Source organism: Achroia grisella, unplaced genomic scaffold, assembly GCF_030625045.1.
Source record: "Achroia grisella isolate CSIRO2021 unplaced genomic scaffold, CSIRO_AGI_Agris_v1 utg359, whole genome shotgun sequence".
NCBI lineage: Eukaryota > Metazoa > Arthropoda > Insecta > Lepidoptera > Pyralidae > Achroia > Achroia grisella.
This window is the reverse complement of record NW_026712817.1, coordinates 846,776-911,438: the sequence shown is the minus strand read 5'-3', so window position 1 is coordinate 911,438 and position 64,663 is coordinate 846,776. Positions and strand designations below refer to the sequence as shown.

The following is a 64,663-nucleotide window of genomic DNA, read 5'->3' as shown; positions in this document are numbered from 1 at the left end:
GGATAGTCGTCGAAATATATATATCTATAGACAAATAATATTAAAGACAAACAATATTATCTATTCTAAATTTGACCATAGACTTTAACAATAAACAAACGAATATATATGGGTGTCAAATACGTGATAGTGTGCGCAATGATGTTTTGATTTATTTAATGTATTTTTATGTATAATAAAAAAAAAATTGTGTTCTCTAAATAAACTATAAATGTGCGTAATTTCACACTTCGCTCTCCGCGCATTTTTCGTAAAAAGGAGTACAATGTTTTTGGTCCACGTATTAATGTAATAGATGGCATAGTATAGATTTATTTATTGGTATCGCTTGATAATAATGAATAGCTGCAGCTACAAATGTATACGCGAATGAAGTCGCGGGTTTAACTAGTTTGTACAACGAATAGATGATTTTTTAAAAAGTTGCATCAACTTTAACTTAGCAGCATACAAATTGCTTTATTTGAGAATTTTAAATGGAAGGGTACGCAACTGACTTGAGCGGTTTATAACGTAAAAATTAACATAATTTGTATGTTAAACTTTGTCGTCAGTTTAGTAAATTGTGTGGTAACTTGGTAGATTTTTTTCTAGATATATTATGCTATAATTTTATTAATATACATAACTCAATATATACTGCTTCATTTTTGGTTATATATATATTTTTTACTTTATATCTATATATATCTTCAATAAAAGTAATGTTTTTTATTAATTAATAGTCTTTCATCATATCATTCCTTGTATAAAATTTCATATAGCATATAAATTTATCAGATATTAATTAGTTCATAAATATGATAGTAGTAGTATAAAATTAGGTATGAAAGCATCAAACGATCTGAAAAAAAATTAGGTCATTGCATAGACCCTTCAAAATGAAATATACGTAAAATTTATGAAAAGGAGGAAAATATGTCCCTTAAGGTAAAACCGTGGGGAAGGGTAGTTCAGAAATTGTAAAAAAATACTGCAACGTAATTAGTAAACGTCCCCAGTGACGAAAATTCAACTTAACTTTGCTATTGGCTTTGTTTCAATGCAAATGTTTGCTGTTTTTTAAAGGAACATTATGAAAAACGGAAATAAAATTTAATAAAAATATAAAAAAAAGATACATATACAACGACCAATTTTACTAATATTATAAATGATACATTTTTTTTTTTTTATAACACAGGGGACAAACGAGCATACGGCTCACCTGATGGTAAGTGATTACCGCCGCCCATGAGCATCCGCAACACCAGGGGAATTGCAAGTACGTTGTCGGCCTTTTAAAAAGGAATAAGCTCTTTTCTTGAAGGTTTCAATATCGTATCGGTTCGGAAATACCATTGCTGGAAGGTGATTCCACAATGTGGTTGTGCGAGGCAAAAAGGTTCTAGAAAACCGTACTGTGGAAGACCGCCATTCATCCAGATGATCAGGATGGTATTTCAGTTTCTGGCGGGTGGTACGGTGGTGAAACTCAGCAGCTGGTATTAATCCGAACAATTCCTCAGAACACTCCCCGTGATATATGCGGTAGAAAATGCACAGAGATGCAATATCTCGCCGCAAAGCCAATGGGTCGAGTCTGTCACATAGACGTTGATTACCAATGATTCTGGCTGCTCGGTTCTGAATGCGGTCAAATGGAAGTAGCTGGTATTGTGGTGCTCCGGCCCAGAGATGAGAACAGTATTCCAGATGCGGCCGGATCTGCGCCTTGTATACCGTCTCACTCTACTGAGCACACCAAGCTTCTTTGAGGCTATTTTAGCCTTGTCCTCCAAATGACCGCAAAACTGAACGCCACTGAATATATCAACGCCAAGGACCTCGAGATTTGGCTTCACATCAAGGAGAGTGTCTTGAAACTGAGGAGATACGATAAATGGATTCTTTTTAGCGGTAAACGCGCAAACTTGTGTCTTCTTGGGGTTGAATTGAACACAATTTTTCTGACCCCAGACCGAAACTTGATGGAGTGAAGTTTCGATTTCGGACACAAGTTTGTTCCGGTACTCTATAACTTTTGCCTGCGACATATTAGCATGGCCGCTGTACAAGGCATCTCCGGTACTGTCATCCGCATAGCAATGAATGTTGTTGATTTGTAACATGTCATTGATATGCAGAAGGAAAAGAGTCGGAGATAGCACACAGCCTTGTGGAACACCAGCATTCACAGAGTGTGGGTCGGAGCAAGCACCATCGACAACGATCTTGATGCTCCGATCAGCGAGAAAGCTGGCGACCCATTTGCATAACTTCGCAGGCAACCCAAAGGATGGTAGCTTTGAAAGAAGAGCCTTGTGCCAAACCCGATCAAAGGCCTTCGCAATATCCAGACTAACAGATAGGGCCTCCCCCTTACTCTCAATAGCCTCTGCCCATCGATGTGTCAAATACGCTAGAAGATCACCAGCCGACCGACCCTGGCGAAAGCCATATTGACGATCAGAAATCAACTGGTTCACTTCTAGGTATCGTAGGAGTTGACGTTTGACAATCGACTCCATGATCTTTGAGAATAAGGAGGTGATGGCTATGGGCCTATAGTTAGCTGGATCTGAGCGTTCTCCCTTCTTAGGGATCGGATGAACCAAAGCCGTCTTCCAAAGTTTTGGGACTACACCTGTAGAGTAGCAGTACCGGAAAAGACGCGTTAGTACCGGAGCCAACTCAGGTGCACACGTCCTGAGCACAATAGCAGGAATACCGTCAGGCCCACTCGACTTGTGGATATCTAGGGAGAAAAGAGACTTACGTACAAGCTTTTGGGTAAATTTTACCTCTGGCATAGAAGTCTCACAATGCGAGATGACCGGCGGTGATTGCTCCCTATCGTCCAGTGTCGAGTTGGATGCAAAAAGAGACCCGAGGAGATCGGCCTTCTCTTTAGCATGTTGGGCCAACGAGTTATCCTCTCTGCGCAGTGGTGGAAAAGATGGCTGACAGAAATTTCCCTGAGCAGCCTTGGCAAGAGACCAAAAAGCCCGGGATCCAGATGGAAGACTGTTCAGTCTCCTACCAATTCTGCTGATGTGCTCCGACTTTGCTGTGGCTATAACTCTTTTGAAGGACCTGGAAGCGGAGTTATACTTCCTTTTATGGGCACTGGTATCTGGATCACTCGACTTCACAGCTGCAATCCAGGCACGGAAGCATTCCTGCTTATGGCGAGATTACAATTTGTAAGTATCAATGGATAGATGGATGTTTGTTACTCTTTCACGCAAAAACTACTGAACGATTTTTAATGAAACTTTACAGGAATATAGCTTATACCTGATTAACACATAAGCTATGAATTTTATGCGAGTGAAACCGCGGCCACAGCGAGTAATAATAACTTGACTTGTAATTTTGTGATATTAAGTACTTTATATTACTAGGGGCAGACTAAAAAGTCGTCTGTACTACAGTTTCACCTATTTGAACCGCCAAGCAGCTACGTTTGTAAGTTGTGTTCCGATTGTAGGGCAGTGATATTACAGGATAAGAGGTATGACATTTTAGTCCTCTAGAATGATAGTGTATGAGTAGTATCATGAGTGTCACATGATAACTTGATGTTCGTAGTGCAGTTCATGTATATAATAATAATAATAATGGCCTATGCGTCTGTTATAGACGATTTATGACGTTATGGTCCGTGAACAGCACTTTTCGTGACTGTAGAAACCGATACGAGAGCGGCATGGCCTACCATAGACTCGACAAGATATTACGGCGACGGTTATCATTTACTAGGTGGCCCATCAGCTCGTTTGGGAGACCAATAATATAAAATAAATATATTAACACTGTTTAGCCTGTATAAAATAAATCTCTTTTCTCTTTCTATTTAGTTATATAAAGAAAATATGATCTTCTTGAATCAAATGTGGTTGAAAGTATACGGAAATTTTACTGTTAAACAAAGTATTTTTATTTCCAACAACCTCGAATTTATTCAAACACAAAATCTTAAACATATAAAGTTGTTCAAAGTTAATTTGAGTACAGCACCCGCGGAGTGGACTGTAATTGTAAATAAAAAATTCGATTATTATATTTTTTTTGTTCCCGCCTGATTTTCAACACAGTCTTATTTTTTGAATCCATTAGATGATAAAATCGTTAATAAATGGTTTTATAATATAAATATCGATTTAAAAAATTGTTTTCAAACGACATCGATTTTCACATCCCTAGTTAGAGCTAGTAAATGCATACAGAAATCGATCATTTCAGAAAGGGACCTATGGATTTACTCATATACAAAAGTTAAAACCTAATTTGTACACGTGGAGTTATTCCAACTTTACAACCAATCATTACAATCTGTCCAATTTTAAATGACGCTACCACAATTCTTATTACAATACAGTAAAGTCTATTTCAGTGGATTTATCGGTCAATTTAAATTAGCTGGTCAGTAAGTGGCGGCTTTCGACAAAAGCTGCAAATTTACCGGCGCCTGCGCATGTTATGTGGCGTCCACATTGGCACATTTATATGCATACTGCTTTGTTGTATTGTTGTCTTCAGTCGCTCTCAATTTTATCTGTATGAAAAATACTAATAAAAAAGGGTAAAATTAATGTTATTACATAATATATGTACAGATTTCTATGTTTTTCTTGTGAGTACGTATTTTTTGAGTTCATTGAAAATACCGACCAAGCTTCAGTGACCTTAAAATTAAAAAACATCCAATATCAAACACAACTGTGAAATGAGTCACTATTATTAAATTAAAATCTCATAAGCTTCTTATGTACCAATAAATATAAAACAATAAAGCCATGCAGCATGCGGTGGAGAAATTAATAGGAAACCACACAGAGGGTATTAGGCATTCCTGCTCTAAGCCGCAGTGTACAAACAAACAAAACGCATGCAACATCATAAATACTGACTTATAAAGCCTTCCCAACTTGAATGCCTAATTGAAAACTCCAATACATCCCCTAAAACATAAGCAGTAAAGTTCAATTTGTAATGGAGGTTACTTCTCAAAATGCTTGAATAAAATGGACGATTTGCAGAATGAGCCAATATCAAGATCTGCCTATTAACGCGAAGAGGTTAGGGCGTGGTTACACTGACGTGTTGATTACATCTTTTGGTACCGAAATTTGGTTCCGATTATACCGGACAACGTAAGCCCCACGGGTGCTGATGCTAATGAAATAATTTCGTACGTAGATAATTTAAGGACTGTTTAAGACGTCAAATTTTAAATTGGATGCGCGAAAAGGGATGCTTTAAAATAATAAATTAATCGTTTCTGTGAAGGCGCGAACTTAAGTGACTTCGGGTGAAGTAAATGAATTTTGAGTTGGCTTTTAAATTATGTTGTTTTTATTCAATGCATCAAAGGGTAGGCCTCTTTGTACTTAGGGTTTATTTTTAGGTTTCCCGTGTGAATATTGAGATGTTTAATGTGGTTCCACAGAGGTAGGGTCAAAGGTAAAAGAAACAGTAAAAGCTCAAATTACCAAATAAGCTTACGGTCTACGTGTTAGTAGTACGTAGAGAATTCCTTGATGCATTTTTATTTTATTTTTAAATTTATATTTTTTTTGTAACATTCTATTATATATCGCTCTTATGCTAGTCGCATATTTCATAAGTTTTCTTTCAAAAGATCTTAAAATCTATCACTTATCAAGTACATCAGATACTGTTGAAGGCAGCTTGTCTACCATTGTCTTACCATTTTTATAAACTTTATATTTTTGATATCTATTTATTAGATTATTAGATTTTATATGTCATTTTTGACTATTTGTTTGTTACTTTTCTTCTCGCTGAGAGCCCTTTTGGGAAAAATACACATTTTTTACTATTATTTGATTTTTAAATAAAATAGTAGTTGTGTTACCGCTCCAGCCACAGATACCTTCGCTTCAGCATACATGAATAACACCACAGATATCGCGTTAAGTAAAGCCCTTATGTGTTGCTGTACGGTGTATTGATTGATCTAAGGTGTCGTGCCTTCTTACCCTATAACTTCGCTGCCATAATTCACCCGTCCACTCGTCATAAAACCAGCTGCATGGTGGCTGAAATTTATATAAGCACATAAACCTTAGTATTTAAATATTTTATTATTAAATAACTTAAGTATATACTAAAGTTTCTTCATATATTATCTTATGTTATCATAGCCGAGGTTTTCTCACAAGACTACAGCATGAGGTGACCCAGCAATGCGCACGTGACCTCTGGTGTCTCAGACGTCCTTGGGTTACGGTAACCATCAGATGGGCCGATTATGCTTGTGGCAAACCATTGTAGTATAATATTTTTGCAATTTGCAAATAAAATCTATATTTGAGTAATACTCGATCTATGTACAATACTTTCTTAAAGTCCACCATCACCATCTTTTTCAATCATGTGAAAAATATTGAAGGTAATATTATTTTCATGTCTCTCTAATTGATTGATTGGCTAGCTACCATTAACTTTTGTTGTGATTAAAACTTCATTCCGTCCTCTTTACAAATGCCTAGTAAAGTGACACAAATGTAAAAAAAATACATAAGCAGTAATATCTTTTTAGAAGTCGGTTAAAAAGAAAAAGTTAATAAATACACATGTTTAAACGATGTTGTATATCTAAAAATAACAATACATCTAGCCAGTTCTACGGAATGTGGACAAAAAATTGAGGCGCTATGTGTGGAATGTGCAGAAAACAGACAAACAAGTTTGTGCCCTTTGTGTATCAACCTGGCAGAAAATAAATAAATAATTGGAAATCATTGGTGATAAATTACAACTGGAATACGTGTGTAATATACGTCGGAAGAAGGAAAAGGGATTGTTAGTGTTGTGGACTGTTGACTCTATTGCTAACAATCTACCACGTCGGGTACACCTCCACGAGGTTCAAGTTTTAAATTCGTAATGAGATTGTCACGATGAGATAACTGACTTGACTTTATATTCATCACATTCATCTTATCATCCTCCACTGGTGCCCACCAGTGGAGGATGATAAGATAACGCCAACATATATCGTTAGCGCAGGTGAGTGCACCATTCATATTCATATAAAGAAAAAAGATTAGTAAGTAAAACTATCATATTTGCCAAAGTGTCTCTGTCTTTATTATACGGATGAACTGGATCGAGTTACCGACATTTAATGTGAAGGTATATTGTTAGACTAGGTTGGTTTAAAGGGATATGAAAGTTTTGGTATATATTTCTGAATAGGTGTTATGTTATGATATGGGTACAAATATATGTTATACCTTGCATCGGAATCGTACCCGCGACCATCAGACACAAGACTAAACAGCCACGGGTCTACATTTCACAAAGTCAGAAAAAACTTTTTTTGCTTTTTTTTACCTTGTTAAACTAATTATTTTAAGTTTTATGGTGACAAATTATGGAGTCAAGTTAAATTGGATAAAATTAATTTATAATCTTTTCAGATTAATTGTCGTATTAATATGGCTCATTATTTAATATTATTTTATATATGATAATAATAAATCTTCAATAAAACTTAGCAATATTACAAATACCACCTGTTAGTTCACACCGGCGCCCCCGGGCGCCCCTCTGATCGATCCCCCGTCCAATTCAAACGGGGATCGAAATTACGACGGCCTGAGCCGAGGTTCGAACCCCTAGTGGTGCCCTCAGACTAATGTCGTATCCGTCAGGCAGGAGTTGGCCTTCAGCCGCTCCATAAGTCCTTCCGCGGGTTTGGAGTGCCATCTGCACTCGCCCCCTAACGTCCGGTGAAGCTGTAAAGGCCAGCTGCGGCCAACAGCATTAGAGTAGTCCGAAAAAAAAACCTGTTAGTCTAATTATTTTTATTTTGTCATTAATTATTGTAAAATTATTTAAATTATATATATTGTAACAAATTAGTAAAATCATAGTGAAATCAAATCTCAATCAAAATATTAAATTTACATCACAAATAACAAAATTATTTTTACAGTAAATTAAATTATATTTATCGCGCGTCTGTTTTTTATTACCTAACAATGTACCTGTATTATATAGTATATTAGACAATAGTAAATAATAAAGAAATTACAAAGGAATAATTGCAAAAGACAAAAGAAAACGAACAAAGTTGCATGCAAAATCTAGTGCCAAATACAATGATCTACAAATTATAATAAATTTATTTAACTATGACTCCATTTAAACTTTGTTCCCCGTAAGCTGTGGTGTACATTAAGAGCATTGCGATAAGTGAAATTACCAAGCAACTGGCAATAAAATATAATTATTAATATGCAAGAAACTGCGCAAGTGTTGAATGATCATCTTTATATTAAATCAATGATTTACAGGCTATAAACGCGGCTACTTCCAATCTAAGAGGTATAGACTATTAGATACGGCAAAGTGTCGACGTCGGTCGCGTGTAAGTCAAATATAGTATCCTTGATTTAGAACGGGTGACGGACTGTCCATTGTCACTGGTTATATTTAAAAGCGAATGCGCTTCTTGAATTCTGCGCGTGCGCATACCTTTTTTTTCTGCTAGGGCTTCGATTAATTATATGGCAGAAAAAACAGGATGACTTCGAAATGATTTTATTATTTATTCACGTTTATGCGTCCTGTTTTAAATGTAGTAGTTAATTAAATCATCAAAACAAATGATGCATAAATTTTAATAAAGCCACATACATACGGTAATTCGTTATTTCCATTCCATTTAACAACATAACAAAATTGCATAATTAAAACGAAACAGCCCGTAAAATGTAACATTAAATGGATAATAAAAAATACATTTCCGCATCCGAATAAGCCGATTAAAGCGCGTTCAAATTGCATTATCACTTTCACGAAATCGCCCATGAAATTAACATTTCGTGCGTTTGCAAAGCTCGATAATGTATCGAAGCCCGAACACACCCTCGTGCACTTTTTGTTTATTTGATAGCGGCGCCGATGCATCGCTAGCTTCCAACTGCACACGCATGATCCGAGCAGTCGCCTCGCGGCGCGTGCGACACGAACATTGCACCATTTATTGAAAGCTCGATTCTTTCGAGTGCGATTAATCGGTATCGTTTCCGGGCGGGCGGTGTGACCTCGCCCTAACATTCCATTTTCAAATTATATTCATTAATTTATAAAGTGACAGTTTCTATCGAATATTAATGGTGAACACCTTCAATTTTGGTGAGAAACAAGTGTATTAATGACATTTGTAATAAGAGCTATTATTTATTTAGCCAATGGATTGATTTGACATGACAATAGTGTTTCCTGATAGTTTCAAACCATTCATTCAGTGTAAATATATTTGACGTAAAGAATAATAGATAAGCTGGATAATAAAAGAGATCAGATAATATAATCATAAATAAAAAATGCAACCTTCCACTTGCTGGATGGAGTGCATAATTTAGAAATAAACACATGCCCCTGATTTCGGTTTCAAATTCGAATCCATTTTTCACAATCGCATTGAATTTCAAATATGTCCTTATAAACGTTGGATGGTTTTATTTTTGTGGACTATTTCCCGGTGGACGCGAGTCGAGGTGGTTTTGTGGTGCCTATTGTTGTCTCAACTGCACATTACAAAACAAGGCAATGGGGTAAGAGATTTTGTAAATTATGAAAAAAGGACACGACATTTTGAAAAAATAATTTTGTCATTATATTAATCGTATGAAAAATTTAAAAAGTTCTGAAAAATAAATGAAAGGGTTACAATTATTTTTTCAATTTGTCGTATTCTGATTGTCATTAAAAGAATGTCGGATAATCTTTAAATGCGTCAAAATAGAAAATATAACTAAGTGGATAATTTAATTAAAATAATTGTGTAATTAAATAACTCATCACTTTTTTAAAGAAGAAATATTTCAAATAATTGTTTAGTTTTTTATTTGATATTATTTTAATTCTGTATTTATTAATTGTGTATCAATTAACATCATTTCTACCACCTATATTATTTTCTATTAATAATTTAGGAAGACAAAACAAACATAAAGAAACCTTTCTATCACTAACATGTGTAAAGTACTGCATTTTTTAAAGTTTTAGGAATAATCAATGATATCTTTACCGGTAACAGATTTTATTTGCATTATTTATTACTGACCGTAGACTTACTAAATTTGTGTTATCAAACCAGTAGTAGAGTAGTATGAGTGTGTTGCACAGATTTGATTAGAAAAGACATTAAGAGAGTCAGAGCCATTCTTCACATACTACGTATAAGAAAGGAGTCTTCTAGTAAGGATAGATATAAGAACAAAGTTACATATAATTTATTTTAGTTACAACGCGACTTAGGTTCATAAGTTTTCAATATGTATTTGTCTATATTATTGAAAAAAGTATTAGTAATATACCGTCAAACGTTCTAGCACCTAGAAATATCGATAACTAAGTTAATCCGATATATTGCAATAAACTCATTAATTGCAATTAACTCAACATTAAAATAATTGTTAAATTTAAATGGTCATATCAAACGTAACACTTATCATAACATAATTATGTTTCTGCCTACACAAACTAGATAAATAGTCGTGAACTACACCGATATGACAGTATCACGGATATAACCAAGGTATTTTTTATGGGTGATATGGAATTATGCACCCTCCTGCGCCAATGTTTCACCACGAGAGGATCATAAAATGAGCATGGAGTCAGGACAATTAGCCCATCTTGGCAAATGACAATTTACCACTATGGTTTCCGTATAGGTCACCCTGACATGGTACATTCCAGCAATAGGGTTATTAGTCTACATTACTAACAATCCCCTTCCTCCCATTACTAATGTGTTACGCCTGAGTGAAATAGGATTCATTAGACCATAATGACAAATAAATCAAGAGGACGCCAACCACGATGATTCCCTAGGGGGAAAGTAGAAGGGCTTAGCTGTTAGGGTATAGTATTATAAGAATATGTGGAGAATAGTCCACATATTACTTATGTATGGACATTCTCACCCAGACAGCAAAAACCTCAGGCAGTAATTTATACTCAACTAGTAGTAACATGCCACTTCGCCTGCACATACATACTTTTATTCCATAATTCAAACTGAAGTAACTACCTATCGGTAGGACAAGGTCACCTATACTATAAAACTGGGATTTATAGAGAACATAATATAAAATAATATCAAAAATTATATGAAATTTACCATTCAATTATTTAAAATTGAAATTAAAGAGATCGCTAATGGGACTAAACATTTTACGAGTTAATTTTTCGAGATGACTTCTTATACTAATGGACAACGCATTTGAAGTTGTTATTGTAATATCAAAGAGATTAATGAAGTGTCCTTGGAGTGCCCTATATACAGAATATAATTAATAAATTACAATTACTTCACCCACCAAGTAGCTTGCTTTGTAATCCGTGCTTTGGTTGAAGGCAGAGATAAGGCAGTGAAGTTACAGTGTAAGAGGCATAACGTCTTGGTTTTCCGGAATGACCACGCATGTGTGGTATCACGGGCGTCACGTGATAACGTGATATCCGTAGTGCCGTTCGTGTATATAGATGATGGGAACGACTAGTCATTAGGCGGGGTGTCAGTTTATTTGTTATTCTAATGAAAATAAAAAAAAACAACTATGACTGTTTGCTTTCTTTTGATGTTTTACGCTATCCAAGAAAGTACAAGAATTTGAAAGAAATATGTAAAATATTCTAATTATAACATACCGTTATGACTATTATCCCAGATGAGTCAGAATCATTATCATCTGCCAATGTTGTGGAGAAAGCAACACTTAACTTGCCCACATGTCGCTGAATATATTTGAATAGATATTTTAATAAACATAATTAAAATTGAAGATGGAAGAATAATATTACATCAAAGTTACTTAAGGAGGGGATTAAATTATTGTCTATAATATTTGTTACTTCAGTAACGTGATGTTATTTATGTGATTGCTAAATCTAACCCTCCAATAAGGGCTTTATCTGACAGAACTCAGTCGCACATCAGCCGACAATCCGGGTCGACTGCATACAGGATACCAATTAAAACGTTTTCAATCGTGAGCTTATTGTAATATAGATTGATCAATAACATAACCCCACGTAATTCGATGACAAAAGACACGGAAACCCCACAGTTTCTATCATAATCATGTCACATAATACGGCGATGTGACAAAAAGTAAACTAGGTACTTGTAGCAAACACCGGTTTGTAATACACACTTTGGTCTAATCCGCAAAAGGATTAACACAAAAGTTCTCAAACTTTCACATTACTGTTTAATTTTTTTAAATAAATGCAGATATTTTAATGTTAGGGAAAAATGTGAAAGCGTGAGGTTATGTTAGTCCATCCATCCAGTCCTTGATATTCCGAGGGTTTTAATATTCTTCAGCTCGTATTAGAATCCAGGGCACGTGTTAGCATTAATTCACTCGTTAAATACTTTATTTCATCACTACTTTTAATTATATGTTAGGAAAATTGCGCGCGTGTAGAGCCGTAAGGTGTGGTCTTTTTTTTATTATATTTTAGGCGTATTTTTATATGAATGATAAAATGACAAATGCCTTCGCTAACGGTATATCCTGGCAGGACATCTGTGAAAGATGATTAGTATGAGTTACGAATTCCCTATGAGGTAGCCAAGACTGGACTGCGTAGAAATCGAGCTTATATCGTACAATACAAGCAATGTCGTCAATGGTGTTATTACTCATAATCCCTGCCATCTTAAACAAAGTGCCGGGCCCTAGTAGTTTAGTACGCTCAAATACATCAAAATATGGAGAATCTGGTTGATACTAAGAAACATGTTTGTCTGTTTAAATTTATGACAAAGTTTGTAACAAAAATGATATTAAAATTATTAGCATTACTCGAGATATCAGAAAATTCGTAAGATAGCGGTAGACTAACTCCTTGCAACAGAAATGTACGCATGTCTATTATTTAATGTATATAATTGACATAGACCCTAGACAACTGACATGGAGCTTAGGTTATGGATACTGAATCACCACTATAAACACATTTTTTTGTAAATACATACATATGTATAAACATTAATATAAACTATCATACACATATATATAGTTTTTTTTAAGTATGATAATGGAATTATGCATCCGCCTGCGCTAACGGTTTACGCTGACGGTGCACCAGTGGAGGATAATACGAACATGAGGTCAGGTCGGTTAGCCCATCACGACAAATTGACCAGGAATTTACCACCATGGTAGATCAACATGACATGATGCATTGCTAGTAATGAGGTCATTAGTTCACATCATTAAGAAACCCTTTTCCTTTACATATACATAGTACAACCAACACAGTACCGATGGGTGCGGGTTCGATTCTCGCATGCAACATTTGTAGTCATAAGCTTAATTGTTTGTATAGTTTTGGGTATTTCTATCAGTTGTTTAGTTATTTTACAAGCTCTGGTTGGTTTGGAGCTAGATGGCTTGTTCTATTTGTCTTAAATTATAATTATAATACTAGTACCAAATGACTGATTGAAACGCAATATCATAGTGCAATAACTCTTTTGTTCAGGACTGTTTACATAGATATATCATATAGATATCTAAACTAATATTATAACAGAATACAGATATTTTTTCTTTTTTTAACACCTTAGGCGCTATGTGTATCTTTTTGTTACACAGTGTCTGGAACACTGTGTATTCAAAAGTATACACATCTTTGTACTTAGTAAACGCGCCGTGTATCCTTTAGGAACTACGTTCTCTATACATCTATTACACAAATAAAAGCCCTCGCCATTTACATGGTCTGGGAATGGGAGATTTTACAAAAAATTGTGTTTTTTTTAAACGGTCACTTAGGGTCTGGCGCTGAGGGTGTTAAATGACATAAAAATGTATCTTCAATAGTAAGGTACATGATCAGACAGTAATATGGGTTGTATTTTGTTTAAAAAAAATCTCCAAACAATGTATATGCTATGTTAATATACTTGATTTGATAGTTTAATTTTATTTTTTTTAATTGTGTCATAGTGTCGTGTATGTATGACTATTAGTCGCAAAGCGAAATTTATTATTTTTAGGCTTGATATGCGATTTATTTTTCTATATATGTAACATACTCATAAAAACAACAGTCCTTTGAAGTTATGGTACCATTCTTTCAATTGTCAAATAAAGGATTCAATGGTCATCAGTTCAATTTATAACATGACACATACACAGATATTAAAGGTTCTATTTGGTGGTACTGATGTGGGTAATTCCTGTTTATTATATATGTATTTACAAATAAAATGTGCTGAATTAACACTCTCAATTATTTAGAATATGTATTACTTACAGGTTCTGTTTACTTTGGAACTAGATGGCGCTATGTGATAAATTCAGGACTATTATAATATTATATTTGATCAATTTTGTTAGATATACTATGGGAAATCGGCCCCTATTTTGAAATAGTCCCATAAAAATTTATCAGTAGTGTTTGAGTTATCTTTAATAATGCGTTTAAAGTTGATTTCTTCCTGTCCACGTATAATTATTACAGATTTAGAACGCATGCGAAACCAGGTCACGTTGCTAGTTTTAAATTAAACATAAACAAATGCCAGCAAAGTTCAAAGCATCTCCATTACTTTACACATAAATCGTAATTATATTGTGCTTAAAGCGCGAACATAGGCATGCCAACTTCGAAAACAAAGTGAAACCAATTTCAAAACAATGGACTGTAATTTAAATATACCGTAGTTTACGTGAATAACGACTGAAATAAAGTTTGCTCACTTGATTTTTATGTAAGAATAGTTAGTTATAAACGAACATGAAGTATTAACTAGCTTCAAAATATTACGAGATTTACTCCTATGAAGTCTTTATACAACTTTACAAGTTTCTAGATATATATTTATATACAGACATATTGTTATTACGCAGAATAATTTGTAACACGTATTTATGTAAGTTTCCGTTGTCACAAGTTTTATATCTGTACATATATATCTCGTAGACTTTTATGTTTTATACCTAAAAATTCTTTAACTATTTCCTTACTACTAATATAAGTTCCTGTAATTCACAAAGAAAGATTTTGTAGATTAACAAAATCTTTCTAAAATGTTTAAACATATATATTACTTGACACTTTAAGTTACTATAATATAATAGCATATTTTTTATGGATAATTATAATGTAGATAGATATATAGATAAATTCTTTATTCACTAATAGCATACGTGAGAGAAAAAATGTACAAATAAAGGAAATGGAGGTAGCTTTATGTGCCACAAAGGTGAAGAGGCATAAAGCTACATATCTTCAGCACTGATATTTAATGGTACACCCATATGCGCTAATGGTTTACGCAGGCGAGGCATCAGTGGGGACAGTAAGATGGGGGTAAGGTTAGGTGAGTCATCACATCGTAACAAATTCACCAGAAATTAATCATGATGGTTTCTAGGGGAACAAACCGTGAACGCTGACTAGGCACTAGTGGTCATCCCCACTAGTGCCTAGTCAGGTAATGTTAGGTGAGTCATCAAATTGTAACGAATTTACCAGAAAGTAACCACGATGGTTTCCAGGAGGTACTAGTAATGGGGGCACTATTATAGTACATATGTGTCTGGAGAGCGATGGTCTCTTTCTATAATTGGAGCTTATTAGCTAACCACGATGGCCAAACGACTGGGTTTATGATTTTATTTTAAACTTAACTTCTCTTGCACCATTAACAAACCCGAGTCTTCTGTAAAATTTATAACTAGAGAAAGTTTTAATAGGCGCCCAAAACACTAGCGACAAGTTTCAATCTTTAAAAAAATATTTCATTATTAAAACAGCCTGTATAAGTTTTACGATTTGTGCTGATATACGGAATCCATAATATAAATATGAACCGGTAGCTTTATAAAACTCCTATACATTTAGATGATAAGTCGTGTAACTAGAGAGCTGTACCGGCAAGTAATAAAGTAACACACTTTTACTGGATTTCATATTTAGGGTTCTGTATTATAATTGAAAAACCTTTACAATGTATAAAGGAGTTTATAGTTTTTTATATACATAGTATAATACAAAGTTTTACATAGTACTCTTATATATATATCATCATATAAAAATCATATAATAAAAATATAAATAGTATAAAAACGCACCCGCTATCTGTTCGTTTATATCTTTTAAATTACGCAAAGGATTTTAATATAGTTTCCAGTAATAGTATCTATGTAGAATACATGCGTGTTATAGTATAGAACAAGCTGAGATAGTCAAATATTTTATAATACATCCATGCGAAGGTCGCTAATAATCTTGTAATTATAAGTAACTAGCTACTCGCCCCGGCTTCGCCCGAGTGTATATGTATAATACATATAAACCTTCCTCTTGAATCACTCTATCTATAAAAAAACCGCGTCAAAATCCGTTGCGTAGTTTTAAAGATTTAAGCATACATAGGGATTGACAGACAGCGACAGCGACTTTATACTATGTAATGATTTTACCAAAGGTAAACTTTGTTCAGAGTCGTCTGCGTGGGGATCTCTGTTTCATCCATATCAACTAATTGCATAGCAGTTTCTGACATCTATCTCAAATAGAGGGTGAGATATGGCAGCAAAATTCCAGGGTATGGACAGTATATTTTAGTTTTCAGAAATTGTAACATATAAGGAGTACTTATATATTACAATTCCTGAAAACTAAGATATGTTTGATGTTTTAGTACTTGTGCTACTTGTGTCATATAATGTTGTATGTTGCAATTCATGTATTTAGGTGCGCATCTCCTCCGAATGAATCTCAATGACTTATGTGAGGATAAATTGTCACGAGAATGGACTTAAGCTAAGTATTAACTAAAATAAATCAAACGAAGTCCCGGTGAACAAGTAGTCTGAGCTAACTTCGCTAACACATCTCATGCTCTAAACATACAATATAAAATTTCCAAAGCAAACTAGTAATTGTTAGCAGAAATCTGTGATATTATAGGAAGAGGCATATATATATATGCATGTGTAACGTTTAGTAGTAAGTTTAGTGTAATTTATACAAACTCTTATTCAAATTAATTAAAAACGCATTCTATAAATTGTGACAACTACGGAACTCTATTCTGCCGGACGCGATCACTCTTTGCTAAGTTTTTTCACTAAGTACTTACTTACAGTACAGTTTCGTTTAGAAACTTTCATAAGATTGGACAAGTTCTGAATTATATAGCCTTTTTTATATGTACAATAAATCTTAACGAGTCATAAGTGAAGTATTTTTACCGCCTTCGAAAATAGTAGGCACAAATCGACCGTATATATTTTGTTTCCCAACGTCAGTAATAAACATGGATTTATATAAAAATCTCCACAATATTATACAATTTGAAAAATGTAATACAAAATAATTAGATATTACCTCATAAAAAATATAGTCACGATAAATTAGTAGGTATAAGATATATACATAAAAGTAAAGCAAAACGACCTGATATAGAAAATATATTGGATCAAGTAATGACCATATAAAATAAGTAAAAGAAAAGAAAAATAATGTATTAGGTTTGTATTTATATTTGAGTTATATTTTGATATATTTTTTTCTCATTGCATCAATGAATAAAATTTACTATGAACTCTTCTTAGAATTCTACATGGAATCAGTGTTGGAAATGATACGTTAGAAAGATATTTCCAGTCATAACGCTCATATTAGTATGATTATCTTATTTTAGTATTACGCAGAACAGGGCGTCTCTGATCTGTGTCCTGCTTAGGTTCTTTTGTCTAAACTATCGCAAGATGACAAAGGCACAAACCGGGTATAAAGTCACAAATTATCCGCGAAACATTTGGCTCACCCGGGTAGGTACACGCTAAAATTAAATTTAATGACCGTTTACGCGGTCGTCACATAAATCAATTTTCTTTTGCTCTAATAAAGCACTTGGCAACAAAAAAGATGGCGATATATTTTATATATCAAGCGTGTTGCTCACAGTACGTGCTTTCATAAGTCTGTGAAGACATATACATATTGATGTATACAATATTTTTCTAAATAATAGTGATACGCTTTATCATTACGGTTATATGAGAGGATGACGGGATAGTCAGAAGCTTTTTTAACTGTTGATACGACATAAATTCAATATCAATTATATTCACATTTTTTACGTATTTGGAAAGGGAAATTAACTTATAGCCCACCTGATGGACGGCAAAAACTGCCTACTACTAATTTCAGGCCCGTGATCTTCATGTATTACTATTCCGGAGAACTAAGATATCAGGCCCCTTATTAATGTCACTGCTTTCAACAAACAAACAGTCTACAAAACAAGCTTCATGGCGGCTGAAATAAGTGACACTGAAGCAGACAACTTTTTGGTTTACCTCGGTTGGGTAAACGCTACATTTGGGTGGGTATTTGAATCCAATGCAGCAGAGAATGAGTATACTATCGCCTCTTGGATTTATAAAACTCAATGAAAATTACAGATTTCTGTCTATAAAGTAGCGATAGACAAATATTATCGCTGGCCATTTAGATTGGTATTGAATTTTGAATCGAGATTTGTTTTTCTTATATAAAAGTGTATCATTATGTTCGAAAAATGCATGTAATTATAATCTACTAGAATTATGACAGAGAGAGAGAAAGCAGATTTTGTTATGACAAAAGTAAACTTCAGAAATACAGCGCGCTTTTTGTTTTAGACGTCCATAGGCTACGGTAACCGGTTACCATTAGATGGACCGTATGCTTCATCGCATCAGTAGGATAATAAGTAATAAGCCAATATCATTTGTAAAATTTTGGCACTACATAATATATGACAAACACACATAGTTATGAATACCTTGCCAAAGTGGAAGATGGTTACAAGTTATTACAGAAAACAGAATTTAAATAAAAATGTAAAGCGACTTTCAACAATATCTTTACTCTCTTTTGACAGCCTCGGTGGTCTAGTGGTTTAGCACACCGTTGTACTATCCGATGGTCGTGGGTTCGATTCCTCGCACGGTACAAACATTTGTATTCATGAGTATGATTGTTTGTATCGGTCTGGGTGTTTTCTATGTATAATATTTATTTATTTCCAAAAAAAATGTATCCATGTATTTATATCAGTTGTCTAGTAGCCCATAACACAAGCTCTGCTTAGCTTGGGACTAGATGGCGCTGAGTGAATTGTCGGCAGATATTATTATTATTACTCTCTTACAAGATATAATATAACATTATAAATGGTTGTGTTCAATGAAATATGTACTGTGACAAATCCTACAATGTAATTTTATTAACATAATTGATAGGCCTGAGTGAAACAATATAATTTAGTTATTCAAACGGTTTGTGAAATTTTATTACCCGCTATAAATTAGTTCGCGAAGTGAGCCGACGATCTACAAGTCTTGCTTTGTAACTACAATCTTTAGTGTAGTTACTTGTATAGGTATTTACGAGTATATATTAAGTAAAGGGTATTATTATATTTATCATACTAACGTTGTAAACGAGACAGTTACGCTTTCACACGATAACTACTTAATAATGATCATTAATAAATATATAAAACAAAAAATGTCAATTTTTTTTTAATTTATTCGTAATTTTCGGATATCCATCCATATTATATTAGTAAACAACTCATAAACTATGTTAGTAAATTACAGTATATTTTCTTATCTCTCAATTCATATATCTATATCTAGATGCACTGGGTCCGCAGCAGTGCATGAGGTCCAGTGCCGCTGGAGCGGACAATCCGACATATTTGCTATAATGTTTAGGAGGCCGTTTATATAACACAAAAACATACTTAAAATATGACATACAATGTTTTAAGCACCACGTTTTAAGCAATAAATATTCATTTCATATGTATCTATACGTAGAATATGTCAGATATTATAAACTATTAGGTAATAAATGCTGTAAGCTACTGTATGAGAAGATAATGATTCATTCACAGTCGAAACTTGCTCTTTTAATAAAGTTACAAAACATATTTTAGAAAGTGGGAAAAGTCTATATCTTATTGAAGTTAATCATAATCACAAAGACGAAATCGCGTGCGGAGTATAGCAACATTAGATTTGATCAACAATTTAATTACAAAATGATGTACTTTGTACGTAAAATTTCGAATGACATATGAGCTGTTCCAAAGACGGTGAAAATGCAAAGGTTTTTGTTTATGCGTACCAGGGATATCAATTCATAGAATGACAAGTCTCCTATAATTTCCCTTTACTACCTATCCCTGTAGAGGGCGGTTCCAGAAATCGTGTGGATTAAATAACCTCAGAATACTGGTACGCAAAGAAACAAAAACTACCGATACTATCTCAACCAAGAAAATCACGTGGCACAAAATAGAGATGCCCAGAAAGCATTAATTGAAAAAATCATTCCTTGTTGTGATGATTCTCAGCCTTGAGGAATTCAGTAAAAAGAAGAAGAAGACCTTATCTCACCATTCAATCGTCTCAGAAAGTAAGCTGTTTGGCGCCTGTGAAATGGTGATAGAAGTCGAGAGAGAGAGATGATTTCGTGCAAAGTTTACTTGGGATAAAAAAAACTCAGGTTACAAATTATTTACGAAATCATAAGAATGCGTATTTATGACTTTTACTTCAAATTATTGAAAATGAGAATGCAATTCTTTGAACACCGAATCGAATCTTCAAAAGGATGAATATAGAATTTCATTGTGACGCGTGCGAGACACAAAAAAATACTACTATAAATATATCCAGTCTGCCAAGCCGTCTGTCTGTTACAGTTTTGTATTTCTGTCTGTGTTTTGATGTATTTTACTTTATGTTCGCGGATTTGAAGACGTCTCTGCATTTATTAATATCTCAAGGATTAACACATTCGGACCGAGACGCGTGCGTAGACGATGGTTATTTAGACTATCGTTGATGATATGAAGTGACCGACATCTGTCTGTCTGGTTTACTTAATAATGTTTTCTTTGCTATATCCAATTTAATTTGAACTTCATAAAAAAGGTAATATATATCGCTGTTATATACCTAAACCCTCTAAAGAATTAGATCATAGCATGCAAGCAATCTGAGACCAGCCGATTTAGAGGTGATATATGCAGGCAATTTTGTACCTAGTTTCTCGTCGGTACAGTAAGTTTCATATTCAGTTTGTTTATTTTTTGATATGTCTGAAAAATAATAATGACAAGCAAAGGACACACCTATGATCGTAATGGGCTATGGACATCACAAAATGTATCTCTGTGTTGCCATTCTCATGGATTTGCAGAATTATCTTACTTACATACATACTCTTACATTACATATTCTCTTCATATAGGAATAACAAAGCTAGGCGCTATGTAATATTATGTTATCTGTGGTATAGCATAGGTAGCATAATCTATGCTACCTATGCTATACTAAGTGCCCAGCTTTGTGATAAGCTAAGCGTTGTTCGCTTATTTATGCTACACTACAATTTTTAAATGAGACTAAGTTTATCCTTTTATAAAATCTTGTAAATATGCTATCTTTTTAAGTTCATTTTAACCTACCAATTTATAATTAATAATCTACATATAACACAAGCTCTGCTTACAGTGGGAATAGATGACACTGTGTTAATTATCCACGGTTATTTATTTATACGTATATATGATTACTATATATTCTAATATAATTTTAACCATATCTGACTCTACAAATTGTATATATTATAAAGTTGACTATACGCTTTAATATTTCTGCGTGAAGATACGAACTAAAGTACTTTCTACGCCAAACTGAACGAAGTAATATCTGAGTGCTTTGTCGTTTTATATTGTGGGCACTCGTGAAATGTTAGGTTGTTTGGTTTAGACTTTAAGTCGAGGCAATATAGAAAATCGTTTTACGTACTAAGTCATATTCTGAACGGCAAGATTACGAAAATTAAATCCACTTTTATTATGTGTATTCATTCTATTTAATTACTATGATAATTATGTCTGATAAAGTATAATAAACTTTACTGACTGTTGAAATTTTAGTATCACTCGCTGCAAAAAATAGCGAGCTACTTTGAGTAAATATTCCTGGGTTCAATGCTTGACCAGGCCAATTTAGAAGAGACCTATTTATGTCGTTATTGTATTACTCTGTTGTTTCGCTGATTTATAGCAAAAACAAAAAGCGACTCAACCCACTTCCCACGGGTATTTATTTTATCGGCCTCGGTGATCTAGCGGTTTATAACACCGCCTTACCCGCACACTGATGGTCGAGGGTTCGATTCCTCGAACGGCACAAACATTTGTATTCATAAGTATGACTGTTTGTATCGGCCTGGTTGTTATCTATGTATAATATGTATGTTTTTACGAAAAAAAGAAATTATGCCTATGTATTTGTATCAGTTATAGTACTAGTACCTATAGCTTATTATGAGTCTAGATGACGCTGTGTGAATTGCCCTAAGATTATTATTATTATTAAAATTAATTTACTTATAAATTCTAAAAATTCATCGATTGCCCTAAGATTATTATTATTATTAAAATTAATTTACTTATAAAACCTTAACAAGTTGTACACCTAAACGTACCTTGATTAATATCCAGGGCCAGCTAGCGTTAGAGTAATTAGTTCACATTACTATTGATCCCTTCCCCGCCTGAACTCAATGTCGTTTAGAAAAATAACTTACGGATAAAACCTGTTAGTTCTATTCCTGTTAGTTCTATATATGGAAAAAAGAAGTAGTTGCCGATATTTTGTCCCCAACAAAGAACCGTTCGTTTTTTTGACAGCTCCATTTAGTTGTATTTCACAATAGGTCTTTTCTTTTCCCATATGAGATTTATAACACGAACTACTTTTTATAATTAACAATTCAATATTTAAAGGCGATTATTTTAGCGCTTTTAATATAGTTTAACTGGCTAGTTAACTCGGTTTCACACGGGTGACTTTCGTCTGTTTTGAATGACCGTTTAGTTTTTGATATTAAAGTAATATCCTTTTATAATAATAATAATAATAATCTCAGGACAATTCACACAGCGCTTAAGCTAGCTAAAGCTTGTGTTATGGGTACTAGATAACTGATACAAATACATAGATATTTTTTTTTGTAAATATATACATATTATACATAGAAAATACCCAGACCGATACACAAACAATCATACTCATATATACAAATGTTTGTGCCGTGCGAGGAATCGAACCTGCGACCATGGGTCGTAAAGCGGTGTGCTAGACCGCTAGACCTCCGAGGTCATCATACATTCAACTAATTTGTTTTATAGTACCTCCGTGTCGATAGATATTTATAATAATCCAGAATAAGTCACACAAAGCTATATAGTTCCAAGTTAAATAAATCTTATCCATATTGTTACAAACTGGCAAATTAGTAGTATGTAGGATATTATGTTAATCTCAAAAATTAACGAATGACTATTAGCTAATAGTCATTCGTTAATTTTCTATTAATATATATTATATATTACTATATATCAATATCTTACAATAGGTTACAGTTTATAGGTAATAACCAAAACCTGTCCATTTCAGATTAGCCGGAACAAACAGACAGACAGACAGACAGACTATGCATAATTTACAGACAGACTGTATTTATGCTCGAGTTCCTTTGAAAACAATTTCTAGTTAATTTCATCATGATAATCTGATTTGGTTCATCTTGTGGTTGAGGTGGGTCCACAATTTCGTATTCATCCTTAAAAAAGCAAACTACGAGTTCTGATATATATCTAAATATATATAACTCAAAGGTGACTGATCTATCAACGCACAGCCCAAACCACTAGATGGATCGAGCTGAAATTTGGCATGCAAGTAGATGTTATGACGTAGGCATCCGCTAAGAAAGGATTTTGATTAATTCACCCTCAAGGGGATAAAATTGGGGATGAAAGTTTGTATGAAACTTTCTCAATTTTAAACCCATCGGGCTGAGACTTTGCATGCACAAAGCTATTATGACGTAGGCATCCCCTAAGAAAGGATTTTGATAAATTCCACCCCTAAGGGGATAAGTTAACGCAAGCAAAGTCGCGGGTAAAAGCTAGTATTACATAAAACAGTCATTTTTTCAAATTCGCCGTAGCTATATGAAATACAAGAAAAATCTCATTGGAGTTTCATCACGTTCGTTTTAATTATAGCCTATGTCTCTTAAAGATCTCTACAGATAAATATCTAGGTGGCGAATGTTTATGGGCATTTTATGATCTCACTCGATCTGTTATTACAGTTAATATATAATTAATAAAAACAGTAATTAATGTAATTAGACGTAAAGTTCCTATTAAGTGTTATAATTTAGATTTTATTGGTTCGAAAGTACTTATAGGGTTCGATACTAAGACGTAATAAATAAACCTTACGTGAGAAATTACTCATGCCATTGTAATAGTCTTAGTTTTTTAATGTCTGTAATAGTTTTTACTTGTACAAAACAATGTAAGTACAAAAATAAGTACGTCTATTTTTAAAATCAATAAAAGAAACATTTTTATCTGGCTGGAAATTTCATTCGTAATTTGAAAACAGAATACCATATTTTGTTATTGTTCGAAATTGGAATACCTAATGTAAAAGTGAACATAATGTCGGAACGTACGCCGAATTTGTTCTAGAAATTAAATTTCTCCATCCTTTTGGAAAATTTAAATTTGAATTATATGAAGTATATAATTTATAACATAGCTACTTCAACTTCAATTACCAGGTCACTGTTCAAGGTGTTCTCAATACTTAATATTTCTTTTTCCGTTTATTACATATTCTGTTATATTCATAATAAAAAAATCTAAGACATGTAGAGTACGCAATTGAAATCTATAAATAAATAATAAAATATTGCATTATGCAGCATTAACGCATACTGCCGCGCACTGTATTAGTTTATAAATCATTGAAAACATTTACTGGGCTGTAACTATGTAAAGATTTATAGGCGATGGTCATGAAACAATGAACTTTTGTGGTGAGACCGAGCGAATTACGGTCATTCCGCGTTATGAGCTTGTTGAACCGGCTATAACTTCTTGGTGTCGTGGCCTAGTGATTCACTACCCCGACTTAGATCCCAAAGGTCGAGAGTTCAATTCTGGCCGACCTAAAAAAATGTGTACCTTATTTCTAACTAACTTTGCAGTGATGGAAACGATGGTAATAAACTTTAATATATTCTCGCCACATAGAAAGTTATGAAGTAATGATAGCATTGTTGTACCTTGACAAAACATAATAATAAATAATTTATTAGTAACATTCTATAAAAAGGTTTAGTGTTGACATCACAGTCACTACGACAAAGTACTAAAATGGTTTATTAGTGCTCGCGAACCACTATACTTGAAATAAAAATATAAATCTTTTAATTGACTTCAAGAAAGAAGTTCTCATTTATAAAATATTATTTTAAAGCGCTATGAGGTAACAGACAAACAAATATATAGAAAGATATTTTAAACAATTCAATACCTACATAATGTTGAAATAAGTGGTTAATAAAGATATAACTCTGTATAAATTAATCTCGAACATTTTGCGAAAATTAATGGAGCTATTTTCTAGATCCCCATTGAATCACTAATTACTTTCTAGACGTTTTTTTTTTTTATAATTTTGCTTCTCAACCTGCAACGTCATTACATCGCTATTAGTCATACACGTTATAAATCCATCAACCCGTATATTGTAATGTAAAAACCTTTTATGTCATCTTGCCTTTGCCTTAAAAATATTATGTTGTAAAATTTAATTTTCCAAGAGCTTGAATTAAAATAATTCAAATTCGTAGTACTTAGATATTCAGGCATTTTCGAATTTCGAATTATAATGAACGGAATAATTGGTGATTTTTGACGACCTCGGTGGTCTAGCGGTCTAGTACACCGCTTTACGTCCGATGGTCGCGGGTTCGATTCCTCGCACGGCACAAACATTTGTATTCATGAGTATGTATGTATTGTTTGTATCGGTCTGGGTGTCTTCTATATATATTCTGTATGTATTTACGAAAAAAAAATTATCTATGTATCAGTTATCTAGTACCCATAATACAAGCTTTAGCTAGCTAAAATTTGGGTCTAGATGGCGCTGTGTGAATTATCCTGAGATTATTATTATTATCATTATTATATATATTTTAACGATACTTTTTTAATCGGACTTAATGGTCTAGCGGTTTTACAGACTGCTTTACTTCCAATGGTGGCGGGTTCTATTGCTTGCACGCTACAAACATTTGTATTCAAGAGTATTATGGTTTGTATCACTCTGGTTTTCTATGTATATTATGTATGTATTTAGAAAAAAAAGTGTTGTCTAGTGCCCATAATACTGTAGTTTTATAAAAATTCGTTCAGTACTTTTTGCGTCAAACATCCATCTTTCCAGCAATATAATTTTTCACGTTTATGTTATAATATTAGATAATATTTAATTTTCCAGTAGAAAACTTACAAACCTGATGACACGGATGGCCATTCTACTGCTGTGCCATGCAGCTGGAGTGGGACTAGCATCACCAACAGTGCTGGTGACGAGACCTGTCTCCAGGGCACCCACGGAGCGACTTCCAACTGATAATCAGACAATTTATAGGTTAGAAGCAGGAGAAAGTAGAAAGTGAGTATTATATAATAATAGCATATAATAAATAGTATAATGTAATAAAACCTAACCACTAACTACTACTGATTTAATCTTATTGTGTTTTTATATTTGAGCCTAAATAAATTGGTGCTGGTTGGTAGTTTGTATTCACACGTTTCTACTTGTAAAATGTGAACTAGGATTGTTTAAAAGAGCAACACACAAGTTTCTTGCTTATTCTTCTTGTGATGAAAAACTTTACGAATAAGCGGTAGATTTAAAAAAAAATGTTGACTATGCAAAAGTGCTTAAATTAAGGTATTTGAATAAATGATTTTCTATTCTATTATATTCTAACTAAACCTAAAATACCAAATTATCTAAGCACTAATATTCGTAAATTCATACTCAACAGTCGATTTTATGATATAGGTGGGTGAGTAATTAAAAAGAGTTTTGAATAATTCGAATTATACTCAGAGATACAGGATGCTAAAGGGTGTAACCGTTTTGTATATACGAAAAAAATAATCGGGGTAAGATCTACTACCACCAATCTATTCTAATTTATAACAAAATTCCGAAAAGCATAAAAGAAGAAAAAAAATAATTTATTTAAAAAAAGACTCAAATATTTATTGACCGCAAAGGCTTATATAAACGAACGAACGAGAACGGTTTGACTGATTTTTATGAAATTTTATATGCCTATTCAGTAGGTCTGAGAATCGGCTACTACCTATTTTTCATACCCCTAAGTGATAAGGGTTGTCCACCCCTAACATTATTTTTTTTATTTTTTGGCCAAAATTTTTTATTTTTGTGTCATTTAAAAATGTCCTAAAAATTCACCCTTTATCACGAACCCCTATTTTTTTATAGCATTATTAATTTATATGGCAAAACAACGTTTGCCGGGATAGCTAGTATAATAATATAATATAATAAATAGTATAATATAATAAAACCTAACCTAACCAAATCTAAAATACTAAATTATCTAAGCACTAATAGGTATCAGTAAAAAAAGTTCATACTCAACAGTCAATTTTGTGATATAGGTGGGTGAGTAATATAATAGAATTTTGAATAATTCAAATTATACACAGAGATACAGGATGCAAGAGGTTGTAACCGTTTTATAAAAATAAAAAAATAATCGGGGTAAGATCTACTACTACCAATCTATTCTAATTTATAACAAAATCTCGAAAAGCAAAGAAGAAGAAAAAAATAATTTATTTAAAAAAGAGGCTCAAATATTTATTGACTGCAAAGGCTTATTATACTATAAAAGAATTTTTGGCAGACGAACTGTAGGAGATAATCAGAATACTTCATCCAAACAAACTGACATAACAACAATATGGAAAATAGACATCTACGAAATTGCTACACTCTTTAAACAGAGTCCACGTGTGTATTGTTGATTTATCATATGTAAATTTATTGTATACTAGCTGCACCCGCGACTTCGTCCGCGTGATAATATAACTTTATTTTTCTAAAATTAAAGTAGCTTAAGTTACTCTGTATTACATCAGCTACCTGCCAAATAAGTTCCGTCAAAATCGGTCTAGTCATTTCAGAGATTAACCAGCACAAACAGACAGACAGACAAAAATTGCAAAAAATATTATTTTGGTGTATGTACCGTATTTATATTAATATGCTTGTAGTAAAAAACGGTTAATTCAATATTACAAACAGACACTCCAATTTTACTTATATGTAGAGATGCATGTGCAATTATAAATATATATTTTACACTGCCACCTGACCCAGAGCCCATGGCTGGCTACGACCATGCCATCAGGTCCATTCCAGTTACATAAAATAAAACACATTCAAGATGACATTCTAGGATCTATCTTATTTTATATTTCGCGGTCGACACCGCACATCTTTCATATCAATGGATTTGTATGATTTATTACGTAGAATAAATCCTGTTATTGTGTTTGCGCTTGTGTTAAGGTGCTTTACTACTTTTAGTCCGCGAGCCAGAGACTTTTTTAGTCAACTAGCCCCGGTCTAGAACTTTTAAGATGGTCAAGAAAGTTGTAAACTTTTTTGCGACAGTACTGCTCCTCAATCCGGAACCTCAGCTTATAGAGTATAACAATATATTCTTCAATATATTTGTTTGTAACAAAAGAAAAATTCATCAATCATTCACATAAAAATTGTCTATATTTAAATCGAACCTGGCACCTAGCAAACTTACTGCCATCTCTTGGGTTAATGATGATTTGGTAACGATATTCTCGTCAACAAAGAGTCTCTCTAAAAAAATCACTACTATTTTTGTGTCGCCTGAATTCTGTTCTACGACCTTTGAAGTCTAAGCTAAACATTACTAATATAGCACGAGTACGCCACTTAAATGAAATAAATTTGTTTTGATAATTTCAGAGATTTCACTAATGAAGGAACTTAAAATTATTTATGAGCAATCATTACATTTTATAGCACTGTACGGTATTAACGCAAAATACTTAATAGATGAAATACTAATGAATATAATTATTGTTAATATAGATATAATTAATAATTCCTGTTTTCGTGTTCTAGTTTGGAATTAAATACATCCACAAACGCACAGTCGCCCGTTTTCATTACGGTCAGTCCCTGCACAAGGGATTTCCGGTGGGCAGTTTACCGCAGTATGGCGCATATTATTAATGGTATGCATGAAACCTTTAATTTGATTTTAAATCAGTTGCAATATATTACTTTTGCTGAATTTCGAAACAGAATATTTCTGTTTATACAATTACATTATTTGTTTACTGAAAATGTTGATGATTTAGAACTAAAATGTTAGTGTAAGTACAAGAAAATTATCTTAATTGTGGTAATACTAAACACCGGTACCAACATAATAGGTAGTACTGAGAAAGTAATCACTATGAATTGTGGATAGTAAAAGAAATTGGAAGTAAAAGTTGGAGTATAAAAAAGACGGTGCGTTCGTTTTTTAATTATGGATTCCTTTTATGAAAGATAATAAGAATAAGATATATCATCTTGCTATTGTTCATGATAGAACGTAACAAATAAAACAAAATCGAAATTAAATTTTAATTCGAAATTAGAATTGAATTTTATGTACGTATGTAAGTTTATAACCAATTTTCAAGCTATCATTTACATAGAATTCACAACGCAATTAAATACAACGTTTTAATATTGATTTTGAAGTTTTTTATTGTTAATTGAAGTGCAAAATTAATTTGTATATACACCAACTAAACAATTCTTGTATGAAACTGTGCAAACTCTTCTTTTTTAGATCTAATACAGATTATTATCTAAGTAACGTTAATTGTTCTGTGACATTATGTTATCATATCATTATCATGTTACGTGAATGTAGTAGAATATAGTAATTACCGCCAAAATATAAATTCAATTCATTGTTTTAATTCCAAATTTGAATTTTATTAAACATACTTTTATTTAGAAAAAGCTTTTCATTGTTGACATTTTTGTAAGTAATTAAGATAAATTTCTTACATTTTAGGTCCTGTATCTTTGTTAAAACAATTTAACGATGGGGAGTCGAACACGTTAGCAGTATTTATTTCGAAGCAAGAGAGATACTTTATACAGGTAAGTTTTCTACATTATACTTACTAACTGCGTGTTGTGATGGTATACCACCATAAAGCATACGGTTCATCTGATGGTAAACGATTACCGTAGACTTTATACTTTTGTCCAGATTTTACAATGTATTAACATCTTATCTAAAGTCAAGTTGTTTCCATCTCTTATATGATTTAATGACTTCAGGTGAATGTCTGCAGGCTCCATTTTTTTATATATCTGCTAGAATCCACAGACGAAGTATATATTTACAATATATCTACATATCTTACAATTATCTTGTAGGTATTATATAATAGAAGCAAACAGGCGGCATCTTCACATAGTATAAAAAAATTACATCCCGCTGTCGCTGCTTAGTTCTTTTAAATTTTAATGCAGTTTTAGATAAAGTGTTTCAAGAGTATAATATAATATCTACTATGCATCCGTGCGAAGACGGGTTGGCTCGTTAGTTATAATTTTTAAGTATGATTTTCAGCTTTCATCCTTAAGAGGTGGAACAGTAGCAGTGAGTGTCAGAGGAGAAGTGCCAAGAACTGTCCGCATCAGACTCCGTATCAGATCCAGGCGAAGACTTGCCGCCAATTGGGATCCCAGGTAACAGACAAACAAATCGTCTGAGGCTATTTTATTTATTGACTACACTCGCATTCTAATTGTATTGTATTGTGATTACCATTATCTGTGTACCAATTTAAATGAAATTTGGTACACAGATAATCCAGACCCTGAGTAAGGACTAAGGCTTTTTAATGCAAAAAAAAAAGGTCGTAAGAAAATCGAAATAAAGATTTGTATGAAAGTATCGTCATTTTTAAAGCTAGAAAGCTTGAAACTTAAATTTTTGGCTCTTTATATTTATAAATAAAGAAAAAAATGGTAGTAATGGTTTGAAAGGAGCGATGAAAAATTGTACGGAAGTATTTTCATTTTTAAACCTAGAATCTTAAAGCTTATTTTTTAGGCTGTTGATTAAATGTAATTGAATACATATAATATTCAAAGTTTGTAAAAATGTTACCCTTTAGGAGATAAAAGAAAATAGGAAAGTTTGTGTGGAAATCAACATTTCTGAACCTAGAACAATGAAACTATTTTCTTAGCCGTTTTCAGGTTAGATTATTGATTACTTTTTCTATATTTGGTCAATTCCACGCGGACGAAGTCGCGGGAAAAGCTAGTCGCCTAGAATACAAACATCTGTGAAAATTCAAGGTTCCAAATCAGTTTGTAGCATTGATTGATCAACCAAGTATAGTGGTGTCTTAACAAAAACATGTCAAGTTATCGACACCGTTATCCATATCTCTCGGCAACATAAATCTGATGTGTCACTAGTCGCCTGAGTACACGGAATAAATGAATTTATGATACGTCCCCTTGTAGGGAATAAATGGGCTGTCCTGTAGCGTGTAGCATTATTAAAGCATATAATCTTTTCTATAGGATATTATTGAAAATTCCGTTAACTTAACACCCAATTTTGGCGAGAATTACACACCACAGGAGGTGGTGGATGTGCGTTTTCGTAAATTGTGCAATCTAATGTATTCAGTAGATACTGAAGGCATCAAATTTGTGATTACTTTCACGAGTTGACACTTTTTGTTGGATGTTTGGTATTTTACTTAAAAACAAATGTCAACGTTGAATAAACTTACAAGAATAAATATTAGTAAAGTAGTAGCCTAATACAGTAGGGTCTAGGGTACGCTAGGATTTGGCATTCGATCAGTCCCAACCATATTGGTTCGAAGGCCAATTAAATCAGTCAGCGCAACTCAACTCTATTCCACGGCCTCAGTGCTTTAGTGGTTTAGAACACCGGCTTGCTTCCGATGATGTCGGGTTCAATTTCTCGCTCGGTGTAAACATTTGTTTGGATGTTTGAATCGGTCTGGATGTTTTCTATATATATTATGTACATATCAGTTGTCTAGTATCCATAACATAAGCAATGAAATTAGATGGTGCTGTTTGAATTGTCCTGAGATTTATATTACTTGTTGTTAGTATTACCACAATCTGAATGATTATTTAGGTTTGACTCAAAAATAGTGTGTGACCAAAAAATACACACCTACTTTGTCACTCAAACCAACAAATCGACTCGACAGGTCGTAATGCATAGATTCATCAATTCAGCATTGTAGATAAAAAAGTTTTTAAAAATAGAACTACTATGTAATTCCATTTTTTATTTTTTAATTAACTAAGGGGTGTTTCGAGCACTTAATTTAAAAGTTGAATAGCGCACCAGCCAGTACTCACCTGATATTTTTATTCTGAAAAGTTGTGTACTTAGTGTAATTAAATAGTTAACAGTCTTTAAAATGTCCATGATTTACAAGATGAAAGTTGTCTTTTAAATTATATTTTACAATGTTATTATAGTTATTTGTTATTTATATTTTAATTTATATATATGTACTAGCTGAACCGCACTACTTTGTCTGCGTCACATTTACTTGACATTTATAATTATATTTCGTCTAATATCTTTTTAAATTATAGCCTATATGTTATTCTGACGTATAAGCTGTATAGGTATTGTATAGTGACAGCAAAATCCGTTCAGAAGTTTCTGCGTGTAAGTAAGTAACATTCATTCATCCATAGTCACTAACTTTCCACGTTTATAATATTAGTAAGATAATACTCTTAAATCTAGGCAGTACCAAAGGATATTTAGGACTTAGGACAAAAAAATTATAGGACATTTTAGTTACTTTCATATCAGCGTTTTATTAGATTCTTTTTAATCTAATCATTTACTGTTAAAAATTTAGCACTTTTATCCAAATATACACCAAACAAAATAGTAGAATTACAACAACATTAATATAATAAACGCTTAAGTTTTATAACAATTTTTATTGAATAGTCAATAAGCTCTCAGATCTATTAAATCAAAACTGCTATAAAGCAATTATACAAAGATGGTATGTTGTAACATAATAAGTAACATATAATGTGATTTATTACTGCGGGAGACGCTATTTCTTCATGCTCTAACATCACAGTACACGAACATGCCCTAAAGAGGCAATGTACATGAAAAAAGGACGATTCATATAAATATGATAGTTGTTACGTTTCTAACATGCCACTTTTTATAATTTCCTCTTTTATATTTTTTCTATGTGTCTATCGTCTTACTTGATTCCTTATATAGTAGGTATAAACGTAATATTTCTATTTTTACTAGCTTTATCGAATGCTCTCCTAAACTTCCTGTTAAAATACGTACAATGCTAAGTTAGGCGAATTAAAATTTTTCATATACAAAATGAATAATGTACAAATTACTTTCAACCTTAATAGACGAGGCATTAATTTCGTCGCGATTGTTATTCTAGATATAGTTATAGGTATTGACATCAGTTGAGGTCGTGGTATATTGTAACACTTGACATGCCTGCAATGCTGAATAGGTAGGTAGGTATTATATATTTGAATCGAACGTGATAAGAAGCGACCACACCGCCGGCTCTCAGATGGTTTAGTTTATTATTGGTGTTGCCATCTTCGGAAATTTAGTCAAAATTATAAAGAATTAGCTACCTTTATAAATCCCGCGGCGCTGTCCGTCTGGTTGAAGTATTTTTTTTAATTATTACTACTTATTATGATACTTTTTTAAACGTAGGTACTCACTTTTTTCATTCAGTGTCTCATCATATAACAGTAGCAGGTATTTGATGAATGCGCAACAATACTGGATGAATGGCATACCGCCTTTTCAATGTAGATTCATCTCAGATCAACGGCGCAGCATCAGTCGTGCATTCCTTTAGATAATCTGTCCCGTTAATGTTTGCTGCAAAAAGTTCCAGTTAAGATTGTATTGACGGAATACTTCGAGGTTTTTGTAACTTGAGTTGATAATAGAAATGATACACTTATATATGATTTGTTGCACACAGTTTACACATTGCTTTATTTTTTATGGTCGCGGGTTCAATATCAATGCAATACAAATAATAATAATTATTTATTTATTTGTGAACGATTCTGGGTACATTATAAGATGTAACAAAAAACATGATCCTTACAAAATTTGCTTAAATGAAGTGTATAAATATTTATTAACTATTAAACTACTGTATTTATCGCTAACATTAGATTTTTACATTCTTTATTTTATTTCTCTTTCAACCTACTATGGCCTAAATTATAAATACCATAGGCTAACATATATATGTATATTAGTCATATTAATGTGAATAAATATAAATTGTCTCTATGGTCCCGGCACTTCAGCCAGTAGTCCTCCTTCATGAAGGCGGGCAGCATTATGTCGGTGGGGACCCGGGCCATAAACGCCTTGAAACTCGTGTTCTGACTCGATCCCTGGTCACCCTCAGGTTTAGGTTAGTCGTAGTCGACAATGTCCTGCTCCTTGGTGGGGTAGTAGAGGCGGGATAGGTACATTTTCGTGGGCGGTGTAGCAGCTATGTTATAAAAAACTATTCTATTTTTTTTTATTTTGATTAAAAAATATATAGTTCACAGTCAATTACATGTAATTAATTACACTGAGAATCATAGAGAATATAAATCGACACCGGCCAGATGTCTTTGAGTACTTTTTATATCAATGTCAACCATTAGACAGCACGCCATAGCGTTATATCACGATACTGCGGTTCTTCCATTAGATAACTGGATTTGAAAGCAATCCTATGCATTCTCCCATGCTACAATGTATCTTTATGATCATCTTAGCGCAGTGGTGTGGTCCAATGGTTCACACTAACAGGAATTCAAGTTCGATTCTCCATTTCAATAGAATATAAGATGGATTATATATTTTATTTAGTTCATTCTAATTTTACATCATTATATTTACTGATGAATCAATCGTCAAGTAGATGTTACGATTTCTTAAGGGCTAACAGGTTTTATGTTTATTTTTAAACAATATTGAAAGGTTCAATTTTTTTTTTATTTTAATTTAATTTATTATCGAAAGTATCTTAAACCAATGAGGTTTAAAAAATTAATTCTAATTGAACATTAAGAAATTGCAAGGCTAACAAATTGAATCCAGGTATTATCGTTCTGAGAATGCAGACTGCGTTGCCTCACTACATCACAATGCTGAGGTTGTAAAGACAGAAAGAGGAACTTCTTAGCCCCACCATGTTTTATTCAGTACTTACTTATAAGCCATAGATTTATTAGTTACAATTTTTTTTTCATATTTGGTCCCCACTGACAATCTAAACGTTCCGACATGACACATCTAATCGACCACCAATAGTTTTTATCTGATCAACTGAAATGGTAAACAAGTCGACAGTTCACCTATTTTACACTACGATTGTAGGAAACAAGCATACCATCCATCTGATGTTAAAAGCCTATCTTAGCCTGTGTAATAAATCTTAAACTAGGGGTCTCTGAAATACTAGGAGTGTCACATGGGCATTACGAACTCTTAAGAAACCCTAATTCTAGAAAACCCCCATGCCGAAGTCACTCGAGGGAATCTCCACAATTAGTTCGTTCCACAATCTAACTATACATCGGAGAATGCTCAATTGAAACTCCCATCTGATAATAAGTAGCAGTTTAGTAATCTGATAAATACCTAATTTACATTTTGTTTCAGTCCTATAGACCCCCAATCAACAACATACTGCGTGGTTGCATCACACGTCAGAAATTATACATCATTATGTGCAGCTCTATTCGATGCCAAAACCAACCGACTGGATAACAAATCAAACCGATTCAACCCTGAGTTGGATCGCATGAATTTCGAGATTCAAGGATTGACTTCACAGACAGATCGTAGGAACAATACCAACAGTTACGTCTTAACTGAGGTTGATAATAAAATTGAAGTGGAAACTGATATTAATTCATCATTTGGATCATACGAGGGCAATTTTAAGAGCATTTATAGAAGAAAGAAATATGGTAAGTAGTATTCAGGGCGTAAAAGTAGTGACTCTATTATGTTTTTTATACTACAGTAGCAATCAAGCATACCACCCATCTGATAGTAAACGGTAACTGTAGCCTAAGGCTACATCTCCAACACCAACTGTGCCAAGTGCATGTTTGGTAAAGATATACAATGCTTCTTCCTTACAAATGGCAATTGAATCTTTTTGAGAAATTTCTGTTCAAATATTATTGTGTAAATATTATTATACGTAAAATGCCTAATTTTAATTTATAATTTTTAAATTAAAATTAGGAAATTTATTTTTAAAGAAAAATTTTCCCCAAATTGTCAAATGATTAAATTCGCAATAAATATATAGAAGAAATCGTAATTATTATATCTTTTCAGCCAATCATAAATTATTTGTAAGTAAAATTTCACGTCCTTTCCTTTTTCGGGGGTCGTTTTCCCATCCGTTCTGGATGGAAACGATTTTTTAATTAATTTTTAATGGAAATAACGCACTGAATGGGAAGTCATCCATCGTGAATATAAATATTAAAATGTAACTTTGCTTACTTCGATGATTTTTCGGCTAGCATAGCAAATTCTTTGTTTGCTTAAATGTTTAGACTGGGTGAGATATGGTAGTGAAATTATAGAGTACTGAGATATGACACTCCAATATTATTTATATGTATAGATATAGATGTACAATTTATAAATAACGTTTTTAGGACGTAGCACAAAGGTGACGAATGAAGATCCGGTGATTGCCTGCGTTGGTGACAGAACTCATCATCTGATGGAAAACTTGGATCCTAGCAGAGTAAGTTTTATATAATAGGCGTGTTTTATGTAAATCACTGAAATTTCAATATGGCGGTAAAGACACTGTCAATAAAATTGTCAGTTGGTATATTAATTTATCGATAACTTGCTATTTACCTCAGTGTTGTAGGCGTGAGTTCGGGTACAATTATACTCTATTCATTATAATTATAAAACAAAAGTCCCTGGCCGCGTTTGTATATAATAATCGCGATAATCTCGAAACTACTAAGAGAGATTTTAATGCAGTTTAAGTAAATCAACAGAGTAATTTCTGCGGAAGTGAACCTTCCGCAGAAATTACTCTGTTGATTTACTTAAACCGCATTAAAATCTCTCTTGTTTTCTAAATAATGTTTTCTATAAATTAATTGTAGTATTCGTGCGAAGCCACATGGAAGCTTACTAGTGAAATATATTTCCTTAAAAGACGTATAATATATCCACAAGTTCTCAGGTATTACTTAAAGTTTTTATTCTTTGAAATCAACAGAACAAATATTTTAATTAAACTTCAATATAAATGGGTTTCTTTCTATGAAGTGTAGGTAGTTACTTGTTTTTACTTTGATTAAAATATTCGATTGTGGAAATAAGAAAACAAAACTTGTCAAACAAAACAATAGACGTTAAATATTACAAGCGTTGAGTATTGTTATTTTTTGTTTGCACTTTGTAAATTAAGAATGTGATTTAATATCCTTTAAACATTGGCATTCAGTACTGGCAACATTTAATTTTGTTTTACATAATGGATGAAATATGTATAAAATGCATAAATTATTGCAACCAACTGTTATTTAGTTTGTGTACGTTATAAATCATTCGTTACGTTCATTCATTCAGCGGTAGGTACGTAATAAATTTCATTCTCCCAAATGCGAATTCCAAATTTTAAATTTAGAATAGTTATAAATTATACACAAGGCAACTCAAATGACCTAGCAAGAAAAAAGGTCGCTTCTAAATAGTAGATACAAATATTTCTTTGGACTTCATAAAAATTATCAATATCATATATATATACATTATACACATTAATTTATTCAGTACTAGCTAGCCCGTGCAACTTCCTCTGTGTAACATTTTCCCGAATATGCAACCTTTTTATTTCATTACATTTAAAAATAAGCCTGATATTCTTACTTTTAAATAAATTTAAAGCATCAATTAAATCATATTTGTTGAGCAAACCGTAGTACTCACTTTTACTTAAATAACAAACGATTGCACATGTACGAGATTTTCATTTAATGTTAGACATAGACACCTATATAAGTACATAACGTAAATAAATTGTATTTAAATAAAAATGAAATTCATTAAAGTTTCTTGCCAGTCTTTTCAATTGATCCTGTATACTTAAATGGACAGCAGGAAAAAATATTAATCAAAGAACTTGACATTCATAAGCGACTAAAATGTCCTGCATTCCTGTAGGATTGGTGACCGAATTCCGACCGTTATTAAATCTAAGCTATATTGCTATATTTAGATTTATTTTAAAATATATAATAGTATAAGTATAATATATTAAGTAGTAAATGATTTATTGTTTGAATTTGTATCCAATCTGTGATCGTAATTCTCATGAGAAATAAAATTACTAAAATGCGTAAGCGCGCATACAATATAAAAATTGTAATCAACATTTTGTTTTAGAAAATCAGAAGTTCCTATAGTGAATAAAATTTTTCATTATTTTTATAAAGATCATAAAAGTATTTATTTTCCAGACTTACTTCGTAAGTGTGTTTGGTGTCGCCAGAGATCGTCGAGCTGGCTCCCTTTTGGCTAGTGGAAGCGTTCGCCCGCGAACATCTACAGCCAAGCGGCTTAGAGAAAATGTACCTTATCGCTCTGATATTAGGACGAAAACTGTTTATTATTTTAAGGTAAGTCAATCACAACACAGAGTAATCAAAATTACTTTTTATAAGAGTTGGTACAGTGTTTATGAGAATGAAACCAACAACGATGTACCATCCCATAATGGTTCTATAAAATAAGTATATGCACAAGTTCAAGTATCTATAGGTATTTATTATTTGTTTTTGATATAAGTGTGATGGGCATAATGTAAATCACATGCAGATGAAGAAACATAAGTTGTACCAAAAAATTTTATACTAAGTTTTATCACAGAAAATGTTTAATAGGTATCTTTGTTAGTCGCCAAAATTAAAATATTATGCAGATATTCTATCTTTAACGTTGATTCCCATTCCTATTATAAAAAAAAACTTGTAATATTCTCATTGAATTACAATCTCCTATTTCAGGCTACTATAGGAACTGGTGGAGGCCTGTGGTTAACTCTATCAACCTGTGGTGGAGCAATTGACGTCGAAGTTTTAGTGAGAGGGAAAAGATTGTATACAGCAAAAAATATAGGTATGAACAAAATATAACCAATAAATAATAATCACAGAGACACTGCGTTCGTATAAAGTACATCAATTGAGACTTCTACATACAACTAATCAACAACAAACGGGGGTAGGCTCTCCCTCCCTCTGCCCTTTTTTTACTTGGAGTAAGTAGAGAATAATAAAAAGAGTAAGTCCGCTTTGAGAGAATCAAACGGGTACTATTAGACTCCTACTCAATATAAACTCCAAGATGTCCCTCATCGAACTCGAATGTGCCGAAATCGTAGGATCAAATGACAGTCCACCACCGTCAAGTGTAGTTCACCATGATGTCAACATTTCACAATCATTAACTACCCCAATTGATGTAAGGAAAGGAGGCGTGAAGGAAAATATTATTTTTAGTGTAAGTTACATCAATATTCTGTTGGATAGTATTTTCACACAAAATCTAAAAGTTATAACCACTTCCCATTATACCACCGTTTGCCACCATCGTGATATCTTACCTTACCTTTAGCTAACAAGCTAAAGGTAAGTTTTTTTAACTCCGATGAGAAACATCTCATTGGAGTTAAAAAAAATCTCTAAAATCTATTTAACAGTAACTGTATGTTTAAAGTACTCATTCCCTTTTACAGAATACCATTCAAAATTCTTCGTTCCAGTACCAATACCAACCTCGTCAATACAGGAGACGAGTGATGAAGGTTCAGTGCAGTTTGACTCCAGTTCAGAGGAAGCGAGAATGAGATACGTCATCAAAGTGGTGCCAAACCGGCGGGACAGAGATGGCAGCATTAGTGTGGAGGTTGGTTTAATTATAGAATATAATACAAATAATCTTTAGTCAAATTGTTGCCTAAAATGACTTTTTTATTCACGATATTTAAGATATGTGTAATAGAAAATTAACCTGATCAGCGACTAACTGATGAAATCTCCTGGAATTACAAAAAAAAACTAATCAGGCATATGTCCTTTACATAATAGAAGAAATAGAAATAGGAGTAATCTTTATTGAAATAAACTTAATATAAGCATTTTTAAATTATATATTTCACATTTTTCATTTTACCACTCATTCAGAACGTAGACTCATTACAAGAAGAATGAGCAAGAAAATTGGGTATTGCTCTTTTAAATAAATGTCAGCAGAGTTAATTTTTAAGAATTTTGTGAGAACACAAACTGCCAGATAGCAATAAATAAATAAATAGATGAATAACAAAATAAATCAGTTATAAATATCAAAGTAGTCGTATAGGTCACAAGTATACGATTATTATTACGATTATGTTACGCTTTTTAAACGAATGGTTGAAAATATTTACCATTTTTTAGGGAGCCAAAATAAACAAAATTTAATAATAATTATAATTATTATTATTATAAAAAAAATAAACGTACAGGTTCACTGATACCTTCCAATAAATAGTTTATGTGTAAGTTTATATAAGTTTTTGTTGATATTATGTATGTTTATTTATTCATTTAGTAAATATCCTGTCTTGTGGGTGCCACTTTGTGTCAACTTTTCCTTTACACAACTCCTTTCTTCCAGGTTGTTTGTAAGATTTTAATTACCTACTACTATTGTTCTAGTTATATTTCTTCTCAGTGCACAATAAAGAGTTTATTATTATTATAAATTTTAGATTGCAGCTTCCACAACAAGATGGGGTATAAATATTCCAGAATTGTCTGAAGACGCCGCCATAGTGCGAGAACTGAGACCGAAGAGATCATGCAGATCCATTGATATTGCGTTTTTGCCGGCCACTCATAATGCTACTGATGTCATTAGGTGAATCAACTTTATTATTTCACCCCACGACTGCGCAAGATCCACCCTTTAAAAGTTCATATTCAAAATTCTATTTTATTTACATAGGAAGCCGTTTTTATTCAAATATCTATATTCTATATATTTAATCGAATTAGGTGTTATTTGGCGGATGTTTTTTTCATTGCTTATTGGATTTATTTATTTTGTTTAATTCCTCTACCATGTGTGAGACTACAAATATTGAGTGCTGAAACCTGATCACCGTTACTTGAAGCGTTACGACTAGGGTTCATGATTTCTCGAGCTTTTCAATTTCTCGGGTCTCGATTCTCGAGGTCAATTTCTCGGGTCTTCTCAGGTTGTCGAGAAATTTACATTTATGTACGTTTTCTCATATTATTTGGTTCCAATAACGTCAAAAAATTCAGTGGTTTTCCTCACAAATAAAAGTATCAAATTAAACTTTTATTGAGTATATTTAAAAACATTAATATTACATATGAATATATTTTTTTTTTTAAATGAGAAATAATATTAGATCCTTACATATGAAATTGGTGTTTTGTCGTAAAATTCTCTCTTTGGTTACCATTTCCAAATTTATACAGCTATTCACTTTGGGTCACTCACAGCATACAAAATGAAAAAACTTAAAATATCGCGTTATTTAGTAGAGTTCCGCCGTGGCAAGTGCTACACTGAAACGGCTCACAGTGGTCTCGCAAAAGAAAACACGTTTTTTGGTTCCAACGTTTTCGTTCTGGAAATTTCGACGAACCAACCAAATCCTTTATGGCTCAAAAAATGTTACTTGTGAACGTTTGATGGACTATTTCCGGTGTTGTTCACTTCGGCTTTCCAAATCTGGCCAGACGATTACGGCAAATGTGTATTGTCAGCAATTGAGAAACCATAGCTAGCTGCTAAACAACCGAGGCTGGTCAATCGCCAAGAACGCTTAACCACATATTGCACAACAGACAGTTACCAAATTAAAAGAGCTTCAATTGGAATGTCTAAGACAACCACCGTTCTTCCCGGACCTTGCACCTACAGATTACCATTTTTTTTCGAAATTTGGATAACGTATTTTGCATGTAGCAAGGGAAAAAAATTACACTCCGATGGGGCAGTCCAAAGTGCAAAAACAAAAGGCAAAAGTGCATAAATAGAAATGGTACGTACTTTGATTAAATAAATATATTTTATATATTATTTATATATTCCCTTACAAAACGCCAATTTCAATTTTTTAGGTCCTAATTATTCAGACTTATATTTATAATGATAGCACCATTTTTGGCTGCTTATTTAGATAAAAAAAAACAATGTAAACAAAAATAGTTTCTACAAAATAAAAAAGTAACATGAATGTGACATGAAAACAAAAACGTTAATATCTTAAATTATTGCGCCGCCACGCAACAAAACAAAGGGCAATTTAATTTCTATATAGGTACATGATTTCTCGAGTTCTCGACTTTTCTCGAGCTTGATTTCCCGGGAACAAAACCCATGAATTTCCCGGGAATTCTCGAACCGAGAATTCCCGGGAATAAACCCTAGTTACGACCTTCCTTATTAGTGATCAAATTTCCATGGTTATTGAATCAGTAGGTACTGTCAGAAGTGCATTCTTACCATTTTTACATTTTATATTCCAATTAACTGATACAACTTCGTCAGTATCAGTTTTTCACCGTTTTGCAACATGCGCCATCCAACATTAAAAGAATATTGAAAATCTATTCAGTACTACCTGAGATTATTCCGAACATCCAAGCTCTCAAAGTTTGCTTTTTTTAAATATTATATTAATATAGATTTTGTAATATTAGAAATACTTAAACATCTGAGCGACCTAGCATCACCCGATATGGTGCCTGTAGAGATTTCAAAGGTAAAATGTTATCAAAGTATACAAAGTTTGATTAAACTCGATTGAATCGTTTCGAGATACATCTAATATACATGTATGTATACGTAAAACCTTATTTATCACGAACTATATGTACATAATTTTCTGTAAAATTATTATTTAAGTAACGATTCCTTTTTAGATATTGTACAGTCGTCAGAGAAAGTGTAAATGGTGAACTCTACACATGTGCCATATCAAGAAAGTCGTATGTGAAGACACAATGTATAAACCATACACTGCCATTGTCGTGAGTATCTTATTTTAGTATCTATTAAAGTAAGCTAATGGTATTCGCATGTTCGACACTTGCCGATTAAAACATATTTTTGTATGATATATTTTTATTTATCATCCAAGACGCTTTTTACTCAATAGGAAAAATAGCAAACCGTATATATTTAGATGCTAATGCTCTACATAGTAGGTATATATACAATGACATGAATACAGGAATGACATACATGATTTAAGCTTTAAAAAAACATCGATATACCAAATTAACTAGCATCATTATGATTTTCTTTAATATATTTGGAATGGTAAATTAACAGCCCACTGGTTAATAATATGAAAACAATTACTGTAATACATTTTTACTAGCTGTGCCCGCGACTTCATCCGCATGATATTGATAACCTATGTGTTATTCTGATGTATGAGCTATTGTAAAGTTTCATCAAAATCAGTAGTTTTTGCGTGAAAGAGTCACAGATATCCACCTATCCATTTATCCATCCATACTCACAAACTTTCGGGTTTATGATATTAGTAAGATTTTTGAAACAATGTTTTATTTTAGGTCAAAAGTAATAAAGCAGAAGATAAATGGACTTAAGTCTGGTAGAAAATACGCAATACAGGTGACTGCAGCGAGTAAAGGAAACACCGTGCCTTATAACGTACTATACGTAGACACTAACGTATCATGCAAAGAGGAACATTAAATTGTAGAAAACAACGATAAAAAATTAATAAATGTATAAAGAATTCTTCAGCACAGTGTTCATCAAAAGAAATTATTAATAATGATAACTGAGACAACTCACACAACTCACACAGCGTCATCTTATCTGGTTCCAAGCTTGTTTAGCTTGTTGAGTTTGTATATTTAAATTTACTAAACAACTGATACAAATACTTAAATATATTTTGTTTTGTAAGTACATATATAATATACATGAAAACGCCCATAACAGTCAAATAATCATACGATAAATATAATATTTGTATTATACCGTGAATTCATCACGTCACAAGAATAAAAATAGTTGCACCGAGCGAGGAATCGAATCAGCGACGATCAGCAGTCAGGCGCTGTGGGAAACCGCTAGAACATTGAAGCCGTCAAATTTCCAAAATTAGTGAACATTTATTAGACTCCCATCCCTAGTGTGACGTAATATATTTTGCAATATTATACTAGATAACCGAGTGTCAATTCGATAATAAAATAATTTATAGCTTGTGATTATACTGCTGGAGTGTAAAATATTTTTAAGTATTTTAGTACAAATTTTGTATTTTAGTATCTAAGGAAACGTCACGTCAAGTGTAGATACATTAGATTTAGCGATACGATGGCACGAAATTTAGGACCCCTCCCACCACTTGTCACAAAATGTCACACTTTGTCAACCCTCTCCCTCTAACTCAACCTGTGACGTAATTTATAAATATTAATCAATCCCAAACCTAATTGGAGTATATTTAGAATGATCTCTAAACATTTTTTAAGGAAATATTATGTAAAAGTACGACAGTAGACACAATAGAAAATATTTCTTGTTATTTTCATTCAATGAGATAAACCATTCGGCAATTTTAAAGCACTATACCAACCATAAATAAAGCTATACCTAATGGAATAATGTTTTTTAAATAAAATGACAGATCATGTAATATGTAACATTTTATTCAACTATCCTAAATGAGATTAAAAAAAATGCATCAAGAAGTCTGCCAGTTATGCTGTATACAGAATGCGATTATTATAATAATTGAACGTAACACGATAAATTATAATATCAACTTAAAATACATAATGTAACCATTTTATTTAAATCTATTTATATATTTAGTGTAAATAATATACTTGTTTAATTATGTAAACATAACATTACTTATTTATTTGAATACATGCATTTAATATTTTTTTAGTAATATATAGTATTATTAAGTACCTACATGTTTATAATTGTACAATATTGACAATGTTATTTTAATATAGTAATTAAATTAATCGACATGGACATAACCCGGGATGGGTTTGAAACACTTTGAAATATGTCCCCACATATTTTAAAATATGTCTCATAATTTGAATAAATAGTCATAGTTTGATATTTTACTTTATTTTATTTTACTATTTATACTTAAATATATTAGATTTTTAAATGTGACATCCCTGTCTCGTTCACACAATGTCACACTTTGTCAACCTCCCTTAACATATGATGTAATTAGTGGGGCATCTACTAATTATGTGACATGTATAATTAAGGGCTATAGGTAGTAGCATTTAACATGGCAATTTTATAATAAAATTCTTCTAGATAACAAACCAAATGGAAAAAATTCTAAAACTGAAGAATATAATTCAATAGATGGGTTGGATGAAGTACATTTTTCAGTAATGTGTGTAATATTATGTTCATTGAGATGGATGCAGTAGAATGACTTATCTATACTTTCTGGAATGTTCCAACTATGGCAACACATGAAGGGTTGTCCAGAATAGGGACTTTTTTTATTACACTATAACAATTTTGTATAAAATACACCCCCAGCTTGTATTTAAGTTGTATAAAATGTTTGTATAATTTAAATTAATTTTGGATGTTTTGGTAGTATTTTGTCGAGTTTCATCATCCAAAATTCGTCGTTCATATTTTTTTAGTAACATTGTGTAATATATTTTAAGTTCCTACTTTTGTATAATTTAGCTACATATGTATGTAAATATTATATACTTAAGTTCTTAAAATAATAATTAAGATATTACGTTACAAATGATTACTAGATTCAAATACAGTTATTTATACTACGTGGGCATAGTTGGTTTAACCATAAATATATAAACATTTGAGTTGAATTTGAATAATTATATTATTTTAAATTACTATAAAACGCATAGTAAACGTACGTATATAAATAAAGCTTACACATAGTTTCAAAAGAAATGGCCATCGAACATAACGGCAAAATTTGATTTGATAATTCTGGTGCTTAATGTCCAGTAGGTAGTCTCTACTTGTTGCTCTAAAATACGTACTTACTACCAGAGATGAAAATAGTTCATATTTTATTTATTTTTATTTTATCTATGCCCATACTAAATCGAGTATTTAAAAGTTCAACTTACTTCTGTATACATAGTTTGAATTTTTTGTTATTTAAATATTTTTAAATAAAAAGCTTGTAAATAAATTTACAAATAATAATGCACATGTGTCATATTATTTCGTTTTTTCTTTACACTTCTCTATTTTAAATACCACTAAAACTTCAAAAATTACTAACTAATACTACTAACACCGACAAAAACTTAGCTAAATATTGTCTCTGTGAATATCTCTCCATCACTAGTTTTAACAACTAACAGTTTGCTCTGTAATGTTTCAATTTATGATACTAAAATTAGAGGATCTGGAGGCATAATACCTTAATCTTTCAGAACATTTTGCGTATGGGATGGGACGTCCATGATGGTCGAAATGTTATACTATTTATTTATGTAGGCTAGGATTGTCATTAATCATCAGAAGCTGTGGGGCCCACAAAATAAGTTGAAGTTAGTAAAAAATATTATATATGTCTTTTTTTTGGTTAAATGATACGAGACCAAAAAGTAATAATTAGCAGTTTTGATATATATATATATATTCATAAAAGACATAAAAGCTACAATCTACTGTACATTAATGTATTTTACAGACTAAAATTACACTAGACATATTATTGTATTTTATTTAATAAATCGGACTGGCATTATCATATCATGATATAAGTCCCTAAATAAATGTAAGACTAAAAAAAAACCAAACTAACTTGAAAGTCGGTTGGCAACACTGATAATTCCGTACCACTGACATATGTCAATGTCAAATCAGTGACAATTGACAATTGCCAAAGTTTGCTCAATCAATCTATGCTCAATCGTTCATCCATCATAATTGCATTGCGATGCAATTTCATATTTCATATATGAAAATAAAATTATATTTTTAAAAATGTCTACAAACGAAAAAGAATACTTCGGTCCTCTCACATTGCACCAGAAATGTGATTCGCCAACAATATTCAAAAGTGACGAGCGCACTGAGAGCCGTTGTGTGTTGTGCGATGAAATATTTATTTTACCAACTTTCGAAAAGCAATTACTTACTCATTTATTTATGGAACATCGACTTGTAATTGCTGATGTCAACCAGATAGCGGATTTGAATGGATACCTACAATATTGGAGACACAGATTTAAAGGTTAGTTGTTGATAAAACTAGTTTTCCATCTTGTGGATCCACCATAATAAGACTGTATTACAATCTGTTAGTAAATAGCCTTAAAGCCTCAGCTAAGGCATCAAAATATATACATGTCTCAAATTTTTTGATGTCTATGGTCTAAGTAACGTAAAAAAATCTAAAACATGTTAAAAGTTTTATTATAAGCAAAGTAGCACAGAACTGGGCGTTAGGGCTGGTATCTTTTGATATTTTTATATAATAATAATTAAACCAAGACAATTAATACAACTTGTAGTCCTAAATGGAACTGCATTTGTACTATGGGCACTAAACAACAGGTAGAAATCCTTAATTATATTTTTGGCATGCATACAAGTAATAGACAACAACAAAGTGACTTTGTCTGCAAACTTGTACCATACTTAATTCACCTCCTCACCATTATTAAAAAAAAATGAACTTTAAATCTGAGCAATAGTATATAAAGAGGAACAAACAAAAAAAATTTAAAGGGTATGTATGTGTATAGGCTGGATATGTCAGTCTATGTGTGTGTGTATATTGTAATATTAGTATAGATATATGGTTTTTATTTACAGATCAAAACCTACCTTATTTTTGTACAACAATGCTTCTAGACAACAAACCAGATGGAACAAAGTCTAAAAATGAGGAATATTATTTATTAGGTGAAGTTTTACCAGAAGATAAAGAATTACGCATGAATTTACAGCAAACAAAATTGGAGAAACTTCTACTAAGACAACAGTTTGAAAGAATAGACAAGAATTACAAAAGGGAGTGTCTGTTCTGCCGTTTTGTAACTGCCACCACAAGGGCTGCTTACTTAAACCATTTATATGAAAAGCATAATTTTCATATAGCCAAACCAGACAATTTAATATTTATTGATGAATTAATTAACACAATTGCTCATAAATTACAAAATCTTCAATGTATATTTTGTGAAGGATTGTTCAAGGACCGTACCATATTAAAAGAACATATGCGTAAAAAAGGTCACAAAAGGATAAATCCAGATAATAAAGAGTATGATAAATTTTTTCTAGTCAATTATGTTGGTGATAAAGTGCCACCTAAAAACAATCAGAAACTTCACAGTCATAAGAAACAAAATTGGACCGCACAGAAGAAAGTGGATTATGAAATGGATTCTAATGTAGACAGTGATCCAGAATGGTCGGAGTGGACTGAAGAGGATGGGCCATTAATTACATGTCTGCTGTGTCAGCATAATGAGAAAGAATATGATAATGTACTAAATCATATGACACTACAACATGATTTCTCATTCACAGATGTCACAAATGGTTTAGACTTCTATCACAAAATAAAAATTGTGAACTATATGCGTCGTCAAATACATTTGAAACAATGTTTTTCATGTAACACTAAATTTGATGAATTAAAAAATCTTCAGAAACATTTGAAAGAAATGAAACATTGCATACTAGACAGGGAGAAATGGGATCAACCTGAATATTATTTTCCTACTTATGAAGATGACTTATTTTTGTGTTTCATCCAAGATGATGATGAAAGTTGGTGGTCAAGTGATGAACAGGAAGTGAATAAACGAAATAGTATGTCAGATTGTATATCAAAAGAAATGGCACTGGCTGTATTAGATGAATGAATTACTAATGTAGTTTTAAATTAAAATTTTGTCTATCTGTTTATCTTGATTCCTGTCATTATGGCGGCTATGGTCCATTACGTCTCTAAGACACTGTCGTGATTTTTGAATATAATAGCCTAAGTATATTTGTCTATGACTGTACAATATAATAAAATGGATTTATTTTTATCAGAGTACTTATACAAGATTATGATGTATATTGGTGTTATTAAATGTTTGATGTATTAATGTTATAAATGGAATAAAAATAAAATATTGAAAATTTTATTTTAATTATTAATATTCAAAATGAAGCGATATTTGCATTCCTAATATTACCTGCTATGATAAAGAATGAGTGATTCTTTTGATAGCCAAGTATCACATTCTCTCGTGAGATTTCTAATTTCTATCACTGTTTTTGGGCAGTTTGTAGGTCCCAATGACATATATAGAGATATTGAGAGTTTTATTATATTTAACTATATATATATATATATATAGGGCTCTCAATATCTCGTTGCATACCCCGGTAGCGGTTGGGTAACGGGAGGCCGTTTATTTTATGTTTATTTTAATTATTTTTAACGATCCAACAATTGCACCCAATAACAATATATAGTACAAAATACTTATCGTACATTTCGTGCTATAAGGACTTAACACCATGCGGCATTTTCTGTTTATAAATCATATTGTCAACCATAATTGGTTATTGTTTTTTCCCATATTCAAATCCTATTAAAATTTTGAAAGTTTGTTTTTACCACCTTCACCACACACATCACCTGATGTTCTAACGCATCGATAGCATACTTAATATCTTATAAAGAGTATTTATATCTTGAGGGGGAATGAGCATTAAGGTGTATCTTCTGGGAAGAAGTGGTTTGGTCTTCAGTTCACATATTTAAGCAGCAAGATTCCAGAAGTTAACTGCGCGCCCTACTACGTTAGTACATCGTAGTATATATGACGTTATGGTGATTGAGAGAGAGTCATGAAGAACTATATATAAAGCCCGTAATGTCGAAGAAGCCAAATAAGTCGTCGACGTCGTCAACTCTAGCGCGCGATTCCAGAAGTACCAGAAGCGCGCGCCAATCAATCAAGTTCCGCCCCTACGGCGCCGGCCCCGCAGCCGGATAGTGCCGACTTCGCGCTTTCTACGTCCAGTGCTCCGTAGAATCTAATTACTAATTTATATAATCGAATATTTAATACGCATGTAAACAGATATGATTTCCTATCTTACACTGGTTTATACATTATATTGAATATATAGTATGCTTTAATGTAGGTAGCAATGTTAAAACTGATAATTTATGTAACCAATGTTTAAATGTATCGCGAGCGGATTTTTGCGTTTCACATTATCTAACGCGCCGACCTCTATTAAATATTGAGATATATGGGTTTCGTTACGGGTTTAATAGATACCGGTCTAAATGTTGTGTTGCTGGTAGCACTCTTTATTTTTTACTTGTCTCAGACATAACATGGTTTAATTCGCGATGTAAATGTAAAGCTCGTAGATATAAATGTTCAACTTGCAAACAATTGTATTTTTAGACGCAAATAATGAAACATTGTTCGATTTTTTGCGTAAAGCCCGTATAGTCCTTAGAGATTTGCCATCGCCCCGACATCTCTTCTCTCTTGGATGTGCAGCCACAAATGTTTTGCACCGGATGAAGCATCTCCATTAAGTGAATATATATATATATATGTCAATATATATATTGCTGTACTTAACTTACGCCCGCCAAGAAAGCTGTTTATGCAAGAACAATTTTTATTATTGAGGTCTATGAATACCGGAATGGGTATTCATTTTGCTTATAGGAGACTGAATTTTTATATCTGACGATTTGCTGCGACACTTAATGCCTAAGTGCATTCAGGCAGGGTAGTCAATCGTCGCGTCGCGCTGATCAGAAATAATAAGGCGATGCAAATGTAGGTACCTATTATGCAAATTAATAATGAGTATTAGAATATAACAACAGATAAACAAATAAAACTTCTTGGTTTAGGAAATTTGTCTATGTTGACATTGCTGACAAAGAAGACCCAATATAACTATAATAATTAAAATAATTAATAGTATTTATTGTGTATTACATACATTTTAATGTATGATAGTGAATGAGCGAGAGGCACTCGCTGTTGTTTGGGCCGTTGAGAAGTTCCGATATTGATGGACATGTGACTAACTGTAGATATAGGTAAACTGGATAATAAGGACCGCCATGTGACGAATGAGGTGACATCTGTGAAGTGTGTACCGTACATTCTTATACTATGATCCTGAAGTTTTTATAGAAACGATTATTCATATGTCAAAAGAGAAATGAGATAATTAAGAGAACAGGTTATACCAGGTCACGGTGGAGTAGAGAAGACAATTTCGCAAAGATTTTAAACTTCTGAAGATTATTTAAAAACTCATTAAATGCCAAAGGTATAAGCCCTCAAACTGTAAACCAGCCGGACTTATTCAAACGCCCGTTGACAAAGATTTGAAATCAAGTAAGGACCACAACAAAAGGACAATGGTGAGAGGTGGATCTTTTGATAAGTAGGTACATTACATAATAATAATAAATTTAGGTTGTTTCAGATAATGGTGTCCAGTTCGTTGCAGACGTTATGCAACAGACTTTGTCAGAATCTCATAAATCCAGAGGCGAACTGATTTTGTGTTAAAATATTGCTACCTGCAATACGTTTTGCATTAAATACTGCGTCGTCTAAAAGTACCGGATACACGCCGTCATTTTTAACGTTTGGCAGAGAGTTACGCTCACTTTTTTCCGCTCGGAGTGATCTTCGAGCCATCGTCGAAGCTGAAAATTAACACCGTACCTTTTGACATTAATTATTACGTACAGAAAGATATCAAAAGATAAAACACGTCATTTGAGCTGGTGATCTTTGTCAAATTTGTACTGCAATATTTGATTTAATTAAATCTCAAAGAAAGTAAGTCCCACTAAATAGATATTACACGTCTCTGATTATCCGAGGGTGACCTGTGGAGCCAGTATCAAAAACTGCTTTATTTTTTTAATATCTTGTGTATCCTTAAACTAAACTGTTGTAGTGTTGATTTTTCTTATTGTGAGGACACTGCTTAGGTCAAAAGGGGGAGTTGTAGTCATTACGTAAGTATATATATATATATAGCGGCGCACCCGCCGGTTTTTTCGTTGCTAAGCAACAGTACCCCGGTAGCGGTTGGGTAACGGGAATTTGTTGAATACCGCACGCAGCGCAATAGTCTTATTATTTTAATTATTTTTATGACGATCCAACACTATATAATAAAACTCTCAATATCTCTACATATTAGGGTGTTTATTTTATGTTTATTTATTTAACTTTAATGCACCCAATACAATATATAGTACAGTACATTTGGCGGACTTAACACCATGCGGCATTTTCTACCAGTCAACCATAGTTGGTATTGTTTTTTCCATATTCAAATCCTATTAAAATTTTGAAAGTTTGTTTTTACTGATGTTCTAACGCATCGATAGCATACTTAAAGCTTATCTATTTATATCTTGAGGGAATGAGCATTAAGGTGTATCTTCTATAGTGGTTTGGTCTTCAGCAATAGCATTCCTTAACTGTACCTTAGACATCGTAGTATGACGTTATGGTGATTGTCATGATATCCCTTAGCCATAAAAGTACGCGTTCTATTAGGTACCAGAAGAATCAATCAAGTTGTCGCGGTCATGTGGAATCTAATTACTAATTTATATAATCGAATATTTAATACGCATGTAAACAGATATGATTTCCTATCTTACACTGGTTTATACATTATATTGAATATATAGTATGCTTTAGCTTCATTAAAGGGTACCTACATTATCTAACCCTTTTCTCACAGACCCTTGTCTCAGACATAACAGACAGACGTAGCAGCAAACAATTGTATTTTTAGCCAAAAGTTATTCGATTAAGAGCTAGAGATTTGCCATCCCGACATCTCTTCTCTCTTGTGGCCATCACAAAAGCACATTAAGTAATATATATATATATATGTCAATATATATATTACTTAATTTTTTTTTTTTTTGTCTATGAATACCGGAATGGTATTCATTTCTTTATTATATAACAAATTAATGCAATTGCATTCAGGCAGGTAGTCAAAAATCGCGTCGCGCTGATCAGAAATAATAAGGCGATGCAAATGTAGGTACCTATTATGCAAATTAATAATGAGTATTAGAATATAACAACAGATAAACAAATAAAACTTCTAGAAGTCTATGTGAAAGCAATATAACTATAATAATTAAAATAATTAATAGTATTTATTTATTACATACATTTTAATGTATGATAGTGAATGGTGGACCCGACTGTGACTAACTGTAGATATAGGTAAACTGGATAATAAGGTGAGCATGAGGTCAAGTAGTACATTCTTATACTATTGAGATTTTTATAGAAACGATATTCCAGGAGAAATGAGATAATTATTATACCTACTAGATTCAATATTTTAAACTTCTGACTCCGGGAGCTGTTCCTTACATTGACAGATAAGTAAGTCTCAAAGGACAATTCTTTTGATAAGTAGGTACATTACATAATAATAATAAATTTAGCGTTAGGTATAACAGATTTGTCGTATAAATAGACTGATTTTGTGTTAAAATATTGCTAGAAATGTGCTCGCTATGTAGGTACTTAAATTAACCTTTGACATTAATTATTACGTACAGAAACATCAATGTCAGCTCTTTGTCAAATTTGTACTGCGAATATTTGATTTAATTAAAAGTTAAATAGATATTACGTATATTATACTGGGTAATATCAAAAACTGCATTAGTTTAAAGTTAGTCATTATATTGTTATTAATATTTTTTTTTTGTGAGTAGAATTTGTTTATTTTTGTATTTATTAACTTGTGCACACCATATTTATCATTATCCATACCGTCCCATTCGGTTGATTACTTTAGTTATAAGAAGTGACAAGTAATTCAACTTAACTCAACTGTTTGTTTCGCCATATAAACTTTCAACCCGTAGGTATTTCACTCCTTCCAGATATTTAGATAAAAGGTAGCCTATGTCCTTTCTCGTGACAAGTGTGTTCGAGCCGTTTAGTTTTGAAAATATTATATAACAAATAGGCAACAGTAGTTAGATTGTACATTAAAATATCCGAAACATTATATCAACTTACATTACAATAATCTGCTACTTCAACGTAATCACGTTCGTTCTTTGCAAAACGTGAACGAATCTCTGTCTTCACTATAGGAGGCCTGGCATAAATATATATGATAGTCATGGCAGATCCCATGAAAAGTTAGGACACAGGTTTAAAAAAAAGCAAAAATACTTTGATTTTTTATACCTGTATGCAAGAGATTAAAAGAGACAAACGAATTTATACTCGCATTGTGGAATACAGGCCATTTATTTTTTATAACTATTTTATATGCTTTATATTTCGAATACCAAAATTATATTCTAAATTGTCACTACTATCTATTGTTCTTTATATATATATATATATATATATATATATATATATATATATATATATATATATATATATATATATATATATATATATATATTGTCGCCCACACGCATATTAGTAATAAAAGTTGTCTGATTGCAATATTTTCAAACACAACAATGTTATTTTTTTTCCGAATACCGAGCAAAATTTATTCCATGAATAGATAGTTGGCGAGAGATAGATAGTTGGAAACGGCACTGTACACGACAGTTAGAATAATATAAGATAACAAAAGAAATAGTAAAATAAAATGAAGGCGTAAATCGTTTCTGGAAGCGAAATGTGCGAGATGAGCTGAACTGCTCTGTGTTGAATTTATGATAGGTAGGTAGAGTATCTACTACATCATAAGTTATGTGAATTATGGCAAGAGAGAGATAGGTATATTTAATCTGGACCTAGTATTATTTTAGAGAAATTTAGTTACGAGGAAAGTAAATTCGGAATGACTGCGTAGTTTGAGAAATTCTTTCAATATTGGATACTAGCTCACTCGGGCAATTTCGTCTGCATCTCACCTATTTGATATTTATCATTATATTTAGCCCAATTTGCATAATATCCTTTTTAATTATATCCTATGTGTTATTCTGATGTATAAGCTATATTACCTACTGTAAAATTATACGAAAATCCATTCAGTACTCTTTGCGTGAAAAAGTAACAAACATCCATCCATACACACAACTTTTCGCGTTTATAACATTATTAATACTAAAATATATATTATTCAAAAGTGACATAGGCGAGGTTATATATATATGAAATGCACATGTATCACAACAGTTGTGAACAACTGTTGTGATACATGTGCTCTATGTACACTTTCTAAAGAAATCTTCCAGGTGAAGTTGAAAAAATTGTCGCGGATGATGAAAATATTTTTCATTAAGTTCATAAAGTTCGATTTATTACATAGTTATAAAAGCACCTGGGCAAAGCCTTGATATGACAGCCACGGTGGTCTAGTGGGTTTTTTTTATGAATGATAAAGGAATAGTACACCCGCCTGCGCCAACGATTTACGCTAGCGGGGCTCCAGTGGAGGATGATAACAGCATGAAGTCAGGTCAGTTAGCTCATCTTGACACTGCCTTACTGGCGATGGTCGCGGGTTCGATTCCATTCACAAGACAGAACACGGGCTCTGTTTAGATTATGACTAGATGGTGCTATGTGAATTATCTTAAGGTATTATTACACTGTTCGGAAAATTTTATTCAAATTCTTCCAGCTCTTTAAGTATACAAACTGTACAAACCTTCATATTTATTTATATTTAGGAATAGAGCTATAATGCGACACCAACACAATCATCAGTAATTTATTTATTTATTAACCGTTGCAGCAGATGTGTATTACAATTTACAAAGTAATAAGGCGCTGAAGGCGGTCTTCGTTCCAATAATCTCTTCCAAAGTATAGGACAAGGAACAATCAACCTTTGGGAAGAGGAAAGAAGACGCATAAATGAAATGAAGGAAAAAATAATAAGTTATTATCTTGGCACGGATGTCTCTTCATTAATGGCAGATATTAGACGATATCGAAACAAAATTACACGAAGTAGAGTTTTGTTTTGATATTTTCACCTCTTGTACAGTTATTGTTTTAACATGCACACTCTGAAAACGATATTGCATTTTATTTTACATCTTCTTGGAGATATATTCCTTAAACTTGAAGTAAAATCATTGGAATCATCTTTCTGTTCTTTTTGAAGATTTTTCTTTTTCTTCTTCTTCATATACACCGATGCGAAGCCGGGATAAGTACCTAGTTAATTTATCTAAGTCAAAGTGTTAGTTTTTTTTTATAATCTGTAAAGGGGAAGAACTCTTGGAATAATAGAGAAGCCAAGGACCGCTGCCGACGTGCCACGTCGGAGCCAGAACATAGTTAAGAATTATGGCCTCTACTATAAATTATGATTTCTAAATCAAATTTAAACCATTAATTTTATTATACGACTAACTATTATTTACCCAAGAATTTGCATGTTTGTGCAGGCATCATTGGCATTCGTGGCTATTAAAAATTAGATACGCTTTGTAGCAACATCATAATATAGGGTAAGTGATTCTTTGTGATACTTTGTCATAGGAAAGAAAGAAGGAAATAAATAAAATATGTCTCGTAAATGTATATAGAAAAAAAGTGCTTCGTTTATTCAACATTCTACAAAAATTCAAAATTCTCAGATTCGTCAAAACGTGGAAATAATTTTCTAATTAATGTGTATGTAGTACGCGTTACATCTACAATACTATCTACTTATTTGCGTACCAACATTCGCCAACGTAATGGCCAAATAAACACGCAATACACCACCAGTAGTAAACAATTATCAGGGATGACAACACTGTGAGGTGGGAAATTTTTGTTCTCCGGTACGAGAACATTTTCGTACAAGTTTGTACGAGATTTTGACCTATTTCAATCAGTTAAAATACAATGTTGTACAAGATTAGATTTATAGGCTACATCTTCAAAAGATCACCTGTCCCATCCAAACAGGGATCGAAATTACAACGGCCTGAGCCCAAGTTCGAAGTCCTAGTTTGCTTCTGCTCTACAAAACCTTCAGCGGATTTGGAGTGCCTCCTACACACACCCTTATATCGTTCGGTAAAGCTGTAAAGGTTGGCAGCGGCAACAGCATTAGTATATTACAAAAAAAGTACAAGGTTAAATATTTCAAGCGTGGCAACCCTGACAATGGTACCAGGATGTATAATTAGAGTAAGCACAAACGGCACTACACGAGCGTTCATTTGACGCATCAACGTACTCTGTGGATATTTACTTAAAACCTTGTTAGAGATGAACAAGCTGACTGCCTTTCGACCTGGTTATATGTGAACATACATGCTGCCTTTTGTTCTGGTTACAGTTAAAATAGGCTCTCTTTTGACGAAATACTGAATAGAACTAGAGTGGACGAACTACATATTACTATCTACTACGGATTTATTTTATTACTTAATACTGTTTCTAGTATAAAGTACTGGAGAAACAGCTAAAAATATAATATCAGCTTTTGTTATACAAAGAAGAACTATGGTTCGAATACCATCCTGGGAATTCTGCAAAATATATTTTAATAAGCTAGAAATTTTAACTGTACCTGGTCTATATTTACTACTTATACTAGACTTGAAAAATATATGTTTAAAAATGCGGAAAACAGATGAATACGGGAGAATACATAGAGGCAGTTCATTACTGTCTGCGATATCAAGCCGTAAAATCATATAATAATTTCCTGTGGATTTAAAGGACAACGCTTCTAGCATTTCACTATTACAAAACAAATTAATGTTTTGACTACTAAACAAAAATTAATATAGTTGAGACCAATATTTTTTTTGCATTATTGTTGCATTATTATTCAATATGAATAAATGACTATAACTAATTATAATTTGAGAAGATAATCAAAATACTTAGATAATTTTTTCGTGCTATTTAATAGTATGTCACGTATATTGATTAAGATTAACACGATATATTGTACAACATTAATTCGTGTAAATGAGCCACAGGCAATATTTTTTGTTCATTCTTCTTGTAAAACTGCTGTCAAAGTGGTGGTAGATAGAAATAATGTGATTGACTATTCCAAAATACTAAATTAAAGTTTATTTGAATATAGAAAATTGATATTGCGGTGTTTGATACATTGTAGGCATTAAATAAAACACATAATAAAGAAACTAACGTCTTGGAAATTTTTTAAACTTTTTTGCGGTTGTTATATAAAGTACTTGTATAAAGTGTACAATTTTACTCATCTCTTTCCTCGAACACCAGCCAAATATCTTGCCTTTCCTTCTTATCTTGCCTTCTGAAGATAGAAAAAAGTATACTATAACTGAAGAGAGTTCTTATACTAAGATTATATTTATTACGGGTACTAAATTTTAGGAACATGTAATAAATTACTGCAATTTTGGTTGCTTAAAAACGTAACTCCGAACCCCAAACACCTTAAAATTTAATTACGGTTTGTGCGTTGCTGAAGTTTTTACCTATCACGTCTGTCACGGCAAAATTGTATAAAATGTCCATTAAAGATCTTTTCATATTGTGCCTCATTAACATTTCATTGAGGCACCAACTTTCAGGCACGGTTCGTTACATTCCTTTTCGATTTTACAAACATTTTGTGAGTAATGCGACCGTTTTCTTTACCCGAAACTCGAAGAAAAGAAGCACGTAAAATTTATGGTAAAAACAGAGTTGGGGAGTACTGTAACTTTTATTTGTATTTATTTAGAAAAAGGACTTAAAGTAACGAAACATAATGAACATTTTAAGTTGTCGTCTATAGGAAGATGCACGCTGTTAAACTACAAATCTACTTTGAGATCAATGTTAATTATAATCCAATAAATATTTGTACTGTTGTTTTGAAATGTAATCAATACTTTATAACAACGAGTTTAAGGCCCCTTTTATATTAACCCCCACGTGAATGGAGACCTGATATGTTATTGCCAGCAACGGAACAACTAGTACCAATTACTGACAATTCCCTCCCCTCTAATTTGCAAATAAGTAATGGCGACTGTATAACGGTATTATTAATACTTATTGTATTGTATGCAGTCATTACTGGTCTCATACAATACTTATTAAAACACCATTATATGTTAGTAAATCACAGAGTTATCATCAGGCATATCAGTGCTTGTTTATCCTCACTTAGTATCCGAGTACTAATTGTAGTTTTGAAAACCAATTATTTCCTATTAATCACGTATTTACTCAGTAAGCATGAGAGACGTTACATAATTAATTAACAGGAATTGTAGTTTACGAGTATAGTTCAATATTCAATTACTGGAAAGTTATAAATAAACAAAGCTATATTAGGAATGTTAAGGTTCAGTCATTTGTTGTTATTTATAAGTTTGGTGGAATGATGAATTTGTTATAATTCGACTTAAGTTTATCCTTCACCATTGCCTCGCCAATATATACCCTTAGAGTACATATGGTCTAGTATGACGGAGGCTAATTCCCGCTTTTATTCTTCTCGCAATTCCGAACTCGGATTCGCCAGAGATCCACCGCCAACGATTAACATAGCGCCAACTGACTAAATAGGTAGCGTCTTAAAATAATGCTTGGGACAAATACTCGTACACAGTGTCCTCCTTTTTGGGACTTTGAAGCAGAAGAAATAGCCGCAAACCCGATCCTGGATTGGGCATGACTGGACATTATATACAAATACTCAGAATGGAGATGTCGCTCTGCGAAGCCTGTGAAGATATCAGGAGGCTTCTTCGTTTCTGGAACGACTTTGGCTGGATACAATAGTAGTCTCGGCTCTACAAGTACAATGGCTCAGAAGAGAGGCTAAATGCGTTTTATCTGAGAGTCTAATTTACACACACGTTTAGATCATATGGGTGCATCGTTTTATAATTACATATAAAATAAAAAAAAATGCTTATAACCATCTTACTATTATGAATAATAATTATAAGAATCGTGGGCAATTCACACTATTAATAATCTATTTAGTCCCAAGCTATGCAAAGCTTATGTTATAAGCACTAAACAACTGTTAGTAACATTTTTTTTTTGTAAATATATAAACTTATTATTCGATACGCTATTGGTAGAATGATTATGGTCTTTATCTAGTGGTGTCGGAGGCAGATATCACCTGCCTTACGACAGCTCGCCATTTCTTCCTACTGGCTACCATTCTGGTACACTCGCGGAGTGGTTCGCCTATCGCTGTCTTGACTTCGGTCGATCGTATGGCTAATCGTGAACTAAAGTATATCTTATCTTATTAATATTATGATATAAACACGAAATTTTCTGAGTATGGATGGATGTTTTGTTCATGCAAAAACTACTGAATGGATTTTAATAAAACTAACACTAATATAGCTTATACATCAGAATAACATATAGGCTATAATTTAAAAAGATATTATGTTAATTGGGCGGAATATAATGATAAATATCAATTAAGTGTGACGCAGACGAAGTTGCACGAGGCAGTTACTAATATATATAGTTAAAAACAGACAAAATATTTATACTAATAAAAAAAAAAATGTTTGCATCGTGCAAGAAATAGAAACAACGGCCATCAGAAGTAAAGTAGTATGCTATCACCAAGACACAATAAAAATCTATGTTGTTAAATTGCTCCTGTTAAATGAAAAATTCTTCTCTATTCGACAATATACATTTTTCGCTACATTTTGTAAATTATTTCACCGTCTCACAAAAGGTAATGTAAGTAAGGTATGGATTTAGTTATGTCCTTCCAGTTACACCTTTTATGGAAATAAGATAAAAGAAAAATGCAGCAATATTGAAGTTATATTTCCCTTTATAAGCTTTTACTTTGTTCACGCTCACAGTATAGGAGTTTCTTTTTTCGTATTTCTGTTTGTCGTCTTTCCGCATCAAAATGTGGATCTATTTGTTAAATTGATATCGTTTATGTCATATATTTGCCAATTCTGTGCCTACTTTAAATATTTTTTATATATAATATAATAGACAAAATTAAAATGTAGATTATTTAAAAAAATATAACATATGAATTAGATTTATTAACCAATTTAATGCTTACTAGTTTGTAATATGATGAGTAAACCAAACTTTTTTATTAATATGATTTATTTACTCTACACTTTACACCTATAAAAAGTAAATATTTCAAACTTCTATTAGTAAGTAAACAAAAAAAAATATCAAGAAATCAACAATTTCCATACGTTCTATGCGCTGTATTTGACTTAGACAAAAATTACGAATTCAGATTGGTGGTATGTAATAACATACAAGATGTTAACCGCGACTTCCTTTTGACAAAATTTGATCCCTCATTTCGTCGAATTGATTTTTAAGCTAAAAATACCCTAAGTCTGACCTAGTCATTCGTTCGTTTAGTCGTAAAAAGGTCCAAACAGATAGACAGACTCGCATTTATAATGTTAGTCTGAATGGATAAATAATTATGTATAGATTATGATTTACATAGAAGGATATATATTCCATAGGTATGCCTTCAAGCAAAGTTGAAGCAATCGCTAAGGTAGAGTTGTTTACGATTACCTTTGTTGTGCGGTCTGAAATTCCACAGGTACAGAATATTCATGAAATTCGTAACTGAATTGTAGAAATTTAATACGGATTAAAATACGAAATTATCTTATTGACACGAAATTGTTTACGAGAAAAGAGATTTTGGGGAAATACGCAAATTTTCACGTAGTCTGCAAGGAGGATGATACGAGAAGAGCGATATATGATAGTGAAATTACGGAATACAGAGGTATTACACTTTTAGTATTTAAGAATGGCATGAGACATATCACAGACTTTACATGACAACGTAAGGTCAGGTGCTGTTACTGACTCGCTAGCAAAAATATAAAGACAATCAATATGGCATAAGAAAACAAACGGTATATAAAAAACAGAACGTCAAAATATAAAATTCAAATATATATAAAAAACATAAAAACTATTAAAAAGGTTGCCATCAGCAACAATGTTACGAAAGGACTGTATTAAGGCTGGTTTAAAATGAGACGTTCCTAGGTGAGGTAAAATAAGTGTAATCAGCTCACTAACAAAAATATAAAAACAATATGGCATAAGAAAACAAACGGTATATAAAAACAGAACGTCAAAATATAAAATTCAAATATATATAAAAAACATAAAAATTATCAAAAAGGTTGCCATCGGCAACAGGTGCCATTTCACAGTAATCCTACGTAATACTTGTTTTGTAAGCTATGTTCCGGCGCGAAGGACCAGATATGAGTGTGAAACTACAGGTTACGGAGGGAAAAGACGTTGCTTCTCTCGAATGGCAACACATGAGGGCAAACATGACGCCGTGATGTTATTGGTTTTGTTCATGCATAAAGGCGACGGTTGCTGTTTGTTTGTTGAAAATATATTTTTTCCTTAAGTACGCACATACATAAGTAACTTAACTACTGTTTTTGTAAAAAATATTGAGAAACTTTTAATTTATCATATAGTGAAATAGCAGGTATTGCGATATATTTCTTACAAACATAGGGGAAAGGAAATCCTTGAAGAATTTTCCTTTAAGGGAAAAGTGTACGATATTTCGTTAAAATTCAACAGATAATAAAACTAAGAATCCACAATTTCAAACTGAAATATATTTGATAAACAGTTTCTACAATCTGAAATATGTATAATTTAAAAGCGTTTTAGTATAAGCAATTTTTATAATAATTGACAGATATTTTAAATAGATTTCTAAAAATGTCAGACAGAGTAGACTTACTTGGTTTCAGTGTGAATGCACTTAAAGCCGCCTGCAAATATGGAAACGGCTTTTAGATCGTTGAGATCGTTGGTCCAAAGGTCGGTGTCATCACTCATGTATTTGTAAATATAAATAAAATAAATCAATACATCGCTCACCACCAAATTTAATTTACGTCAAGAAAAATAAAAGCGCTTTCAGAACAACAGAAACATAACCCGACTAGGAGGGCTTCGGCTAAAACTCGTAAACAAAACGAGTTACCGCCATCAATCATGTTAGAATTAAAATCTTGAAATGTATTCAAGTGGAAAATGGGTGGAAAAGTTTAATTAAATACTTACACAAAGGGTAATTTGCGAATGTTGTGTACATGTAAAAACAGGTTAGGCATATGTGTAACTTTTATAAACAAGGGAAATTTCCGACTTCGCTATTTGTCCTTGATATCGGTGCTTGACGGGCGTTACATTGTATTTTTAAACATTACAAATTTAATTTTGAATTTAAGTATAAAATACAGTTCAACTTGTATTAAGAAAAAAATCTCTACTTTTTTTCTTAATACAGGTTAGCAATCCAACGCGTTATTTACCTTGTTATATAGCGTGTATACCGACACGGTAAATGACATAGCTTAACTAACAACGTTTGTAATCATACAAAACTGAATACTGACAAATACTGAATGTCTAGAAATAAATAATTGGAAATTAATATTCATAGAGTTTTAGTGCAGTTTAATAAACCGCACAGTTTGAATTTTTTTTGTAAAATAGACTTTAATGGTTCTAACTTTACAGTTGATAGTCCAAAGTGTGTAATTTTTTAGTTACTTCAATTTAGTATTAAGCGTGCGAAATATCGCATGCCAAACAATTCCTCTGGAAAAATCCAATAAAACTTTTTTCATTTACACCGTTGCCTAAATTAATATTAGTTTATTTATTAATGTAAAATATACAAGCTTCATTAGCAAGCTGATAAGATTAATTTTAATAATAAATACGAAAACAGCCCTAATTTATAATCACAAATGAAAATTAGAATAATTTCAATGAACTATTTCAAACTATTAAACATATATATTCAACAATTTCAAAAGCCATTTGCATCTTATTTTACTCCTGAGAATTTAAAATCGAAAGGATTTATATATCGAATAATAAATACTCTTAATCTATAGTCCATTTTACCGTAGTAGACTTTGTACGAAGTCACCTGCCTCGCTTATGTCAGACAAGCTATGTTAAGTTATGTCAAATCGGTCTGGATATTTCAGAGATAAAATTTTAAAAATATATATTTTGGTGTATGTACCGTATTTATATTTATATGCATGTAGTAAAAATCGGTTACTTCAATATTACAAACAGACACTCCTATTTTATTTATATGTATATATTAAGCTAGTGTTATTTTACTAATAACTAACATACTATATTATTTATTTATAATAAACGAAATTATTATACTCATGTATTAGTAATAAACAAAAGAGTTTATATGCGTGTATGTGTCAAGCACATGGTAGCGTGTCTTTTTTTTTTATTATATGTATTTTTTTCTGCATAATTAAAAAAAATATTAGTGTTCTCCACGTATAAGTTTGCGTATAACTTCATATTCCTCCATCCACGCAATTTTTGTAAAAAATAATACAAAGTTTTTGCTTCACGTATTAATA

The 64,663-nt window shown here is 32.3% G+C and overlaps 2 protein-coding genes across 3 annotated transcripts; both read left to right on the top strand.

Moving 5' to 3' along the window:
* Positions 1 to 8,962: 8,962 nt before the first annotated feature.
* LOC131843918 (protein NDNF-like) lies at positions 8,963 to 44,092 on the top strand. Of its 2 annotated transcripts, none has more exons than XM_059192703.1 (13): positions 8,963 to 9,578; positions 26,448 to 26,621; positions 29,163 to 29,275; positions 30,115 to 30,203; positions 30,682 to 30,800; positions 35,821 to 36,131; positions 36,840 to 36,931; positions 38,670 to 38,828; positions 39,216 to 39,327; positions 39,947 to 40,116; positions 40,964 to 41,112; positions 43,155 to 43,262; positions 43,815 to 44,092. In XM_059192703.1, exons 1-13 carry the CDS (start codon positions 9,397 to 9,399, stop codon positions 43,957 to 43,959), a joined length of 1,923 nt encoding a protein of 640 aa, XP_059048686.1. In that variant the 5' UTR covers positions 8,963 to 9,396; the 3' UTR covers positions 43,960 to 44,092. The 2 variants fall into 2 exon arrangements, with proteins under 2 accessions (XP_059048686.1, XP_059048685.1); XM_059192702.1 differs by having other exon boundaries at positions 26,445 to 26,621.
* Positions 44,093 to 47,177: 3,085 nt separating this feature from the next.
* LOC131843953 (zinc finger protein 277) lies at positions 47,178 to 49,376 on the top strand. The gene is made up of 2 exons (XM_059192738.1): positions 47,178 to 47,494; positions 48,079 to 49,376. Exons 1-2 carry the CDS (start codon positions 47,245 to 47,247, stop codon positions 49,134 to 49,136), a joined length of 1,308 nt encoding a protein of 435 aa, XP_059048721.1. The 5' UTR covers positions 47,178 to 47,244; the 3' UTR covers positions 49,137 to 49,376.
* Positions 49,377 to 64,663: the final 15,287 nt, after the last annotated feature.

Coding starts and splice junctions, on each gene's coding strand:
- LOC131843918 (XM_059192702.1), top strand. CDS start 9,397: ATGCCCCTGATTTCGGTTTCAAATTCGAATCCATTTTTCACAATCGCA. Junction 9,579..26,444: donor TTACAAAACAAGGCAATGGG/GTAAGAGATTTT, acceptor TTAATTTTCCAG/TAGAAAACTTACAAACCTGA. Junction 38,829..39,215: donor AAACTGTTTATTATTTTAAG/GTAAGTCAATCA, acceptor CTCCTATTTCAG/GCTACTATAGGAACTGGTGG.
- LOC131843953 (XM_059192738.1), top strand. CDS start 47,245: ATGTCTACAAACGAAAAAGAATACTTCGGTCCTCTCACATTGCACCAG. Junction 47,495..48,078: donor TTGGAGACACAGATTTAAAG/GTTAGTTGTTGA, acceptor TTTTATTTACAG/ATCAAAACCTACCTTATTTT.